This window comes from Teleopsis dalmanni, chromosome 1 (genome assembly GCF_002237135.1).
Source record: "Teleopsis dalmanni isolate 2A chromosome 1, ASM223713v2, whole genome shotgun sequence".
Classification (NCBI taxonomy): Eukaryota; Metazoa; Arthropoda; class Insecta; order Diptera; family Diopsidae; genus Teleopsis; species Teleopsis dalmanni.
In genome coordinates, this window is record NC_051846.1 from 44,093,496 (window position 1) to 44,165,584 (window position 72,089).

Genomic DNA, 72,089 nt, shown 5'->3' on the forward strand with positions numbered 1-72,089 from the left:
TGCCCATATAACAAAACAAAACCCTTGGGATTAAATTTTAAAATTGAATAGAACTAACTACTGATTAATTATTTTTAAAAATTACACCTGATATTTCTTTCAAATTTTTCAATGAAAATTATTTTAATCTGATTTCCGGAGGAAATACCATATATTCTTTTACGTACATGGCGCTTAATAATAATTAAATTATATCTAATCAAAAAATTATTTAATAACTAAAAATGTATCTATGTTTCATACATGATGCAATACTTTAGTGCACTTCAGTGGATTTGGTTTATTTAAGCATTTTTTAATTTAACCGATAGTATTGATTTATCAAATTATTACTATAATAAAATTAAATTTTATTTCTGGCCATATTTTTAGGAAAAAGCTATGTATCCATAAACTCATTTTTTGGGAATAGGTAGTTTAATAATATACTTGAATACTTGGTGAAAAGGAGAGTATTCAAATAGATCTGTTGTGAACTAGTTTATTCAAGACATATTCTTGACTTGAGCAGAAGGGGGATTTAAGACTTGCCACGTTCTACACCACCCACGAAGTCTTTGATTATTCAGAGAATTATAAGATTAAAGTTTGGTAAAGCTCAACTATCGTCAATTGATCTAAAGTGAGATAGCTTTTTAATCTTAAAATTTAACAGAATCCTTCTCGATTTTGTGCGATATTTTGGGCATGAAACTAATCAACAAAGGACTTCTTTTAAATAAGATCAAATACTTTCAAAAATAATATCATAGACATGGTATAAATTATTGAACATATTAATCTGATACTCATAGTTTTCTTCGATATTCATGAAGAGAAGCTATTTTGTTATGGTCTATTGGCTAGTACAGGGTTTGATAATTGAAGTGTTACTTATTCAAGCGATCATATCTTCGTTGTGTGAAATTATTTTTTTATTGATTCAAATTACAAAAATTTGTGGAAATAATCAAAATTTTGGATCCATTCACTCTAGCTCGATGTGATCACCTTTTGCCTTGATTATGAGCTTCAAAACGTTAAAAAATGAATTGCATGCTTCACGAATGTGATCTTCCGGGATTTTGCGTTATTTCTGAACAATTACTTTCTTCAGCGCATCCATACTGGCATATTTATTAGTTCTCAACTTGCTCTCTAAAATGGCCAAGATGGAATAGTCCATCAGATTTGCATCTGGCGAATTCACATTGTATGGACGAAATGAAATATGGAACATGATTTTTAAACCATGCTTGGTTTAAAAATCAAAGCATAGATTGTTCGGTAGTAGAATGCTCGACTGCCAATTTCTCATAGAGAATGAGAATTGTAAATATACTTTGAAATGTTTCAATTATTGAAACGATCGTTTAAATCGAGCAGCGTTTAAAAATTATTTTTTATAAACAAAAAAAAATTGTTGATAAGATTAGTTTTGTTTTTATTATTGTTGTAATTACTCCGGCGCCAGATCTTATCCATTAAGTAGTAACTTTGTTAGTGATTAAATTTTAAATTTTATAATCACTTTCGTTTTTGTTAGAATAATAGATATCAACTTTTATAGTTTAAACTTTGTATATTAAATTGAATGACGAAATTTATGAATGTAATTTATGAATGTACGAAATTTTGCAATGAATTGCAAAAATTAATACTATTAGAATTGTTTCGCATATTGTTGCTAAGTGCAATAATTTTTTGTTCAGGGTAATTAGACAAGCGCGTCATCCTACCACGTGCGCCTACACAATTATTAAATAATTATCTACACCAGGGCTGTCCAAAGTACTGCCCGCGGCTAATGTTTATGCGGCCCTCGACATTTTTTAGTCTACTATAATTACGCAAATGCTCTTTTGGTGTAGTGGTAAAACTATATTATTTTATTTTTATGGTACACCAAATAAATGAATTTAAATTGATTTTTATTTTTGTCGAAAAGTATGAACGTTTGTATTTGTTCCTGCGGCCCTCCAATCGGTACAGTGATTTATGTAGGCCCGCAATCGCATCTGGTCTGAACAGCCCTGATCTACACAATACTTAAAAAATTGAAAAAAAAAATATATTATGTGAATATAGTAAATAAATTAATTGTTTTGTTTTGACTTAAGTTTGAACAACAAGTCACGCACCGCTCACGTTGCGGTTTTATCTATAAATTCAGAATATAATATTTACTTGTCTATAATTGCCAGTTTCCATTTTCAGAATAACTCAATGAATCACTTAGAATATTTAATATTTTCGATACAGGTTTCAAATGCTAATATTATTAAAAGATTAAAAAAATTATTATAACTATATATTACATACATAAATATCAATAGAAATATATGGTACTTTAATGAAACACAGCGCATTCCAAAACGTTCGACTTTAGTAAATATAGGTTTAACTGAGACATAAGTATAAGTATTCTAATGAATACATTATTTATAAATTACAGTTTGTTTAAGTATGTTTTAAATTGTTTGCCAATAAAAATTTGAAAATTACTCTAGATTTTACTCTACTAAATGCAAATTAAAGATTACGTATATATGATTAAATTTATGGATGCTGGTTTGTTAAGTGGTAGACCTTGCCAGGAATGCAATTGCCTTGATCTGATGATTCAATTTTTCAACAAGTCCATAAATAAACAAGTTTAAATAAATTATAAATTTATTTAGTATGTTTTTAATTATTCTTAAATTGATGTCTTTAAATATTTTAATTTGAAATTTAATTTTTTAAAATAAATTAATAAAAAAAATGCACAAACTATTACATTTTTCGCAAGTTTTATTTTTAAAAGAAATACATGAAAAATTGTTGAATTTGGCTTAAACGAAACTCAAACTTTCTCATCATTTATTATTAGATGCCATATTTATTTTTTTTTCACCACATATTACTATTACTTTTATTACTAGTGCCCTAATATTGGATTCACATGAGTGTTTTGTTTGTAATTTTAACTGTCAAAAATTTGAATTAGACAGTTAATATTACAGACAAAACTTTCGTATAAATCCAGTATTTGACATTATGTTAAGTTATTCATAATATTGCTTGATAAGTTTAAAATAACATCAAATCGACGTGTATACCTATTTAATTTTGATTTAAAATAAGATCTATGGTAGAGTTATAACATCAAATCAACGTGTATACCTATTTAATTTTGATTTAAAATAAGATCTATGGTAGAGTTTAAGTGTTAAAGTCTGTTTTGTTGCGTTATTTCTTTTAAAACTCAAGAAAAACTATAAATAAAAATAAAATTGTAAATGCTCTTTGAAAAAGACAGTATAGCCATAAAGTACGGGAACGCTTTTAAATAAAAAATCTAGTAAATATAACTCCTAGTATTAGTTGACTTTGAATAAAGAAATAATTTTTAATTTTTTATATTTTTTTTTAATTTTCAATCTATTGTGTATTTATAGTTTATTTTATTTATATAAGTATTATTTATATAAGTGCTGATATTTATATATCTGTGAAATATTTTATATTTTAAATATTAGAGAATTGAAGCACTCACTAATTACTTAAAAATGTTGTTAGTAATGTGGAGAATAAGAGAATAATTTGTATAGCAGTAGAGTAGATTCAGACACATACGTTCTCACCTTACGTGATTTTGAATAGAATAGGTAATAATTAGATTCAAGTAATTGAATCTAATTACTGTAATTGAATTTTACTGCAAGTTTGTACGAAAACAAACCTGTTATTTACTTGTCTTTCTATTGTTAAAATAAAATTTGTTATGAATCATTGCTAGATGTTGCAGCGGATAAATTCTTTGTATTTTATTAAATTACTTGCTTATTTTTATAATAATTAGCACTAAAAAATTTGTTTATGAGGATTTGCAAAAAAGATAAAAAGATATAAACATTTTACATTGTTTTAGATAAGTTTTTCGTATATTATATATTTATTTCAATATCAACGTGGTGATATCACATGTATTCAATACGTGTGCCAAAATGTTATAAAAATAAAATTTCCATCGTAATTTCTTTTTATTGCACTCAACATCAGTAGAGATTCTTATCTTTGAAATGTATTCTATGCTTGACAGCATTTGTTGCTGTGCTATTGTGAATGGTAGTTATTTTTGACATTCAGCAATCGTAAATTGTTTGCAATTTGTTTATTTGAGTGCATTTCTCAGCCGGTTAAGTAAATATTTATACATTACAAATATTTTAAGGTAACTAAAACTTGTAGATGTGGTATATAATTTTTTTATTGTATGATTTTTACAATTATTCATTCAGAATGTTAACAAATATACCTAATATTGATAACACTGTTACGAATATTAAGTTTTTCCCTGTGAAGTATTCCCGCTAAATTTTGATTGAAATTTGATACTTTTTAAATACATGTAAATATATATTTTAATATGTATATGCCTTCTTCTTTTGCAATATTTGGTAACATAAATTTTGTAAATTTTTTTTAAAAAAAATTTAATTAAAGGAATGGTTTTAAATAACAGCAAAAAAATTTTATTAATTATAAAACATTACAAACTGTTAGTGTGTTTTAAAATTGACCATACATTTTTATAAAATTTTAATTAAACTGCAGATACAGGAACAGATATATATATATATAATTTACACTAATTACACGTAAATTTAATTACAATCTATGTTTATTAGTTTCAGAAACGCTAGTGTGTACGTCTGTCGTAGAGTCGCTCGATCCACAGCCGACGGCTACCCTAACACCCCTTCAAACCAATTATAACAAATCTTATTAAAACCCAGGCTATTCCATTCATCTTTTATAGTGCAGTTAGAACAATAAATTCGCCGAGATGATTTACGATGAGATCATACATTTCGAAAATCATAAAGACATAAAACTATGCTTTAGCAAAGGTGTAAAATTTACAAATTGCAAAACTTATAATACAGCCTTGGCGATGCAAGAGAACTTATGGCATCAGATAATAATCTCTCATCGCGCAAATGTACGCCATTCATCGCAAAGGCAAGAAGAGATACTAGATGCTATATTTAAAGTTGTTGATTGCGAAGAGTTTTTTCCAATATCCTACAAGGTACGTTTGTATTATATTGTTTATCTATAATATAAATATTACTTTATTCTATTTGTTTTTAGTGTGGTTCGTCGAATGATAGTTTTTTGGTACGGAAATGTAAACCAGCTCTGGATAAACTATTTGATCACAATTTACAAATATATATAAAAAATGGAGTTAGTTACAATTTGTCAGTGATACTTGGAATAGCAGATTATGAATTTGGTCAGATTTCTGCACAAAGTCAAATACCAGAGGCTGTGATTCGTTTGTTGGGAGAATTAAATTTTGCATCTGACGGAGTAGTAAACCTTTCAGAATTTAGAAAAAACAAGGAATTCAATAAGGTTTATATTAATCTCGGAAATAGTGGAGTGCTTGACTGTATATGTAAAACTGTTTTTAAAAGCAATAATTTTCGACATGTTAATGGCATCAATTTGGCGAACAATGGTATTTCTGTTTTGACGCCTTTAGATATTTTTAAAGATACGTTGCTCACACGTTTAGATTTAAGAAATAATAAGGTTGGTTTTATTTTTAACAATTTGTATTATTAACTTAAACTACGTTCAGATATGAAACTCTAATTTTATCAATTACGATAATCAGCTCTATTTATGTGTTACAAAAATAATTTAATTATATAGTTGTAATAGCGTCATAGAACTGCTCCAACGTCGCATTCTGCTGTTGTAGTTTTATTATTGAATTTAAAATTCCTCTGATATTCATATTAATTGATTATAAAAGTTCTAATAGCAACATCTTCATTTAGGGATATGTGAGATGTAAATAAACAATACATAATGGGGGACTATAGCTTTAATTTTGTGTTTTGATCATCAACATAAATTTGTAGTGACTTATTAAATGCAAAACAAATATATTTCATTTGATAGGATCACTCTTTATACTTGCACGGATTGATACAATATAATATGTTTTTATTGATATGTTCTGAATTCTACATTTATTTATTTATTTATGAAATTATAATTTTTTTGGATTATGTTTTTATTTAAACTATTCTTCTTGGTTTCGTACCAAAAGCATTTGGTTACCACTTTGGTTTTATTTTAATTACACTCATAAGCTGAAATAATAATTTTATAAATAATGAATTGTTGAGTTGAAGTCATGAATTAAGTATCACACTTATACTTTTTATAGAATATTATTGAATAATAAAATATTCTAAAAAAAATTTAATTTTTATGAAATCTTACATTTATTTATACAGATAAGCTCGGCAACGCGTCTATGTGCAGATTTAAAAAATATAAAAGCTGATGAGATACTTTTAGGTGGAAATAAGATAACGACCTTAAACACATATCCAACATGTCTTAAAGATATTCTTTCCAATTTTAAATTAATTGTAAGTTGATCACATATTCTATCTCAACAATATTTAATGTTTATTCATAAAAAATTTAAATTTTTATTAAGGATGGCAGAAATATAGAAAAGCTTACATCTGATTATACTCCTATGCAGTATGAAGTTGATTCAACAGTGGATGGATATCGGATTGATTGGACAAATAAATCAGACGTTAAGAAATTCTCCGATAGTGATCATTGGCATGTTGTTGTGGTAAGAAAATATATTTCACTTTTAATAACTATTTTTAATTAGAGTAACAAATAATAGCCAACATCTGTTGAATGTAGTAATATATGTATATATATATATATATAAAATACAACTTATTCAATTTGTTTAATATTGTAGGTGCCAGACTCAGAGAAGCAATATTCAAAAGATGAAATATTTGAAGGATTTTTTGCTACACTTGACCAAAAAAAGACAGAAGTTTATCCATGCTATTATAAGGTAATATATAATCCACTACATTCTTAATGAACTAAAATCACAATACGCTGACCCAAGTAAAGAGGACATTTAACAAAAATGAAAAAGATTTATTTGGCAAATACTATGTATTCTATTTATAAAAGGATGTTTAATTAGTGTTTTAGATTGTCGGGTATGTTCTTCTTTTAATACCTAAACATTAAATATTAGTTGACCTTACTGAATTGCCAATTGTTGACTTCATTACAAACTCCCATCTTTAATTACTATTTACATTCGGACATACTTTGCATTATATTCTAAATAGTGTTATATTTATATATTTAAAAAAGTCACTTTAACGTTATTCAAATTTGTATATGTTGTTGTTGTAACTCGCCAGAACCTGCTTGTGGAGTCCCATTGGGGGATGTTGAACCGTTCTTGGTCGTCGTTGATGACGAGTGGCTCCGGGACGCAGACCCGACCGTTCTTGGAACCTCTTGGCAAACTTGTATATCGTTTGCTTTGCTGAAATTATATTAGCAAAATATTTTAAAACAAAACTTTTTAACTACTTTAAAGTCTTACAAGTTAAGTTCGATCGATCTAGATTAGCATTATTTGGTATATGAGTGTTAGACTTTTTGCCTATCTAAGGAGCGTTAATTTTATTTGTTTGGTTTAGAATTAATTACTATCAAATATATATATTAGTGAATAATGTATTTTATTTTATAATAGTTTGAAAATGCAGAGCACAAATTCATGGTGCGAAACTGTTTCGATCAAATTGAATATTTGGTACATAAGTGCAATATGGAAATAAAATTTGTACATAAAGAAGCGCCATCCTCGAGCAACGATTTTGTAGCAACGGAACATGTTATATCAATTAATTACTATTTTCGTATGAATGTGTCGCAATTTGTGAAGGGTCAGTTGGAACCAGAAATTGCTATTGAAAAAGCACTTGAAGCGCGTTATAATGGCATTAAACGAATTCTTAACTTAGCAAATTTTCAGGATTCAACTGGTAATTTTAAATATTACTAAAATCGTTATAAAAATATACATTAAAAAATTGCAGACTTTGCAAGTGTGGTGATAAATATGAGTCAGCTTAAGGTACTTAAAACTATATTGAGTAAAGCTTCACGAAAGTTTGTTGGACGTTGTATTGAAATCAACTTAAGTCAGAATAAAATTATTAATGCTAATTGCCATAAGGCCTTAGCTTTCATTGGAACACTAAGAGCTATAGATTTAGGTTTTAATTCAATAGAGGAAATTAACGACTTCAATGACCTAAAGAAGCTGGGCTTAAAATCCTTAGTACTTGATGGAAATCCATTTTGTTCCAAGTTTACTGAAGCGAAAGAATATAGAAGTTTAATGTTAAAATACTTTCCAGAACTTGAAACTTTGGTAAATATATTTTTAAATTGTGTGCGAATATCAAAATTATTAAAATTGTATAATTTTTTATAAGGATGGAGTTAAACTGTCAAAACGAAGTACATTATCTACTTTAAAAAATTCTTTGACTGATTTAGATGCATATCATATCGTTAATACGTTTGTGCCAGTTTTCTTTCAAAAGTATGATTCATCTAATCGTGTAGAATTAGGAGGTAATTGCAATCAACATTCTAAATAAATATAATCATTAAAAAAAATTAATTTCCTGCAGGACTCTATCATCCAAAATCTTTATTTAGTTTAACTTTCGATTTTAAAGTTACTGTACCTTCTGTGGATGCATTAAAACGTTTAACTGTATATGAAGAGTATTCACGAAATATCTTAAAAATGAAGTCGTTTGACAGAAGCTACAACAGTTTACATTACGGTCCTGATGATATTATGCGAGCGTTCATGTCACTTCCGAAGACAACGCATGATATGTTAACTTTTCATACGGATACAACACAGTTTTATGTATTAACATATATTAAAATTATATATAAATATTATATCTACAGTAGCTCGTTTATGTAAATCGTTCGAGTTTAACTCGAACGATTTCTTTCGAAAAGTTCTCACTTGCTTTTTCTCACTTCTTTCGAGTTTGCTGTTTATGTAACATGAAAAATTCACCACACGAGAACGTTATGGTGTGATGAGAGAAACTGATGAAAATGGAACGTTTTTTGAAAAAATGGAACGTTTTTTGAAAAAATTGAACGAAAATAAAACAATTTTAAAAGGTTGCTTAGTGCTTGCAAATAGCACTTGTACCAAAAATTTAAATTTATTCACTTTAACTCACTTTTTTTCATTCAAAATTCAAAACTTCTCGCAAGCAATTTGACAGGTGACAAAAACTCGAACGAAAAAAAGTGAGAAAACAATTCACCACAGTTACATAAACACTTCTAGTGAGTAATTGTCATAAGTGAGAAAATCGTTCGAGAAAACGAAGTGAGAAAGTTACATAAACGAGCTACAGATATCTTTTTTTTAATTCAGGGATATACTATAATAACAATTAATGGAGTATTTTCGGATAAATCTGATTTATTGACGAGTAGTGTCATAAATATGGCATTCTCGCGTGTATTTACACTTATTTGTGTCGATCGCTGTGCGGTAAAAGAAAAAATATATACAAATAATAAAAATATAATAAATTACTTAAAACATTTAATTTTAAGGGTTTCTTGAAAGGGGCAGAGAAATATATGATATTGAACGATCAGTTGCATATTTGTAATCCGACGAAGCAACAGACTCAAGTTGCATTTAAATATGAAAAGATTGATGTGCAGGAGGATGAAACTATAACGGAAGTCGAGAAAGTATGTTGCTTGGAAATGTTTAAGGAAGTAACTAAATTAAAGAATGTATGGGCATCTCGGTATGTACACTTACATTTAAAACATAAAATACAGTATAAAACAATATTATTTATAATTATTTGCTATTTTGCTGATTTCTTCTGAATAGATTTTCGGGTCATATTTTGATTATATGATCGATTTATTCTTAACTTTAATATCTGTTTGAAGTATAATTGTGCTATGTATCTACGATTTGATGATTCAATATTGCTTATTAATTTTAATATCTTTCACGTTGCGTGATAGTTATGGAAATCTACTATTTGTATGCACCGGGTCCAGTGTACTAACAATAGAGAAGAGATATGGTTTTGCGGTGACGTAGCATTGTAGACGCATATTTGAATTTTAATAGAAATATTTGACCGGAAACATAGTTTTACGGTTGCGCTATGAAATCGTGCATCTATAATTAAATTTCTGAACAAGTGTTTTATTAGATGTTATATTAGCATTTATAGAAATTCGAGAATGAACTAATGTATAGAGAAATGTATAGAAAAAGTTATGTTAAATGCACGTTTTCTTTTAATCATAGAATACAAAATAAATTCATCTACATAGAGTCATCTAGATAGTTTTCACTTAACCATATAAAATTACTGGTCTCTTTCGTGAACACTCACATCCCACTCCCTTAGATATTCACGTAGAAAGCACTTACTATTTTTAGAAATTCATATTCTCTAAATAAGTAGTACTGGATCGTTTCTTGTAATATGTTCTTATAGCTTGATATTATTTTAAATGCAAATACATTTCTTCCAACTTATATTCTTGTTATGGTTTCTTAATATCTCTTTTCTTATTTTATTATATAAATAAAAAATTTTACCTAATTATTATTTTTTTATTTTTAGATTTTTAAATCAAGCTAATTGGTCTTTTAAAAAAGCCTTAGAACTTTTTATGAACTCTATGGACAAAGAAGAACTACCAGATGCGGCCTTTAAACTCGAATTAGAAAGTGCTTAAGTCAAATCTCTTTTATGTTTTTTTTTAATATTTTAAAAATTATGTTTAAAAAAATAAATTTATAACATTATTTGTATGTATTGTATTTTTTTAAAAAATATTTTATAACAATTTTGCAATGTTATTACTTATTAAATCAATATTTTGTATATTGATAATATATGTTATATTAAATCAATATTTTTAAAAGAATTTTTTTTTTCGAAATATTTTTTAAATTTTTTTTATATCTTTTTTATATATTTTTATTTTATTATATATTTTTAAATTATTATTGCTTTCATAAATTAATTTGATCTTAAAGTGATGCTTTTAAAGTTATGATGTGCAATTTGATCTTTGATTTAATATACATTTTGATCTTCATTATATATTATGAGAAAATAATAAGTTCAAATAGAAGCAGAGTTGCCAATAAAAAAATTAGTTATAAAATAAAGTTTTAATAATTTTTGAATTAATTTCTGTTTTTTTTTTTTGTAACCAAATGAAGAGATAAGAACCCAACAAGAGAGTTTGGAGCAGAGCTTGATGTTCTTATTGTGTATAGCTTACGATATACGTATATTTTATATGTAAATATTTCTATTAAATATGTATATTTTAATACGTTTAAGGTCTAAAAAGATTTATATTTATTGTTACTATTAACTATTATCCATTATTCTATTATTAACTAATTTTGTAAAACAAATAATGATAATATTTATCATTAGATTCATTACTGAGTAAGGCAAAAAATGTGTTAAATTCAAATATATTAAAGTAATTAATTCAATTAAATTACTCCTGTTGATAACAAATAAATAAGAAAGTTTGTGAACTTTAATAAAAATAATATAATAATAAAGATGTTATTTTTGCTTAAATAACAATTTATTTTTTGAAGTAGCAGTAGATAAATGTACCAAATTTGAAAATTATCTGCTGAAGATTATAACACTTCGTTCAATAATGTGTGTGACTGAAACATAAATGGCGGCACTAATACTAAATAAATATTTTTTTTCGAAAGTGGCAACCTTTTTAGGCTTACTGTCAAAATCATATGTTAATCCGACCATTTGTTTACAAGTTACAGTGCTTTAAGTGACGCTACTTTTGAGTTTAAAAAAAAAAAATGAATTGAAAGTAATTCCGTGTGCTGATTTATCATTGTTTTTTAATGAAAAAAAATACTGTTCAATGCCAGGAATGGATTGAAAAACATTATTCGGACTCTGCTCCATCAAAAAGAAGCATTTGTTATTGGTATGCCGAATTCAAACGTGGTCGTACAGACACCGATGACATTCCATCTACTGGACGGCCAAATGACGCTGTTATTCCGGAAAACGTTGAAAAAAACACTGAAAATCATTATGTCCGACCGTAAAGTGAAAGTGAGGGAGATTGCTGACATTCTACAGATATCAGCAGGCAGTGTACACACCATAATGTTTTCCAAATTGGTGCCGTGTTTGCTCACACCGGAGCAAAAACAACAACGAATCGATGATTCAAAGAGCTGTTTGGACATGTTTACGCGCAATAAGTCGGAGTTTTTGCGTCGGTACATCACGATGGATGAAACATGGATCCACCATTTCACTCCAGAGTCAAATCAGCAGTCTGCTGAGTGGCATGCAGCCGGTGAAAGCCGCCCAAAGCGACCAAAGACGCAGCAGTTGGCTGGCAAGGTTATGGCGTCTGTATTTTGGGATGCGCATGGAATAATATTCGTTGACTATCTCCAGAAGGGGAAGACCATCAACAGCGACTATTATATAGCGTTATTGGAGCGTTTGAAAGACGAAATCGCAAAGAAACGGCCTCATATGGCGAAGAAAACAGTTTTGTTCCACCAAGACAATGCACCGTGTCGATGCACAAGTCAATGAAAACGATGGCAAAATTGAACGAATTGAGCTACAAATTGCTGCCGCACCTATCGTATTCTAAAGATCTGGCCCCTAGCGACTACTGGCTCTTCGCAGACCTCAAAAAGATGCTGGTAAAAGATTTGGCTCAAATGATGAAGTAATCGCCGAAACTAACGCCTATTTTGAAGGCAAAGAAAAATCGTTTTACAAAGGCGGTATCGAAAGATTGCAAAAGCGTTGGAATGATTGTATCTCCCTAAAAGGGGACTATGTTGATGAATAAAAACGAATTTTGGAAAAAAAATGTGTTTTAATTAGTTAGTCACACACATTATTGAACGAAGTGTTAGGAATTTATCATGTATTCAAAGAAACAATAATTCAAAAGACATATAGGTTCATTCGGGAATACGCAATTAATGAGGTTCGATAATAGAAGATAAGAGATTAATAAAATAAAAATTGGCGTAAAAGTAAACATGCATAACCGTTTTAGCGATATTGTTGATTGTTTTGTTAAAATTTTATTTAGTTAGATTTTTATTTAATTTAGTATATATCGTTAAATATTAAGCACATTTTTTTTTATTTTTCGTGTTTTTATTTTTTAATTTAATTCATTTCAACATTTTTAATGGTGAATTACTGTGAGTTTTATTCTGTTAAAATTGTTGATATTTATCGCACACAATTTCTGTGACATTGTGCCATTGTACAGTGACGGTTGTTATTTCCTCCACATCCTTTGTACCAAAAACCACGACAGCGATTGGTGTTTTGATCGTAGTAAAATCTATCACCTGATCCTGTAAGCCAACAGCTTAATCCACTAAAACCCTCGTCTCTACCACCACCACAACCAAAGCGATCTAAACATAATTTAATTATATTAAATTTATAATTTGTTTTTGAAATTTATTTACTTGGACGTCCAGCACATGTCTGTGCTTCTACATATCCGGCAGCTACAATAACAATCAAAACTAGTGTTGAAAAATATTTCATTTTTATTAGCACGAAACTCTAGTACTTCAATAATTACAGTACTGATACCAGTTCTTATATATAGGAATTTTAAATGATTTTTAATAAAAGCAATTTATCGGATTTTATTTAAATTAATTTAAACAACTGTGGACTCATTCCATTGTTAAAAACAATTAAACATTTTATTAAAAATTAATTAACAACTGCACAGTTGTTCTATGGAAGTTTAAATACGAATTGAGATTAATAGGTTACACTCAATAAAATATATTAAAAATGAAAAAAAATTTAGCACGATTACAATTTTGACATATTGTTCGTTATTTATCGAGGTAACATTTTTGAGATATTGTGCATTAAAATTGCAAAATTTTACATAAAAAATTCCATTATCAAGATGCGGTAACTAGTAATAGTTGCTCAGAGTAACAGTTGTTCAATGAGATCTAGAGTGGTCGTTGTTTTATCCACGACGAGTTACGTGAAGGTCGTCCAAGAATGGCGGTTATACCAGAAACCATCTATGCAGTGAGATGGATGCGTCATTGGGCATTAGTTGGATCAGCATACATTCAATTTTACATAAACATTTAGTTATCAGAAAGAGACTTGTTCCCGTTGGATTTCCGATCATTTGACAATCGTTCAAAAGTAGGCACGTTGGTGCAAGAAAATTCTGAAAAAATACGACCGAATCATGGATCTATGCCTAAAAGACTGAAACGAAACAGTAATCCACTGTGTAGGTCTTCCAAAGTTAACAGAATCCGATACAAGTGGGGACGGAGTAAATCTAAGCAAATGGTCTTATATTGTTTGAGAAAAAATGGTCATGTCGCAACTGTAACACTTGAACAACATAGAACGGTCAACTCTCAACGGCACACAACCATTTGTTTGCAGGAAGTCTTCGGAGTATTGAGAAAAACTAACTACCGGAAAAAGATTATCCTTCTCCATGACAACGCGAGCTCCCGCACATCAGCTCAAAGAAAAGAGTTTTTGAGCACTTAAATCGTCGCACCAAATGACTTCTTCTTGTTACTAAACAATAAGGGAACATGTATTTCGAACATTTCTCGATGCCCGAACAGGCCGTTGAGACATTGATAATCAACAGAAGATACTAACTTCAGAGTGGCAAAACTGTTTCTAAAAATTGATCCAATCGGATGCAAAAATGTATTGATCATCATGAAGAATATTTGAAAGACAATTAAACTATTTTCATTATTTAACCATTGTAGTTTCATTGTTGGGTCTAAGACTTAAAAAGCTGCTCTCGTACTATTTCTAAATCTGATGTAAAATAGTGGGATGTAAAATTCTTTTATGTAATAATGATATTGTACAGAATGATAGAGTCAATGATAAAGTATGAAGGCATGAAATGAATTTTAATAATAATTACTACTTATTAGTTGTGATATATGTTCTACAGATTCAGTCACAAAACTGTAATGAAAAAATATTTATGTTATAATTTAGTTTCAAATAAATAATAATTAAGTTAAAGTATTTATAAACATATATCATAAAAATTATACTATTAAATAACATGATTTAAAAAAGAACAACTTTAATGAATTTGTCTAGAAACAGTCTTCGTCTCAAATGAAATACTTTCGTCCATATGCACAATGATTTTAAATAAATATGTTTTGAAAAGCTTTTTATAATATTTAATTAATTATTGCAATAATATAACATATATTATATAGTATTTACTGTTGTTGTTATTGTAATCCATGTAGGTCCCTATAGCAGAAAACATGAAAGAAGCGCATGAATAAGGATTTAATACAGTGAGAGTGGGAATAGGAAGGGTGGTTAGATATAAAGTGTAGATGAGTTTCTTCTGAGTCAATGCGGAGAAACCTAGCTACTTTCATGGGTCAAAGGGATAGATCAAGAGGGTTTAAATTAGTATGTGCATTAATGCATGAGATCATTGGGCATTAGAACTACCGAATTTTTGTCTGACAAATAACTTCTTCTTCTTAACTAACTTCTTAGCTTAAATCATTTTTGCTATACGAAAAATGCATCAATATCTACAGAGATAGATTTTTACATATAGATGATATATAGATGTACATCAATTCATGATGTTCAAAATAATGGACTACTAAAAATTGTTGTCAAATGGGCATGCCTCGAAAATCAGTATTGCGTCAAAAAAGAAGGTAACTTGAGGTTTGTGGAAGTTTCAATACCATTCTTATAGATCACCCAAAAAAAATGTGGGATACAAGGTTTTTTTACTTCTTACTTGGGTCTTAGAATAATGAGACACTGTGTAAATCGGTGTTTTGAACCTATCAAGAAGCTTTAACCACATCTCTAAGTAATTTATTTAAAAACCGTGGCGTATTATTTTCCTGGTCTGACAAGTGCATCCTTATAGTTGTACACTGTTGTACAATAAGGGTTTGAGAACTTGTTAATAGAAGACTGGAATTTTTTAGTGAGATTGAGATGATTGCCATCTCATAACCAGAATATAGATTATGGTACTTCAAATCAAATCTTTGCTTTTGGTTTTAGTGCCATCTGTATTTGCGCATTATTATTTCATCAGTTATAAGAGGTTGATTCGTTCTAAAACAGAGCTCATTATTGGTTATGGTTGCTGGCCAGAATACATGAAGGATGCGTCGTAGACAGCGTGCTCGGTATGCGTTTACAGTCTAATGCAGACCAGATGGCGGTATGGAGAACTGTATCGAATGCACGTTAAAAGTCGATAAGCAACAGATATAGAAGGGATCGCCATTCGCTAGACTGTTCGACGATGATTCGAAGGCTTTATATGTGGTCAGCACATGATTGATTACGCCTAAATCCAACTTGCTCGACTCGCAGTCTAGGCTCAACGGCCGAAGTTATACGTTTATGTAAGATTTGAGCAATAACTCTATAAGCTATATATAGTAAAGTTACGCCTCTCCAGTTGGAGCATTCCATCAGGTTACCACTCTTTGGTAGATTAATAATGACGCCATCTTTAAGATTGGGTGGTTGTAAATTGCTCGAGAATATTAAGTATAACAATGGCGCAAAAACGGTTCTTTCTGGAAGGCCGCTTCAAATTTCTCTTAAAGAAGAATGTGTGTCTGTGAGGTCCTGTGAGGTTTGATTATAAGATTTTACAATATGATTTTGGTAAGAATGAAAAGAATTTCAAGTAATCTTCAAGTGAATCCAATTAGTTAGTCAACTATTGGATCAAAAGGTTTGGCTATAAGTTATAAAAAGTAAACAATATAAATAATTGAACCAATATTATTTTCTAGTCCAATTATAAAAATAAGACAGCAATAATAACACAAAATTCAAAATATACTAAATATATATTATTTATAGATAATTATTTTATTTCATTATTCATGTTAATATTTTAATAGCGAAATACGTAATTAAGATACACAACAATAAGTATACTTTACTATATAAATTTGTGTATTATTAATTATTAAAAATATATTAGATTTTGTTATATGTAAATTATATAGATATAGGTAATAAATGCGTTTTAAGTTCTGATCGGTTTGCATTTTCGTTCACAGGATATTTTGCTGCAAAAACGATTACTATTTCCTCCACAGCCCTTGAATTTCAACTTCGTACAGTTTCGGGAACGAGTGTTAAAGTACCACATTTGATTATTCCTATTTCGCCCACAACGAAATCCCTGGCGGCCCTCACTCTTTGCTCCTCTGCAAACTTGTCTCCCTGTAAATATTTATTAATATATAAACATTTAGCTAATATAAAAAAAGAAACCTAAAAATAAAATATAAAAATTTTCTCTATTACGTTCTATACATTATTGTTAGTAAGGAGAAAATTTATTTTTTTTAGATAAAGATATTGGAAAGTACCTTTCACATGTACACATATAGCATTACTCTGAAATGTTCTGAAATGAAATAACTATAAGTAAATGCAGTTATAGAAAAAATGATCCACTGTTTTTCTTCTGTCTCATAGCTATCACTTCTATAATACCTACGAGTGGAGATTCCTAACCTGACAACATCCTTGGAAAATATACAGTAGTCGGTTATACATGACCATGGTCTTAGAGATGTTCTCTATTGATTTGTTTTTACCATAGACATTAAGTAATTGCCTTCGTTTGTATAGAACCTATTAATCTACTGTTCAGAAATTGCATACAATTAACAACTAGTATTTAAATATTGCTGCTATCCGTGCTTAGGAGAAGGTAAGTTTGTTATCGGCCATACATTTTCTCTTCTACTCGGCATGAGAAGTTGAGTTTCGGAAAAAAATAATCGATGTCTCGTGTACAACTATTGTAGGTATGCAAAATAGACAAGATTAGTATTCAGTCTGGTTAATTCATCATTCATGCATTTTCTTATGGTTTGAAAATGCAATATCGCTTGATCATTCTTATTAGGTTCGTCTTCTTTATCAATTTACAGATAGTCTGCAGAGAAGTTAAATTGTTCTTTGCTCCAGGACTAGCGTGTTTTCTACTTACATCTCGAGAGGATTCGCATTTAAAGTTCTTGACGAAGTTGAGTTTCGTAGAGGAATGGTCAATCTCTTGTACACACAAAATAGCAGATAGGCCAGATTATTTTTCATACAATAGCGGAATACTTCCTAATCTCCGCTTGGATGCTGTTGTTACCATTTTAGTATTCCGTACAGGAGCATAGACTTGACTATAAAAGTGTGAACCAGTATACAATTCATAGAGTTTCACCTAAATAGATTGCTTTTTTGTAGTTATATAAAACAATGTATCTTTTTTTAATTATTAGGTTATCAGGTAAGTATCCTACGTGGTGTGATGTTTGTTTTTATAGGAATTTATCCACTATTGCATATTAAGGCAAGATATTGGTCTGTTGCCTTTAAAAAACTAAGGCTGCTCTTAGTTTTCTAAATAACTTAGAAGACTAATCAAGTTCATTTTGTATAATTTAAAGGTATTCGTAAAGTTTTTAAAGACCTGCTTAAATATATAAATTCATTCGTATTTATTTAAAGGCAAATATATTCGCATATATTGTCTGTTAATGTCAATAATGGAACCTGGCCAATGAAGACGTCGCCTGTTTTAGATAAGTTCATTAGCGTTACATTTTAGTTACACATTACCAATTATTTAATAGTAATTCTTTATAGTTTAATTTATTCATTATTAATTTATTTAAATTAGTATTGTTACCCACGTGGTTTTCCTTTACAGTTTTGTGCCTGGATCTCCAAAACAAGTATCACAAGTAATAACGCGAAAAAAATAGTTAATTTCATTTTTTTGCAATTTCTTAAAAAATTATTAAATAATTTTCAAAAAAAATGGTCACGTCTTTTTATAATAAATTTACATTAATAATTTATTATGCAATAAATTAATTTATTTAATAAAAGAAGGCAGAGTTAAGAGTATGAAATATTCAATTTCAGTTGTGTAAACAAAATATTTATTACCAATATTTTATTATTAAAAATTAAAAGCTGTAAAATAAATATTTTAAAATTAAATAAAATTAATAAATTGTAAAAATAAATATATATGATTTTTAGGTCATTTATGTTGTAATAATTATATTTAAAATATTGCTTTTTTATTAAGAACATTACATTATTTTTAATTATTTTTTTTTTTATAAATAGATTTTTTCGAACAGTAGTGAAATACAACAACAAAAATTTGTATTTTATTTTTATATTATTTTAATTAATTGAATTTTTGGCTGACCATACAGCTGTTTCGAGTATTGCCAAATACCCATCATCAGTGGTCTTGGAAATAATTCTTGTATTTAATTATTCGTAAATAATTATTTTTGAGACTGCAAGTACCAGGAATTGAACTCGGGTCCTGCCAAATGTGAAGCTTTTTTCTCAATATTTATTCGATATTCTTTTGAAATTCTTTCTATTCTATTTTACGTTACAGTTAGAGTATCTTTAATACACCGTCTTAATCAGCCTAATCAGATCGGTGCCGAAGTTACTTACTTTTTTTGGGCACATGGTTAAATGACCTACCATTCCCTTTCTCCTTACATAAATATTTATTATCTGCCATTTTAATATCATATTTTTCGCAAAAAACGATTGTAGGTAAACTAGATCCATCTGATTGAGTAATGTATGTTTAACAAACCTTTTGTTCTTACTGATGAGCACTCTGTTTCTTTTCCACAGTCACAGAAAAACTGTATGATTTTCTCTTCTTCGTCCAAGTTTTTGCAACTCCTACAATAAGTTTTGCATAGAATGTGCAGTTTCTCTACAATTTCTGTATAGAGACCTAATACATCAGTGACCTGAAAGAAGTGCAATGAGCATAGCAGTATGGACATGATCCCTATTAATGAGTTGCCTAGACATGGTAAAATGGTATTTTAGCAATGATCTGTTCACCTTGCTAATTAATAAAACTCTAAAAATTTTCAATGTTAATAAACTTTTATTCAACTTTTTACAGAGAGAAAAATCGGAACGTTCTCCTCAATCAAAAACAAAAAACTTAAAAATATTTGAAATTGAATTTTACTTTTTAAATTCAATAAATGCACAGCCAACTGGGTCGCCACAGTACCCCCTCCTAGCGATGGAGTACTAGCAACAACGCGACACCACAACTAAGTCGACAACACCACTCTTAATCCCGAAATTCCGCTAACCTTGCTGGGAAACGCACTACTCTACCAGCTCGTGTCACTTTCGGAATCGGCAACAGGGATTCACGACTACAATCACCAGAAGTCACTAACTGATCACCATTCAACAACGCTGAAGGCTGACGCGTTTCTGGAACAACCTGTTCAAGATCATCACACGTTAAGTACGCCGCCTTCAACCTATCATTCGAAACAGTCACCTCTCTCCCACGGCAAACAATAACAGACGTCTTCTCATTACGACTCAGCACCTCAAATGGACCTTTTCCTAAGGCTGCTCAAGTGGAGCTTCGAGCACGATCCACTCGAAGAAAAACGTGCTTACAATTAATAATCGCCACACGGTCTCCAACTTCCATCGCCTTTGCGAACCATGTGAAGTGGACTTGCCCAACAGCTTTTCGAAGGTTGACAAATCCCTGTCTGGACTAAAAATTGGAATTCCTTCTTGGCTTCTTCAAGTTTGGCTCCAACTAAACGTCGGGGACGAGCAAATGACGGCGCACCAAATGTCTCGATGCAATGTTCAACCTTAGTAACTAAACCCATCCGATTTGCACTCATAATGCCTAAATCACGGTATTCATTAACCAGCTCAGCATAAGCTGAAACTGAACCACACACACGCACAGTATCTTCTTGAGACACAGCAGCCTTACCCTTCATCATCAAAGTCGTCTTCGAATCAACTAACCGCTTCCTTTTCAAATCCACTAACAAGTCATAGTGATTAAGGAAGTCGGCTCCAACAATAGGACAGCTAACATCCGCAATCACGAACGTCCACGGGAAATCTCTACGCAAACCCAAAGACAAAAGCAGTCGACGCTCGCCAAATGTTTGAATAGGCGTACCATTAGCGGCATATAAATTAACTGATGCAACACTGTTAGCCCTTTGCTTCCAACGACAGAACGACTTCGGTAAAACTGATATGTCCGCACCAGTATCAATGAGAAAAACGGTCGACGTGGCGGGATCTTTAATACTAAGTCGAGCTATACGAACACTAACCCCTTCTCGGCTCGACGACGTAGAAGGAGTGCCTAGTTTTTTGACTGATGAGAGCTTGCCACAAAACTACAGGGCTGCCGACAAGCATTAGCTCTATCACCAAACCTTTCGTGATACCAGCACCAATCTGGATGACTTCCTGGTCGGGAACGAGTTCGCCTACGCCTCCTCGATGACGATCGACTTTGCACCGACTCACTACGACGTAAATCCAAACGACTCAGACGCTGTTCGATTTGCTCAAGCCTTCGTAAAATCACAGCATTCTCAGAATAGGCTGGACAATCAGAGGCTGACGCTACAGCTATCTGTTGAAAATCACCCGCCTCGCAAATACGATCTGCTAATTTCGCCAGTTCTGCTAGTGCCACGTTCGATGCCTGCAGAATAGCGCGCACTTGTGGTGGCAAACGCTTCAGCCAAAGAGACTTAAGGAACTCATCGCTCACCTTGTCTTTAGCTAACGCTGTCAACTCCGTTAGCAACTGTGTTGGGCGTCTATCACCAAGTTCAACTTCTGACAACAACCGTTGAATCTTCCGCTGCTCGCTCTCACTGTACCGCTCTATGATGCAAGCCTTTAAATTAGCGTATCTTCCAGTTTCAGGAGGATGAAGCACTGCATCACTTACATCGGCGATAACACTTGACTCAATCGCTGCTACTACCGTGTTGAACTGTGTGATGTCACTCGTAATGGCAGCTACTGCGAATTGCGCCTCGATCTGAGCAAACCAAATCTCCGGTCGCTCGTGCCAAAACGGTGGCACCTTCACTGCTACACGGTTTACGACACTTCCACTATCAGAAGCCATTACTACACCTTCGTCTGCAACTGACATCACAGCTCGATAATTAGATATTTAGCTCAGAAGTTAATATTTCTAAATTTAAACTTTTTCGAAATCACGTCGGGGTCACCAATTTAGCAATGATCTGTTCACCTTGCTAATTAATAAAACTCTAAAAATTTTCAATGTTAATAAACTTTTATTCAACTTTTTACAGAGAGAAAAATCGAAACGTTCTCATCAATCAAAACAAAAAACTTAAAAATATTTGAAATTGAATTTTACTTTTTAAATTCAATAAATGCACAGCCAACTGGGTCGCCACAGTATTATACGATGGCCAAGTCGGCTTTTTTTTCACTTACAGTATAAAACCAAAACATCGAAATTATTTTTTTAAATATTTTAAATTTTATAGAAAGCTTGTAATTTTAAATATGATTCCAAGTTAAGAACTACAAAATAATATAGGTATTCAATTCTAAAAAGTTTTTGTATTATTAAGAAGTCAACTATGCCTCATATGTTATATTTATATTAACCGTGTAGGTTGAACAATGAAAAATGAAATGAATATTTATTATTTTTATCAGCAAATTAAAAATCAAATTAATGCAATTTTTGTAGTTGTTGTTTCTTCATTTTTTTTCAAACCCTTCTAGTTTTCTTTTCGTCATAAGACGTTTCATATTCGACAAAAAGAAATGTCCCTTAAAATTAACATTTGGTATTTAATTGGTGAATAAATTAAGGACATAAGGCTCATAGTTGGTGGTTATAGTGAAGTAATATATTCAGAAATTATGGTTCGGAATTTTAATTTTTTTATTTATTTTCAGTAAAAAGAGATTCCACTTTATTCAAACTTTTATAGTGATCATCAGTTGTAGTATCATTCGTTTGCAAATAAAAATTCAGAATTTTAAATGAGTCTTCTACTTCATTCTTGGAAGGCTGATGAACAATCACTTCCACCGAATCCTCATCATCACTTTCCGTTGCACTTAGAATTGGATCCAGTAATTTAGAGCTATAGTACTCAATAATATCGTCATCTCTAAAAAAACTTGATGTACAAATTTCATTGTCAAGCTCAATATAATCGTTAAGAGTAGCATTAAAAATTTTTTTATTTACTTTAAACCACGTTTAAACATTTGATTTGAAAAAAGGGACTTCCCCTAACACCAAAATGCATTTATACTTAAAACAAAAACTCGACTTATAGAATGCACTTTCCCCATATCCCTATCGTTACTTGAAAAAATTTTTATTCGAGTTATAGAGAAATTCGAGTTATAGAAGTTCGAGTTATGGAAGCAGAATTGTATGTAATTTGCTGTCTAAAACCTTGGTGCACTGTTTTTGGTTCGAGTTATAGAAAATTCGAGTTATAGAAGTTCGAGTTATGGAACTGTATTTAATAACAATTAGAGACTATTTAATAATTTTTGTGCGAATAACTGAAATTATTTAAAACCTTACTGCATCTTTCTGGTTAAAGCCTTGGACAAGGTATAAAATATTTAATTTTTTTTTAAATCATCCAACTAATTCAGCCGGAACGTAACATACTTAATAGGTTTATTTAATTTACCCAATCAAAAAACAAATGTTTTTTTTTGATCGGTTATACATCCGATTTGTGTTGTAGTTTTCCTTTAATTAGATCATATGTTGTTTTTCTATGGCCAAGTCATTAAATTTAACATCAATTTTTAAATTTGGGAAAACAATCACATTAAAAAAATGTCTTGACTGATAATTGACAACATATATTCACAAGTCCATAAACACGTACCATATGTTTATGAATTACAGATCTCTTTTATAATTAATTCATATTATTTATAAATAAAATATCTTATTGTTTATATTTATTTATTTTATTTAAAAAGATAATATTTTTTGATCAATGGTTATAAAAGTTGTTAAATGTTAATATTGTCTTCGGAATTTTTTCACTTTTATTATAAATTGCTACTTATTCAAATTTTTCATATAAAAAGACTTACGAGTTCTTACTAAATCATTCAGTTCTGATTATTATCACAATCATTAACTAACTATCCATAAAATGAGATTCACTTTAGTCTTCGTCCTTTTACTCGTCGTCATCGTTGCCTGTACACAGGCTCAGAACTGTCGTGGCAAGCCAAGTAAGTAAATTTATTCTAAAACCAAATATTAAATAAAACATATAAAATAAAAAAAATTTATTGAAAATCAATATATGAGTTTGTATATATAAAATAATAATAATAAACATAAATATAAAATGAACTCGAACTTTTTTAGGACGCCTCCAATGTAGAGGTCCCAAAAATGAAGGACGTGGAGGACGTGGTTGCAACCGTAACGCAAACCCTCGTATGTGGTACTACAACACACGTTCCAGAAGATGTGAAGAAATGCGTTACTTGGGCTGTGCAGGAAATAACAATCGGTTCTGTACTAGAAACGAATGCCAACGCAGATGTACTCGTAGCGGTTAAGGATTGAGAAAAAATGAAAAACTGATTGTACAAATTGCGACACACTAAAATTTATAAATAAATAATTTAAAAAAATATTATTGTGTTATTTTTTAATTGAATTTTCTTGTATATTAATTTTTTCATAATATAATTTAAAAATAATGAAATAAAAAACATCCCTGCTTTGATGATGAAATTTAACTTAACCCAGTCGTTAAGATAAATTCTAAAGTACTGATAAAAAAATTTTTTGAATAAGTAAAATATTTCTATATTCTATTATATTCTTATTCTATATTCTAATATAGAATATAGATAATATAGATATAATATATATATATTATATTATTCTTATATTCTATATTCTAGTATAAATAGTTCTCATAAAAACGTGCAACAAATAACCTATCTATTTATACCTTATATAAAGTGATTAGATAAAGTGATGCGATAATCAAAATCTCTCATTGTCTAATATAGAATCTGTGAAAACTGATGAAGCAATATGATACGACAACGATCTGATTAAGCAATGTGTAGTTCAGAGTAATATAATCGCTTGATCCTTAAGAGCATTTTGGATTTTTTAAGAGGATCTAATTAATAACTGTGGTAATATTATAATCATAACTGGTGATGAGACATGGGTCTATGAATTTGACATGCCCACCAAACAACAATTGACCGAATGGTGCTTTGCAGGTGAGTCGAAACCGAAAAGCGAACGCCAAAGTCAGTCCAAAATGAAGGTTATGCTGACTGTTTTCTTCGATATTCGTGGGTGGTGCACTATGAATTCCTTCCGGACGGTCAAATGGTCAAACGGTCAATAAGAAGTTTTATTTGGCTGTTGCGTGTCGCTTGCGTGAGGTCATTCGCAAAAAGAGGCCAGATTTATGGAAGGAAAACTCATATATTTTACACCACGATAACGCACCGGCTCACATAGCGTTGGTTGTGTCGCAACCAAACACCGTACTCTTCAGATATGGCCCCGTGTGACCCAGATATGGTCGTCTTCCCCCGACTCAAATTGCCATTGCGAGGACCATAGACGCGTTTTGAGACCATAGAGAATTCGCCATAAAAGAGAATTCGCTGCGTGAACTAAAGACCATACCTTCGGCGGCCTAAAAAACTTGTATGGAAAATTGGGTCAAGCGTTGGCATGCATGTATTGCCGCAGAAGGAGAGTACTTTGAAGGCTTTGAATACTTTGAAGAAAATTATTAAAAATTAAAATTTTGCGTTTTTTTTTAATTTCTCGTTCTTTTTTGATTAAGTAGTCGTTTTCCATGCCTAACAGCTACTTCTGGTATGGGGAGAAAGAGAGAGAGAGAGCGAGAGAAAGAGAGCGAGAGAGAGCGAGAGAAAGAGAGCGAGAGAGCGAGAGGGAGAGAGAGAGAGAGAAGGAGCTAAAATAATTATAGTAAACTTAAATTCAATTAAGAGATTGAAGTTTGCATCATCTAAATTGGTATGTGTCTTTAACAATTGTTTTCATTTATTTAATGAAACAACGAAAAAAGCAGTGAAAGTATGGTACGAAAGTAGTGAGTGACGTATATAGATTAATTTTTACAATTCTTAGAATAAAGTTTTAATAATCCCAAAACATTAAAAACAAAAAAAGAATCATTTATAGTTTTCATTTTTATTATTATTATTTGTAATTAACTAAACAGTCAAAATTTGTTTTTGTTTACATTTTTTCTCGCAAGTTTTCAAAGTACAGTACCGATTTTTGTTACCACCACATCCTTTATAGGACATTTCTTCGCATTTATTAGTTCGGCCATTCCAGTACCACATCTTCTTATTTGCATTTAGAAAACATATCAATCCTCCGTGTCCCGAATCTTTTGCACCAGTGCAAGCAGGACGAACTAAAATGAAAATAGATCTTATATTTTTTTGTGTCGAAAATATTAAACCATAGAGTTTTTCTCTTACGTAGTTCCCCACCACAATACTTTTGAGTGTTCGTAAAGGAAAATAAACTCATTGCGATAAAAACAAGTGTTATTCTTGAAGACATGTTTCCAATAAATGAAGTATTATAAATTTATTTATTTATATACATTATCAGGTAATTCGACAGCAACAAAGGCATTTTATGAATAGTAATATTCAAGTTTAAAACAGTTACTGCATAAAATATTTTTGAAATTAAATTAAATTTAAAACATGACTTAATTTATTTAACTTATATATATTTAATAAGTAACAATTAATTTTTTTTACTATAGTAAATTAAATAAATGTGCACACATTATAATATATTAAATTGACCATGTGAAATCAATAAAATTATTTAAGTCAAAAATTTATATTTCGATGTTATGCTTTAGTTATATATCTTCTCGTTTTCTGTTCGTTTTCCTTACCCTTATACTACTTGGAATTGGTTGTCTTTATGCGGTGTCTCCAGATTATACAGTCCAAGATTGTCTTCTTATTTACTCTTTAAAAAATATTTTTTTAAGTTTTAGATGTCCTACCTAGCTTTCTGCTAGGTTGCTACGGTTTCCTTTATTTTCAGATAAAAAAGATAAGAGAGAATATATAAAAAAGAATATACAAGATAATCTTTCATCTGAAATATGCATGTAACCGCTATTTCTTGCTTTCTTTGCACCACATTTTCAGCGGGAATGGATTACTTGTAGTTTTGTGCCAATTGGACTGAGTTTAGTACTACTTAAAATAAAGCTGCGTTTCTTCCTGTCCAGTCTTATCACTCCACTGGATCACCAAAACTTACGCTTATTATTCGTATTTGGGGATTTAGCTACTGTAGTACTTATTTTCTGATTACATTTTTTTGATGGGTGGAAATTTTTCTAGTTTATACAGATTTTATGCGTTTTGAGTTTTATTTACCTAGTAACGAAAATTATGCTAATGCTAATAGTGAGGTATAAGATACTCCGCTGAAAATAATAAAACTGTTTGTTAATAAAAAAAGCTCCGTAAACTTAAACTAATTGAAGTCAATAAATTATTGTATAATCAATTTTATTATAATATATACTGTAATATTTTCAGTTTCTTAAATTTTGTAACTATGTTGTTACGAGTAGTATAGTATGTATTGTACTAGTCAATATTTGCTTTCAATACTTCAATTCCTGCGGATACATCTGTTTTCGCATCGGATTTTGCTACAATAGCGATTGTTGTTGCCTCCACAGCCCAAGTATCGCATTGGTTCACATCTTCCTGAAACCCGATTGTAGTACCACATACGACGGTTTGCATTTCGGCTACATCCACGTCCTCCTCGTCCTTCATTTTTACCTCCTCTGCATTGAAAACCAATATTATCTCCTGAAAGAAGTTTACATTTAAAAATATTAAACATTTATTTCCAAATTATTAGACTTACTTTGCTTGCCACGGCAGTTTTCGGCTCGTGCGAAGGCAATCATTACGACGAGCAAGAAGACAAAGAGCAAAGATAACCTCATTTTTAAGTATTAACTATCTGATTGTGATAATAGCCAGAACTGTAAATTTAGTAAGTATATGTTTGGAGTTTTATATAAAAATATCGGCTGCGATATAATTAGGGCTTATATACATATCATGTAGAAACTGCAAAATAGTGGCGTACCTAGGAGAGATAAGAGGACAGATTCCCCTTGACAATATAGTCTATATATAAGCTGCAAAAATATTGTCAAAAAAATATCTTTCCCCCTTGGCACAATCCTAGCTACGTTACAGCTGCAAAACAATGTAGAAATTTTACAACTGTTTTATTTAAAATTTTTTTATGGTTAAATAAAAAGAAAAAACAACTTTCTTAACTGATGATGATATATATATATATATATATTGTTAAAACCATTTATTTATATATTATTAATAATGTTTTATGATCAATTTAATATGTTCTCTAGTTGCTCTAGTCGTTTTTAAGATTCAAGCAAAACTGAATTCTCATTATATTATTATATATAATATATATCGTAGTATATATATATATATCGTAGTATATATATATATATCGTAGTATATATATATATATCGTAGTATATATATATATATCGTCTGACATATCTCAAGTTTTTTATTTGTGTAAGAAATAAAATATAACAATGAGAATACAATAAACTTAGATCTATTGTTATTTTTCACTTACCACAATTGTTACATAAATATTATATATTTTTATATTATATATTATGGTGAGATTTTGCAAAATAGTGAACTACAAGAACAAATATTCTTTTTATATTATTTTCATTAATTGATATTGATTGATAATATATATATTATATAAATATTTTTATAAATATTTGTAAAATCAGATAAGTATATGAGGTTATGTTATAATATTCTATATTATAACAATAATATTTACTCATTTAAGTTTCTTCGATTAACTTTATTCCGGTTTTTCCCAAAGAAGCTTCAATTTGATTCGTTTATCTGATGCATGGCAATCCAGGTCTTCTGCTACATTTTCAACCTTAATCTAGTAATTTTTTAATGTTGCCTTTATCAGGGCTGCATTTAATAAGATCAAGTGTCTTACATTTAAAAGTATTTATACCTCTAAAACTGTGGTTCCCAACCGGTGGTCTGCGAGTTAGTTAAAAATGGTTCGTGAAACCAGTTTAACAGTTACGCCACATAGTTTGTAGTTTATCTACTGAAACCTCACTTATTAGAAAATAAGCACAAAAAATTTTCATGTAATTATATACCTATTTTATAGCATATATAATGTACATATGCACTTATACAATCCATTATACATTAAACCAGAAATACATAAAGCATATTAGAATAATCATAGAGTTTATTATTCTTAAACTTTGTGGTCCCTAAAGTATACCTTGGATTTTTGTATGGTTTGTCGAAAGAATAGTTGTTAGATGTGGTAGTATTGAAACGATAGGTGCTAATCGTGGTTATATTCTGCTTCTCATTTCCATGTAATAGTTTAATATTGGTTTCGAGTAATTTAATTTCCATGCGAGAGAGATACTTGGACGTCTTCATATTTTCTTATTGGTTTCAAAGGATTAGCTTTTTTTGCTAATATATATAATATTTGCTCACATATCTGTTAACATATTATTTAAAAAACTAAGATGCTTAAATTGAAGTTAACATTAAAGTTTGATATTTTTGATGATATAAAACCTTCAATTTTATTTATTTTAAAGTAATTATAGGTATAATTAGTACGTAGTTAACATGATGCTTTGATATTGCCTAAAATTAATAACCTAATAAATAAGGAAAACACTGATAAACTTTTCTGAGTTCTAGTTTATAATAAATACAATAAATAATGAATACAGCAACATAATACATAATATAATATAATATAATATTAAGTTCGAAAAATGTGATTTATAATATATAATATTTATTTATTTAAAGCAGGGCTGTTTACACCAGATGCGATCGCGGGCCAATACAAACACATACTTTCATAGTTGTTTTTGATAAAAATAAAAATACGATTATAATGTTAAGTTTAGTTTTATTAATTTATCAATTTGAATTTATAACCTAAAAAATTAAAAATAAATTTGCGTAATTGTAGTAGATTAAAAACATGTCGTGGGCAGCACAAACATTAGCCGCGGGCTGCATGTGGCCTGTGGGGCGTACTTTGGACAGCCCTGAATTAAATTATAAAAATATGACTTGCATCAATTTCTTATAAAGTAGTAGAGCGGGTTCAAATACGTACACCTTTTCAGTTAATATTATGATGGATTATAATAGAATTTCATATACATGTAAATAAAAGTAATATTATAATAATTGCAAGGAAATATTTTCGATTAACTTTATGCAAAGTTTTAATTTTTTTCAACTTAAAAAATGTAAGATGTATATTCTAATTTCTGCAATTACACCTAAATATATAGAATGCTATGATATATACATTGTCTCAAATTTTTCGGAGAGATTTTTCTATGGTATTTATGGCTATATCTATATTCGCTAAGTGATGTGGTCGTATAGTCTTGTGAAATGATGTTTGATACTGATACTAGACGTATTATACTGAGCTGAGAAAGTTCCATACTTCAATTATTTAAGATAATACAAAAAAAAAAATTTATTGATTCTTCGTAAACAATTTGTAATAATTTCAAATAATAATAAAGTTTTGTAAGTTCAATAAAATATCTGCCACTTTTTAAAGCACAGTAAAAGGTTAAGTTATAAAAATATACAGAAATGTGCTCCATATATAGATATTATTTTAACAGAAAATATCTCCATTCGTTATTTATAAGTAATTATTATAAAGAAATTAAATTTTGAAGAGAATTTAATTAAATAAAAAGACAATATTTTTTTTTAAATTATTTATTTATAAATTTTAGTTTGTCGCAATTTGTACAATCAGTTTTTCATTTTTTCTCAATCCTTAACCGCTACGAGTACATCTGCGTTGGCATTCGTTTCTAGTACAGAACCGATTGTTATTTCCTGCACAGCCCAAGTAACGCATTTCTTCACATCTTCTGGAACGTGTGTTGTAGTACCACATACTACGGTTTGCGTTACGGCTGCAACCACGTCCTCCACGTCCTTCATTTTTGGGACCTCTACATTGGAGGCGTCCTAAAAAAGTTCGAGTTCATTTTATATTTATGTTTATTATTATTATTTTATATATACAAACTCATATATTGATTTTCAATAAATTTTTTTTATTTTATATGTTTTATTTAATATTTGGTTTTAGAATAAATTTACTTACTTGGCTTGCCACGACAGTTCTGAGCCTGTGTACAGGCAACGATGACGACGAGTAAAAGGACGAAGACTAAAGTGAATCTCATTTTATGGATAGTTAGTTAATGATTGTGATAATAATCAGAACTGAATGATTTAGTAAGAACTCGTAAGTCTTTTTATATGAAAAATTCGAATAAGTAGCAATTTATAATAAAAGTGCAAAAATTCCGAAGACAATATTAACATTTAACAACTGTTTTTATACAACTTTTATGTAAAAAATATATAATAAATTTTTAATAAAATAAAATAAATTAAATTAAACAAATTTAGTTATATTCCAATTAAATTAAATGTACTTTTTTTTATGTAAAAAAGATCGTATTGTAAATCATTTATTATTATTTAATTATTTACTTATATTACTAAAACAATTTAAGTAGCAAAACTGGGTTAAAAATTATTTATTTTTTCTATTCTTAAATAAATTTTTTTTTTGTTTATTGCAAAAATGTTTTTATACCAACCGCACAGTTTTGTGTCTTTGTTAGTAGTAAAATTTTCTAACTTCCTACCGATTTTACTGGACTAATAATTTATAAAATTTGTAAAATAGAATTACAGTAAGTCACGATAAAATATGTGTAATAATTAGAATAAATTTCTGTAAAATTTCAATTTACTGCGCTTCAATCAATCTCTTTATTTATGTTCTGTATATATATGTATCTTTAGAACTATGACTACAGATTCAATTATATTTATTTAAATTATTGCATTAATGAGTCTAATGCTGTGAAACAAATACTATCTAAAGTATTATTAATAAACTAATGAGGCCTTCTCCGTGAAAGAAAACGGCATGTATCGCAAAAGATACAACCACGAGCTAGAACGGCTAGTTGAAAAAACTGTTATATATGTAGCATTCTAAAAAATTAATGCTCACTTAATCTCTAGGTGCACGAAATTTCTCTACTTCATTACACTGGGACTCCATAAACATGATAACTTTTATATAAATTTTTTCATACATTATTAAATATCTATGCTTACATCTTAACGTGGTCCACCTCCCAAAATTCTCGACGGCGCTGCTCACATATGTATATATCTAATGAGCTTGATGGTTAGATCTCGTCTACTTCTTTTGGTAGTCAGTAGGCGTGTCTATCAGTGTGTCTGTATGTTTAGATTTAATTTTTGAAGCTCTAAAAAAAAATTTGGAAATAGACTATAAAACATGACATATATTAGAAAGATAATTTCCACAACGACTAGTTAGTCGAAACTGGTCGTTTAAAATATGTTATATAAAGTATGTTAAAAGTAGGACACAATACTATTTATATACAATTATAAAGTATTTATTATCGGCTTTTATTATATCCTGCTGTATCCATGAATAACAAAATCATCTGCACAGTTCCATCATTGAAGACTTTTCTTCAATATATATATAAATATATTGTAATTATTTTTAATAGATTATCTTACTAATGAAAAGTTCTAAAGAAATAAAATATAAATATTATGCAATACGTATATTTTTATTGTTTTTATTATACTATAAAAATATAATTAAAATTTTTCGGTAACATTTCTATCATCCATTACCAGTTGCACATAATCCTTATACTGAACCATGTATGCACGTTGAATATTGGCATATATAGCGATGTGTATTAGATTTGTATAACTAACATAGTCCATTGTAACAATATTTGCATTTAAGCCCCAAGGTCCACTTAACCAATTTGTTATATCGGTATTTAAAGTTTTGGCACGTTCTTTAGGTGTTTGCAATACATCAGTATTCTGTAAAATAAAATCTGTCGTATACAATATGCAAATCAGTATTAACATAAGTATTCATATATCTAACTAGCGATTGCTCCATGCTTGTAACTCCTTGAAATATCCAACCCTCATTTTGTATCGGCGAATCTTTCTTCTTGCTGAATAAGAAACGCATATAATCTAATGCTTGGGAATTGTTCATAAATCCAATAGAAAAACGTTTCCAAGATGGACAATACATGTTTATCTCTAAATAAAATTTTAGATTGTTTATTTTAATTGTTGTTACTCTCTTAAATGTCAAAGTTTGTTTTTTTTACCATTTTCTGGATGTGGAAGTTCCTCTAATGGATAAATAACTAATAAGTATTTCTTAGTTTTTTTGATGTCATTTATAGTTAAATTATAGCAAGGAATATTGACATCTTCCCTATTATAGATAATGTCACCGATTTCGTTCGATATCATTTCTAGTAACTTTATATGGCGTTGATTATAACCAAAGAAACCTTAAAATATTTAAATGAATACACATATTTACATAAAATAAATTCTTTTTCTTAAGCTTTAATTATTATAAAAAATATATTTATAAAAAACCTGTATCTAATACAACTAATGGTACAAACTTTGGTGATATGAATATCAGGTATTATATATTGGATTCAACGTGGATTCTTCTACTTTCCAATTAAAACTGGTCTACAACATTTTTTTCAGGGAATTTTGTTAGTTTCCATATTCTGGAAGCTGATAAAGATAAAATATATAACCGCAGAAGTTTTCAGTTCCATGCTTTGAGAAACTAAATTTGACAGTTTACGATTGATTGGTTTCGCATCATATTAAAGAAAAAAATGGAATCTCGCATTAACGTCTGTGATTTGATGCTCAAAGGTCAAAAAAATAATTAATTTTTAAGAAAATTCTCAGTGGGAATTCTTCGACGAGAAAAAGAGCATGGACTAAAAAAGATGAAAAGATGAATGAAAAAAGATGATGATATTCATAGAAAAGAGGCAATGTTGTCTATTTGGTGAGATTTCAAAAAATCGCCAACCGGACTATCGAACCCAAAATTCTGAATTATCAACTAAAAAATTGATTTAATAACTCAAATAAAAAAGGTCAGAGTTAAACGCTAAAAGCTCTTGAGTAAAATATCTCATCAGATACAACAGGGGTCTATGCGTAGACCTATTTTATACAATCAAACACATTTGAAAAAAATTCATAATATGTAGTGTAAAACTAAATATTTTAGGAGGAGGTTGTAAATACACCTCACTCGTTTTTTTAGGAATTTCAATGCATCCCTACCTATACAATTTGCCATCCTCCTGGCATCTAACAAGGCTGTAACTTCTTTATTAACTTTACATCTATTTTAGTTTTAACAACCAGCACGATTCATAGGTAGTTTTAGGGAATGTAGACTCAAACCGACTGACAGAATAGAAATTTGTTTAGCAGAGAGAGAGAGAGCACAATCTATATAGGTGAATAGTTGTTAATGGCATAATTTTGCATTTTTGTTTTGTTTGATATCAGTTGTGGTAACTAGTTGCCATGAGCCCCACCCTAAAACTGACGGGGCCTGCTACCATGTTAGAAAAGACGTCTACGACCAGTTTAACACTATCAAAGCTGACACAACATAAGAGAATAAGAGTTGTTTGGTAAATATAGCATGTGTGATTATAATGATTAAATAACATTATAGAAAATGCTGAATTATCGTTATCCAAATATTATGGATGAATCAAGAATCGGGCCTTCAATTGAAGAAAGTAAACAATATTTTTATTTGGTTACTTTATACAAAGAACTCACAATATATTGTAATACAAGCATATAAATTCCAGTGAAGCAAAGTTATTGATTATCTTATTTTTTAAATGAATATTAAGGCAAGTAAACTTTTGAGTTAATATCGTATTAAAAAAAATACGTAATATAGATCATATAAATGAAGATCGTATAAATTAAGACCGTAAAAAATAAACGTTATTGTCACTGTGTCTGTGCTAAGCTCTGCCATAGATAATAAATATAATAAAATGTTTATTTTCTATGTTTTTTTATTTCAAAGTGAAGTTTTAAGAAGTTCGTAACAACAATTTTCTTGAGCAAATCAACACAATTCAAGCTATCTTGATGCTATATATTTTGTTGTTATAATATTAATAGAAATTTATACACCACCACGCTTTACTACGTGTATTTGGTATAAGCATTCAATAATTGTTGTTTATATTTTGTTGTTATAATATTAATAGAAATTTATACACCACCACGCTTTACTACGTGTATTTGGTATAAGCATTCAATAATTGTTGTTTATATTTTGTTGTTATAATATTAATAGAAATTTATACACCACCACGCTATACTACGTGTATTTGGTATAAGCATTCAATAATTGTTGTTTATATGGTGGCTTTTGTAGGCATTTATACTTTAGTATAAACATAAAAGCACAACAAAAGTTCAGTTATGTGTTTGTCTCAGAACCGTTATAATTAGTATAGTTTTGTTAGATCGTAAAAAATTTGTTAAGAAAATTGAAAATTTAGTTGAAATTTGCGAGTATTAAAGCGAACACATGTTTCGGGATATCGGTGGTGTTATTTTAATTTGCGGGTTGCATTCATTTTTAAATATTTATTATGAATAATTTAAAATGTTATTAAGTAAATTGTTTATCATAAATTGTGCTTAAAATCTATTAAAATTTTATTAAAATTGTGGAGTCTGTGTAGTGTTTTCATTTTTAACATTAATACCATTTGCGGAGATGAAATATTTAATTAATATATTTAAAATCAAGTGATTTAATATATATAAAATAATTGGTATATATATTATTTAGTTTTATTTTTAAATTAATTTGTGAAAGCCGTACTTCGCGTAAATATTTAAGTGTTTATAGTCTACATAGATATAAAAATATTTGTGCCGTTAGTACGCGTGTAACTGTTCTCTTTGATAAACATTGGATTTCACTGTCTGGTAAGTGACAAATATTGAAAAATTTATTTAAATCTATATAATAATTAAAATGTTAAAAAAGATGACATTAATATATTGATGATACAAATTAAAAATTTATTTAAATAATTTAATAAAGTAGTTATTTTCTAAGCCTTTTTCTTTAACTTGTAGTTAAGGAAATATTCAAAAATTAATCTTTAATGACGACGATGTTTTATTTATTATTATTTTATAGATGCATGTACAGTATGCGCTCAAATATATAAACTAACTCAAAGAAAATTTATAAAAAAATTATTACTAAATTAATTTTTTTTAGTTTTTCTTTTGCTAAATTTACTAGAAAAGCGGTTTATATAAGAGTAATGTTTAATAACTAAATACATAAAATATTCATAAACATTTTAATTTTGCATATTTGTTATTTTTACATAAATTTGATGTTTATTTAAAAAAATGTAATAATTATATGAAGCTTTTATTATTAATTAATTAATTCACAAAATTTGTTATTTGCGTTTGCACTTTCTTATGGTTGAACATTTTATTCAAAAGTTCCAACCTACATTTCTTCACTAGCAATCTATTTTCGGTATCGAGATTGTCTTCTCTTATCTAACAATTAAAGATATTGCTAAGTAATACTTTGCATGATCTGCTGCATACTAGCAACTCAACATTATTATTAGTGTCAGTTTCGTTATTAAATCTAATATTCGGTTAAATATATTCTATGTCATTCAATTTTATAATTTGGCACGATTTCGATTTTCTGGGCATGTCGATTGGACAACAAATTTTTCAAAATATTTTCCACTACGCTATACTATTATTCCAAAAAAGAATCGGGAATTAGTTAATAAATAACAATATATGTACTATTCATCGAAATTTATTGTATCAGCTTTAAAAAAGGCGATTAAATCCTCGTTTTCACTATGTCATTTTTAATGTCAAATATTGGCAGTTTAATGAAAACGGGTAGTCATATGACGTCATATTCGCATTCTTGTCATGTAATGAAAACGCATTTGTCACACCAGTCAATTATAAATGTCATTTAAAATGACATAGTGAAAACAAAGCTTGTTTACTTAGTTTTTAAATATATATAACATATATTAGATATATTTCAAATATTCAAAATATCGGGCTTAAAATTTAGATATTTTTACATTAAAACTATCAATAAGAACTCATCGTTTGTCTTAATTTGTTTTCATCCTAGAGGGTCCTAATGTATATATATAAATATATAAAATTATATGTATATATAAAATTAGTTCCTATTGTATAGAAATCTAATATTTTTCACTAAATATTAACATGTATATCACGTGTGAGTTTATCAACTATTTAAAATATTATCTAGAAGAAATGATTAGCTTTCTTATTTTACTCTAAATTTTTTTATACTAATGAAAAATCGACATTTAAATATAGTAACCGTTATTTGTGTTCTTATGAAATTGTTTAATCATAGTTGAATATATATAGTTATGGTATATAACATATATAATCATTATAGCTACAGAAATGATTATTCTATATAGATAATAAAAACTTACCAATTGGAAAGGAACTAAAATCCAGTATTACAACTTCTCCAGATAGTTTGACAAATTTCCTCACATCGTTTAATACATCTCTTAAAGGACGAACATACATATTCTCATTCACTATCCAAAACTCTTCAGATATTGATGAATTTGTTTTTTCAAGCACTTTATACCTTTAAGGAAATTGGAATTATAATTTATACAATAATACAATATATATGGATATATGTTGTTGTTGTTGTTGTTGTTGTTGTGATTTGAGTTAGTGCTATTGCGCACTTTTACTCTATTGTGGCTGGGGGGCTTATTCCTGCCCCACACTAAATTTTAACTATACTAGAATCATTATCATTTATTTATTTTCTAACTGATGACGGACCGTAGATCAGCAACAACAGCAATTGGATATTATTCATATGTATAAATGACATATTAAATAATAGTAATCCTTAATGTTAATAATTTATATTAATATAAATATTAATATCTAATAATAACCTTAAAAAGAGTGATTGAATTTATTTATTCACTTAATTTATTCATAGTTGGAATATATCAATATGGGTTATCAAAGTTAGGTTGGTGGGTTTATTTGGTGACTTATGAGTCTAATGAGCAATTTACGCCGTTTTGTTGCCACATCCTTATTACCTATTGATTGTCTGGGTGTAAGTATAGACAGTCTGTTTTCGATTTAGTCTGTGAAATTTACTTAGACAGGCTACTGCCTGCCTCCAAAGAGCAGTACGTGTACTGTGAAAATAGAAAATAGTTTCTATTTTCTTTATTTGTTTTCCACTGTTGTCGTAAATACCGGGAGGGATTTCGGTAATTTTAGAAGTCTATAATAACTATCGTCAATTTACAGAGATCCCTTCTATTTTAGCTTTTCAGCGATAGTGTTGACTTGAGACTGTAATTAAGCCATCGTGACCTACTCGTTGCAAATATTGAAAGATTTTTTTTATCTATGATATTACACTTAGGATATTTGATATAAATAAGCAGTTTATTAGGTGTTGTGATTACCGGTTTTACAAGAGCTACGTGGTTTGCAGATTTTCGTTAAGTCAGTTTATCGGCTTTTTCGTTTTCCTCTACCTTGAGCTATTTCACTTGCATGCCATTCAATTAAAGAAGTTAAGCTGCATTTGCTTTGTTCTATTAAGTAGGAAGTTGTAGCGGATGAATTCACAATTTGGAGTGTATATTTTTCTTCTTCTTCTTGCTGTTTATGATAGTCTTTTCTCAAATGATACTTTCGTTATTTCTACTGTGTTAGACATGTGTTCATACCAAGGCTCTAAACTGTTTCAGAGTTGCACTGGTTTTGAACTGGAACTTGGTTAAACTTAGGTATAATTGATTAAGGTGATTTTTGGACTCCTATGTTTTACATGTTGGTAGCACAATGGGCTAATCGACTTAAGTGGATCGCTTGTATAATCTAACCTAACATAGAATACCAGAAACGAAACATAAACAGAACCATTGGCTTTCCAAAATCTAAATTATATATATATATATATAGAAGTTATAAACTCCATACACTTACCCTATGCTTAAATCCAAATACCGTATACCAAACAGTAACTGAGACCACACATCAAAATATTGGGTGATTATGTAATCGGTCACTGGTAGTTTTATATCATTGATTGGATTTTGCAGATAGGCACCAGAAGCGTGAGTACCTATTTCAATTAAAGTATAATTTATATATTAGAAATTTTTAATTTTTAAACCAATATATTTATTTACTGACCTGGTATAAATAAATCTTTCAACGGTAATTCGGCAATACCTGGAACTCTTGACATCCAATTAGGTTCTATTCTCAGACAGTTGACTGTATGCAATTCGTTGCCAGCATAACTTGCTATGTAGTACGGTAAGCAAAATCCCTTTGAATACATTTTAGGCGCAACATTGTCATATTTATTCCAACCAGGTGGAAACAGCAGTTTACCCAATACTGGACCTTTCACAAAGCTTGTATTATTTTGTATATCAGTTATATGCATTATTGGCATATTTTTTGTCACAAATGGATCTTCGCTTAAAACATCAACCCAATCTGGTTTTTGAATACATTCTGGACCGAAGTTTATTAACAGATATGAATTATTTATTGTTTTTTTACCCTCCAGTGAGATGGTTGCATATATAAAACAAGCTGTAAGAAGAAGAAGCATTCAAAATTTTATTATTAACCGTTTTTATTTCGTTTACTTGCTGTGAAAAGTATATAATTGCAAAAAATTATAAGTGTAATCGGAATGAGATACATTTCGTCAACAGAAATATTCAATACTAAACAAAAAATGTTGTTTACTAATGAAAATCAACACTAACTAACAAAACTTTAATCAAAATATGAGCGACTTAAGTGATTCGGTGGCTCAATTGACTATATGCATACAGGGTGCTTAATGAAATTTATAAGTAAAATAATTTAAAAAATTTTCTATAAATAAATTATTATTAATATTAGTGTTATTATTTAATAAATAATAATAAATTTTTATTTATTTAAAGTTAAATAAAATATATTAATTATTTTTTTGTAACAATAAATAATTATTTTTGGTTCAATTATCCAAATAATTAGGATGAGTAGGAGAAGAGCGCATAGTATAATACATATATAAAATATATTTTACAATATATTTTCTTTATCTATAATATATATGTTATGTATATGTATATAATATTTTATAATATAATATGAAATTATATAATATAATATTTGTAATACATAGAAGTGAATTGTAGATCTAAAACAATATTTAACATTACACATATGTTACTAGTCAGTTACTTCAACTAAGGCAGAACCTGCTCCGCATAATAGGTAGGCATGTCATGAGACTGGCTTTACTCCATAATGACTTTTATCGTGGCAGTGGTTCTGAGGATGTGATGGAAACTGTGCTCCATTTCATGTGTCAGTGCCCACCTTTGACTAGAAGACGATCAAAAATCTTTGGGGTCCCTTTTCTAACCGACCGAACTGTCATACTGCAACATTAGGGATAATACAAGTTTATAGAACTGCCATGCTGGTTAATCTTTACCTTTTGCGGCTAGTCGTTGTTAGTCATTGCCTTTTGCGACTACTGGTCGTGTACTGTCAGTTAATCTATATATGTACTTGTGCTTAAGTGGGTGTTTTTGGGCACAAAGCCGCCGCTACAAGCTAACTTAACCTATACATATATACATATATGTATATGTGTTTAATTGTTATTATATTAGTATTATATTTTTAGGTTCCTTCTCAAGTTATTTCCATTATTTTTTTTCCTAAACTTTAACTCCAATTTTGAATATTATTTTAGTACCAGGGTGTAAATTACCTTCTGCCATGATGTATTATTTTCTAGTTCAATACACCCTGTATTCATTTAATAATGGTACAAGCGATTTCACGTAATAGATTAAATTTAATTAGCTCAATGCTGAGAAATAAAACATTTTAATTTGTCATGTCGAAAAATTTTTCTTTTAAATTTTTAATTCACTTTATGAATGGCTTCGAAATACATTAAAAAATTTCTTAGAAAAAAATTCACGCGAATTTGGACATGACTAGCATATATGACTATCATATATAGTATATAGGGTGTTTTCATTTAATGCATCACAAATGATAGGGATTTCGAGAAAAATTGTCTTCATCACCTCTGATTTGTATGAAATTGTAAAGTGCTAATGTGATTGCCTACCATTTATATTCTATATAGCCCATTGCTTTGTGAGATAATTATAATCAAATATCGATCAATCGAACTCAATGAATATTTGATAGAATTTGAATATAATAACAAATAAATAAATATTTGTTTGTAGTATTTATTTATTATTTATTAATAATAATGGTTTTGTTCTCAATGTCAAAGTTTTATTTACATTGAAGACGACAATTTATTATTTGTTGTGACCATGACTGTATGCATAACATATGCTGTAACGGAAATCAAAAGAACAGGTAGACTATGAAGTAAGTAGCTTAAAGATTTAAGTGAGGAACTCCAAATACAATAATTGGTATTACTAACTTGAACACGAGAACAATAACTAGGTGAGAACCACCATTCCATAAGGTTTTAGATCCAAAGTGAACTGTTATACCAAATTCAAAAAAAAAAAAAATATGAACTACTTCTAGTGTTTATATATTTAATTTATTGCTTATATGTTTTTAAGTTTTATTTTGCTTTTTTTTTTTAAATAATAACAAAAGTATAAAAAACTTTACTACTTCATACTCAAAACATTTAATATTAACATTAACATTAAAATTTCAAACCAAACTTCTTAAAAATAATATATACATTTTCGACTAACTTATAAATTATACTTAAAATTATTATATACAAAATTATTCGAGCAATTGCGTAATAAAACAAATATACATTTAAAAATAAATAAATAAATTATTAAAAACTAATGTAAAAAATAGACGGAATGCAAAAAATTGAACTTCGAATTTTTCTTTTAAAATGTTTTTTTTTTCTTTTTTACATTTTAAAAAGTACAATTAAATTTTATTATTTTATTATTTTTTATAATGAAAAATGTTATTTAATGTATTTATTTAGTAAAAAACTTGTAAATGTGTTTGCAATTTTTTTTTTGTGAATTCTGAGGTAGGCTTTTTAATATATAATATTTTTTTTCGGATTCTTGGCTATTATTTTTATAACAGTTGTACTTTTTTTATAAGTAAATAATTTTTTACACAATTTTAACTTCGTGTTACTTTTAATTTAAGTACATATATAATAAAAAAATAACAATTAAAATTTAACAGTCTTCTGGTTTGCATTTTATGTTAGTATTTAGCAAATTAAATGCGGCATAGTTATTCGAGCAAAAAAAAAATAAAAAAAATAAAAAAAAATAATATACTGGTTGGAATTATCAACGAGTAAAGAAAAAAAAAATTAATTAATTTTTTAAAAATTAGTTATAATTTATGTAATAATTATTTATTTATAATTTTATTTACGTTTTCCAGAAATAATATTTTACAATATCTGTGCAACTAGTAGTGTTTAAAAAAGTAACTAATATGTTGCTTAAGTAACGAGTAATGTATTTGCTCAAAGAACCATGCCAGGATATTATCGTTTGTATCATCAAATCATTGGCTTTGTATTCAATTTTAGCTAATTTTAACTATTTTGTTTTTCTTATAAGGTTGCTTTTTATTTTCATAAAAATAAAATTAAAATAAATAAAATTTTCTAACGACTGGGCTTACTATATGTCTTTATCGCTAAATCTTAAACCAAACTATGTACAATAAGAAAAAAATAAATTCCTCTCCGCCTAATTATTATTAAAAATATTTGGTGCCTTATATAAATAATTTGAACTTTAACTGATTTTTTAAAATTAATTTTAAATTACAATTAATTATTTAAATTTTATGCTCTTAGCTATATACAAAGTTTAAGTACTTCTTGGCTATCGCATTAGATTTCGACACTATGAAAGATCATTGAAGCCGTACAAGTGTATAAATTCACCACATGAGATTTTCACCACATGAGAAATACACCACTTCTTTTATTATCGTTTCTGCTTGCTTTAGCGACAAGCATACTTTTGGCGCTTTCTTATGCCGTTAATACCATTTCTTGGTATTCTAATATTTTCGATTAACCTCTTTCAATTCTATCTAACTCACTCTTAATCAGCTCACTTGTTGTGTTAATAGGTTAACCAATTCTGTACGGTCCATATTATTCAAAGTATGCATATCAACACCCAACGCAGCTGCCACTGCTTCAATATCTAAGCCGAATGAGGTCAAGAGTTCTAAAAATCGCATCTCCTCACCAGTTAAAGGGTTTGTGAGTGTTGGACAGGAATGATTGCATTGTGGCCAGCTGCAACGTTCCAAGAGTCTGGGAATGCATTTTTCGGGGACACGAGAAACGCGTTTAGTACGGTTGATTGAGTGATCCTTCTGTGCCTTTGTTAAAATTTGCTCCTGTTGTTGTTGTAAGTCACGTTCCTTTTCTTTTTCACGTTGCAATTTCTGTTCTTTTCGTCGTCTTTTGTTACCTTGCCTGGGTTTTTGTGCATTCTCTCTTGTGTCATGATTGCGTCTACGTTCTTTATGTTGTTTTCGTTCATGCACATTTGTCCCATTGATATCGTGTGGCCTTTTCGGTAATTTATTTTCTCGGTCAGATTTTCTGGCAACGCCTGCATTATTTTGCTTACGATTATGTCGTTCACGTTGTTCACGTCGCTGGGCTTGTTTCTGCAAACGTAATCTTCTACGTTCTGCACGTTGTTCTTTTGTGAGATGTTTCTGATGGCGTTTGGGATGTTCTAAATTATTTTGTCTATTTTTGTTGTGCTCGTTTTTCTCTTCCCTTTGGTTATTTGGATGTCTGTGTTTCTTGTTAGGTGTGAGTGTAGCTTCAGTAGAGCGCCCCAACTTATCATGTCGTCTACGACGTGGACGTGTTGAATGTTCCCAACAACGCAAAGCAGATGGTAATGATATATCATCTAGGCGTATATTAATCCAATCTCTTTTAGAGAGTACTGCATGCCCGATGCAAGAAGGCGCAAATACAGCGGTTACATTATCCAATGAAGAGCGCAAAGCTGCACCCATTTCATGTATATAGTTCCATTGTTGTGGTGTAACTGGTGCGCCAACATTATCTGCTCTCATTTGTGCTTCATCGAAAAGCCATTGAAATACGAAGAGAGGTGCTATATAAATCATTAAAAAACAATTCGTTATTTTCATTCTAAAAAAACTGTTTTTTAATTTTCTACTTACATTTTAAAGTTGGATATAAACGGTAACCAAAATAGCAACGCCAAGGCTCAGCAGTATGTACTTTCATACATTCTTCGGGCAGCAAACCTTGCCACAATTTCCAACCCTGACGTACAGCTTCACTTGACGCCACTGCAGAAGGTGTATACGGTTCTCGATCCAAAAACCAACCGGAATCACTTACACCACGTACTGTCACAAACAGATTACGTTCTTGCTGCAAGTAACGTGTTATACGATCCAAATTCAGCATAACACCCAAGCCGCCTGCTGAAGAGCCGACTAACAACAACTCAGCACCAGCGGTACGTCCTAGACCGAGAGGTATAAGATCAGCAATAACTTGACGTAAAATCAAAGCACCCATAAAACGCCAATTCCTCTCAGGCGATTCAGCAATAGCACGTGTACCTGACCAAGAGTCACTACTGCAATATGGCACCAGCACGTGATTTGCACTGTGCCAATAGGGATTCTCCTCTGCTAGTGGTGACAAAATTCCGCCAACTGTAATTAATAAAAACATATTTAATAAAAATTATACTCGTAATTAAATTAAACAAAATTAATTAATTTAAATTTTGTGTCTACTTACCATCTCTGGTTTCGGTCCATTGTGCAGACGTCATTAAATGTCGCAAGCGTAACCAACGTGCGCGACATGAGCGTGTATCATAGCAATGCCAACCGCCTTCAAGAAATACAATCCATTTTTTCGATTGTGGATTCTTGCGTAGATAGAAACCGGCTTGTGAGCCATCGTTACAGGTTATAGTGCGATTCGATAGAAAGACGCGTTTCAGGGAACGACTATTTTTATCTTGCATTTGGTTGGCTTCAACGCCTGGTCGTTGTAAGGAATTCGTTTCAATTGCTAATTTTTGTCGCATTGAAGTAGTGGAGGAATTCTGCTGTGTATCCGAAATACCGGAATTACTTAATAAGGACGCTGATTCGGGATATGTGCGTAATGTTGTAGAACGTGACTGCACCGTCTTAAAATGTGAAATCGTTATTACAGCGAAGAGAATGCAGGGAAGTGTGTACTGTAGAATTCTTTTGTGGCTGCAGGTGCTTGTATTTTTTCTCTAATATTATTTAAAAAAAATAAAATAAATTATTTTTAGATTAATGTGGAATTTATTTGGAATAAATAATATATGTTACATATAACATATACATATAATAATTTTTTAAATGTAGTAGAAAATTGAGTATTTCGTTTATTTAATTAAAAATAATTAAAGTGAGCTTCATGGACAATATATTAATTATTTATAAGAGCTTGGATTTGTTTTCACATATATATAGTATATTAGTATATACATATTATAGTATATCAGTTTTTCATAGGATTTTCTCATAGTAACTTACACGATCCACAGGCGATCTAAACAAAGTACGTCTCAGAATAATTTTAAATATAAACTAACCTTCATCTAAATGCTTAATTTGTGAATAAAAATGTGTAAAATGAATTTTTTTACAATAATTTCAAAATTAATTAATTAATTGAAGTTAATTGCTAAATTAGCAAATAATACTGAATAAATTAATTATCGTATATCGAAATATCGTATAAAATTGAACAGCGCTATCTATCAAGCTATAGCACTGGCAGTTGCGTTGGTGGAAATACTGACTTACGAGCCACAAAATTTTTGTATTAGTTCTTGTCAAAGTAATAATTCGTTTTTATAATTCAATAATTAAACATGTAAAATTTTAATTTAAAACATTCATATACGAATATCTTAAAATTTTATACATAAATAATGTTAATATTTTCAAAATATACTTTATTAATTTTGAACAATAAATTCCAATTTTAATTCCTACATTGGCACAATTTTATTTTTTTTACACAACATTTCTTCTTCGTATATAAATATTGCTTATTTTAGTTAACATAAAAAAGAATTAATTGTTTTTTATTATAAGTTGAAAAAGCAATTCAAAATTACTCCCAGTGACCCCTATCAGAAAATAGCAAGTGTTTTACGGTCAATAAAATTCGTTATATTTGAAATTAAGTGACCAGATGTACGATATTACAAAAATGCAAAACTAATTTTTATAAAATGAATATTCAAGCTGGTGTGAACTATATAAAATTAAGTAATATTACTCAATAAACAATCATCAGTAATTTAAAATGTATAACTACGGCAATGATTAAGGAAGGTATGGACAAAATGGTTATGTTCCATGCAACTGACAAGATTTAAAACCATATTTGATGAAGAATACCTTGCTTGAAAATTGTTTTGGCAATTTTGCGCTGAACAAAATATTAACTATACATATATATACGTATAGAATTGCGCACATTTCTCAAGAACTTTTAATCCAATTATTTGAATTCTTATTTTAAAGGGAAGTAAAAATAAATTTTATTTTTAATTAATTGAATTTTTGGGTGACCATAGAAATGTTTTGTATGGTCTTTCTGGAAATATAAAATAGTTATTTTATGGAAAAATATTGTAAGCAAAGAATTGAATGTAAGTACCTTTATTCGAAACAAATATTATTTTTCATAAAAACCTTAATAAATAAAGAAAATGGGATATAATGTAAGAATTTTTACTAAAATCCTTTTATAAAACTATAATAATTATTAAAAAGTCCAAAAATAACTAGTACTTATATTGAGAAAGTGAGCAGATATTTTCTATCAAGAAAAAATATATAAACTTTAAGAAAAAATCTTCCATTTTAACTCCTATCGTTAGGCAACCACACGATTTATTATCAAAGAGGTGACCAGATGTATAATTTAATTTGGAAAAATTTTTAAAAAAAAATTTAAGTTATTTTTAGACATAAAAATATTTTGCTAACAACAAAAGCGACAAATGTTTCAAACAAAATAAAAACAAAAATCAAACAATTTGCTCTTTATGGGTTAATAGGTATCGGTAGTTAAGTTGTTCACATGTGTTTCGTGTTTCATACATGATCTTTGATCTTGTTTTGTATCTTTGCACTTCTCTTCTACTTAGTTAATTTTTAAAATTTTTGCAGTTTTTTTCTCCTTATTTGTTGTTATTGTTGTAGTTATTGTTGTTACTGTTGTTGTTGTTGTTGTTGTTGTTGCTGCTATTTTAGCGTATTTTTACTTAGGCGGAAAAACTCGCTTTGATCAAAATGCGAGTAAGAAGCCTCAATGATAAGATCAAAGAAACTTACCGTCAAAAAAAAATTTTTTTTATATGTTTTCTTTAGGAGATATAAACACAACAAAATCAAAATAAAAACAATAGCTACAAAATATTATTTCTGGTGTTATTATTGTGTAGTGTATAGTGTTTGTTGTTGTTGTTGTTGTTTTGTAGTATATAGTCAATAGAGACAACAACAAAAAAACCACAAAAACTACGAGTAATAAAATTAATATAAATAGAAAAAAAAAATAGAATCATTCACTTCCAATTCATTCACGGTCAATAAAATGTTCCATAATCAGATTTATTTTTGTTTGATATTTAAAATTATTGATTTAATTCTGGATAATATTTTGTAAAGATCAAAAAGTGTTTAGTCAGTTATATTTCTATGCTAAGTTGTTTATTATATGTCCATATATAAACGATCGCTTATGTGATCATAGCAGTCGTGTAATTTTATGTTAGTGATATGGGCTATTAAAGAGCGCTGTAGTGGGTTGTGACTCCATATAGGCATATAGTTTTTACGAGTGAGGTGCGAAATATGTTATTCGGTATAAGCAAGAGAAACAGTAAGTGTTGATATGTAGTAATGAAAAGGCAACAGATAAGCGTTACTAAGCGTCGAGTAGACAATAGTAAAGCATCTTCTAAAGAAACTATAAATGTTAAGGAAGGCCAACTGCAGAACGTTGGCAGTCATCCTGCATTAGATTATATATTGTACAATTATGTTAATTTACAGGTGTATATTTTTGAATAACATAATATGTTATTCAGAATACATAACAAAAGTTGTCACTGTTAACAGTAACAGCGTAATGTTAGAATAAAAAATAATGTAAGGAAGAAACACTTTAAAATAGAGATGGAGACATAGTATTGAATTAAAAGAATAAATTTTTCTATATTTTATTATTTAAATTATTATTTTTTTATTTTATTTATTATTGAAATTAAAAAACAATATCTATAGATGTATTTTCTTGAATTTAATTATGAATTGAAATTAGTTTTGGCTGACAATATAGGTGCCTTTGATATTATATTGCCAAATACTCGCAGAGATCTTTGTATATATTTCTTAAATATGTATATACATTTATATACATAATATAATATAAATTTGTTGTTTTGTTAAAGTTTTTAGATTGCAAATACCAGTCATTTAAACTGCCAAATTTAAAGTACAAATTGTTGTTATATGAAGATATCTTATAACATATATAATTCATAAATGGTTAGCTATATGGTCAGCCAATAGTTACTTCTGTCATAACCTGACGTTAATTTACAACTTATACTAAAGAACTTAGTAATAATCGAACAGAGATGTATTTAATTATTCGTATTTATATATATTATATATGTATATGTATATGTATATATTATATTATATTATATACATATATGTATTATATGTATTATATTATATATATTTATATATTTTCTCTGTTCGATTATTATTACGTTCTTTAGTATATGTAAGTTGTAATTTAACGTCAGGTTATGACGGAAGTTACTATTTCTTTAATAGAAATTTCTATATTTAGTAAAGAGGTTTAAAAAAATTTTTTTATATTATATTTTTATTAATTGAACGTTTGGCTGACTATATAGCTGTTTTGAGTATTGCCCAATACCCATCATCAGTGGTCTTGGAATTATTTCTTGTATTTAATTATTCGCAAATAATTTTTATGAAACTGCAATTACCAAGAGCTCAACTTGCACCCTACCAAATATTAAGCGCAGAGTCAGCGCTCCTTAACCAACTGACCCAAAATCGTACTTGACTTTTATGTTCACACATTTTTCTGGAGTTTTGTTATTTTGATGTAAAAGTTTATTAACAAATTCACTTGCTGTGTTGTATTGAAACGAAATCATAAACTAGCTGTAGAATAATTGAATTATTTTTTAGTAGTAGTAAGTTCTTTTATTTGCGATTATTAAATTATAACATATTAATAGCTATTTTAACATTTTACTATTTTTATATTTTAATAATGTGTAACATAAGAACTATAGATTTATTTAAGACAATAACTATTAAGTTGTCTGTCTATAACTATTAAGTTTAAACGCGATTCGAACACATTTCTTAGTATAAATTTATTTTTTTTCAGTTCTTGTAGACTTTTTTATTCTTCTCTATTAAAATTTTTAAAATCTTCCCTTCTTTCATAAATTTTCTAATAATATGACAAAAGATGACGTTAAATGTTAATCCTCTTAATTGAATTTTAATTAAATTTTTAAGTTAAACACTTTACTAATATCTTTTGACTATTCATTTGATTATAACAACAAAGAAACCGCAATAATTTGAAAGTTAATAATAAAATAATATAATTTATCTATGTGAATCACTCAGCTAAGCGCCATCTTACCGACAAAGCGCCAATTGTATGCATAATTGATTACAACAATTATAACAGAAACAACAACAACAACAAAACAATTGAATTAATATAAACAATATAAATAGTTTTAAATAATTATTGTCAGTTGACATTTTAATATTGTTGACAATTTAATATATTATAATAAATTATAAATGTTTGCAAATTGACAGCAATGCCATTTACATAATTAAACAGAAAGTTCATAAGGTTTGTGTAGGTAAAAAAAAAACAAAAAAAAAAAAACACATATATCTAAAATCATATTTAAATGCAAATTCCAGTAACAAATTACACAAATGACAGACTAGAATTCGCCTAATCAGATTTTCATTAATATAAGCTTCAAGTCCATATTTCAATCAAAGCCGCTTTAATGACTGACTTTACTTCTTATATTTATTTGTATTTTGTGTTTTTTTTTTCATTGTTTTGTTTTGCTTAATAATATGCAAAGGCGTAGACTGGCTCCTCAATTTTTCATTCATATCAATTTGCATATCATAAAAAGCCCCCACGACTCGATACATCAAAACAACAACACAACAAAAAGAAAAAATAACAAAAAATAAAAGAAAAACTAAAGAAAAAAGAGCAAGAAAATCTTAACATAAGAGCAGAGCAGTTTGGAACGTGTGACTTGGCTTGAAACGAAATCTAATGCAAATAACGACGACGTGATACGAAACGAAACGAGAAGAGACGAGACGAAACGAGACAAAACAAGACGAGCAACGACGAACAACGACGATATCAGCTTAGGCGAAATATCGTCTTATCAATATTTAATCACTGGCGCTGTTAATTGAAATATGGTTGCTTTGATTTGAATTTTATTTAAATTGGTATTTAGTTGCTCTTGGTCTTGCTCTTATTTGTTTTGAACTTGCAGTTGTTGTAATAAATATTACTACTTTTGTTGTTGTTGTCGAGTTTTTGTTTTTATAATATTTATATAGAATATATATAAGGTATATATATATATGTATTTTTTTTATAAATTTTAAGTTTGAATTTCTTTAATTTGGCGCATGTGCCTCGGGTCTAGCGGTACAAGATCAAAGTGACGGTATGAAACGATTGAGGATTTGAAACGATTTCTGCTGTTATTTATGGTAGAAGAGATAAAAATTCTTGGTTCATTGTAGGCACGCGAAGTCTATGAGCTATGTGTGCTTTATGTTCGACTATCTTATGCTCATTAATAGTCAATACTAGAAACCAATTCCATATCAATGTCTTCTTTAGAGATTAGAAAAATCATTTTAGTAGCTATGAAATCTAAAGGAAAGGTTAAAAACACTTCAAATAGAAATCAAGTTATTAATTTTTATGATAGCAGCAATAAAACTAGTTGGTTCTTTATAGATTTTTCACTCTTCCAATGAAGCCATTAATAACAGAAATCTATTTGTGCCTGCTACTTTATTACGCTGACCGAGAAATTAGCACATTAATACAATAACAGATTTGGGAAGATTTATGAAGGAAAAATGGTGTTTCTTATATTATTCCATCCATCCATTATTTATATATATTTATTGACTTTTTTTATTATGAAGTGTAAAATTGGTGATGAAATTTGTTGTTTGGTTTAGAGTGTTTAACAAATGATTCAGAGAAGATTTAATGAGTTTTAACATTAAAACTTGTAGTTTGTTTATTTACTACGTATTTTATTGTAGTGTAACTAAGTAGAAGATAATTTAGTTAAATCAGTTTAAAATTACTAATTTTAATTAGTGTTATATATTATTGCAACAATATACCATATAGGCGTATACAAGGAAGGATATTGGTGGGAAGGCAAATATTTAAATATGTTGGACTTGCAAATGATCCAAAATGATCTGAAGCATCTTGAATCTTCTTTAAATATTTAAAATATCTAAAATATTTTTAATATTGAATAATATTCATAATATTAAATTATTATTATTAATAAGAATATTAACAATAATATTATTATTAATATTGCGTGCCAGCCAAATATTTAAATAAGGTTTGCAAATGATCCAAAATGATCTGAAATATCCAAAATCTTTTTAAAATATTTAATATATCTTAAATATTTTTAATATTTAAATATTTAATAATGTTAATATTATTAAATTATTAATATTAATAAATAATATTAATAACAATATCCAATATTGTTATATCTAATTAATATCTAATATTTATTTAAAATATTAATAACAATATTATTATTAATATTAATATTTAAGATTTATCAAAAATATCTTAAATGTTTTCAATATTTCGGATAATTTCACACAACCCGTAATGGATTTTTTCAATTAATTGTTTTTATACATATACTCTTTTCTTCTTTACTTGAACAAATGCGAGTTAGTGCCTAAAGTACTTTTACACACAATAATGTGTTTGACCATTTAGATACATCACGGCAATAAGAGGTCCATTAAATTTTGATAATAAGTAATTCAGATGATTTTATAGAAATATCCTATGAAGCCCAGCATACCTTCCTTTGAATTAGATTAGGTTGGGTAAGGTTACGTATTAGAAATTATTGATGGTATTAAATATGAATTAACGTTTTTTTTTCACGCATTCTGGATGGAAAGTATGAACAAATTAGAAAGGCACATCTACTCTATTCAAGTGAAAGTGAACCAACCTGAAAACTCGCTAAACTTGGCCACATTCCCAAAAATTTTAAATCTTCTCCTAGTCATTAAGAGCGCTGACACATAAAGGGAGCTACAATTTTCTTCTTATACACTAAGCCCCAATTTCGACAAAAGTCATTATAGGTTACACCAAGTTTCATATCTTCTCTTCCTTCCTACTCGTACATATCTTCTCTTCCTAATGACTCGTTAGTGACCGAAACCTTAGTACTTAAGCAGGTTGTGTCAACAGTTGTAGAAGCTGACTGGTACTTTTCTTGTCCAGTTTAAAACCAGTCGATTTTGAGATTTAACAGGAACAGGGATACGTGTAAAATATTTAAGGATACGGTGGAGTTCGAATAAACAAATCAACATATACAGAATATTTTTATGAAATTTTCTTCAACAAATTAAAAAAAAATTAGTGAAAAGTAATTAAATTTTTCAAATTCATTCCGAAACTTCAATGTGCTGTCTTTGTGAACTCTATATCTCTGAGTCGGTTGACAGACGAATCGCATGTTGCATTAATATGAATCAGTGGAATTTTTTTTCATTTATGAAGAAAGGTTTTTTAGACATATTACCTATTTGATAGTTTTAGTGTTAACCTTGACCTTAAAATAACTCATTACGCAATAATCTCCTCTAATGACTGATGAGATTATTACAGTTGTTGACGTGTATTCTCTAGGATCATGTAAAATCTTATTAAAATGTCCACTGTTTCAGAGCATTTTCGATAACTTTCTCGTGGCAGCCATTTTTATAAATTATGGCATTATTAATACGCAAATGCTGAAATTATTTGCGAAAACTGACAGACTTACCAACACTTCGTTATCAAATCTCAGAATGGTTACAGGCTCCTTAGGGAGGTATGCAGATCTGAGGTCAATTATTGCTTAATCTAATGAAGTAATAAACAATAATCTAGTCAAGGCGTAAAGAGGGGTTTTGAAAATACCTCGAGTTAAGAAAGAGTAAAAGTGCTCAAGTGCACTGGTTCAAATAGCTTCAACATAAAATAAATAAGATCAACAGCCATTAGACTGAAACTAGTTGCAGTGTTGCCACCAGTTTAAAATGTATAGTAGTGTTAAATGGTTGCTGTGCAATTGGTTGATAATAGTATAAAATTATATTATTTTATATATTTTTATCCGGTAACTGAACTGTAATTGTCTCGTTCTACAGTTGTATCTACAGTTTTATGATTTTAGAAATCGAAATCTCATTTCTTATTGTTAAAACAAATTTTTCTCTTTTTTCAATAAATTTAAATCAATTAGCACGTTTTCGCTTCATTATATTAATGAATATTGATTTTTATGATTTCAAAAACCAAAAATCAATTATGAAATCAATGCAAAGTGCTGATTATCACACTACCCAGATACTCTAATTAAATTACGACTGATCAAATTTAAAGTCGGAACTCATCAAAGCCATACTTAAAGTCTGTTTTCAATTAATATTATTTTTCCACAATTTTATTGATTTTTGTACTTATTGGGATTATGTTTTCTCTCTCTTTAATAACACAATTATTTATTTTGAACATTTTAAATAAGAGTACTTTATATTTGTAACTTCAAATTGACAAAAAAAAAACAAAAAAAAACAAACAGTTTTAAAATTCTTAGGTAAAAAGCCGAATTTGTCAATGACGTGAGGTGTCAAGGCGCAAACATGAATTTGCTGCAATTGAGCTGAAACTTAATACTGGGATTATCTACTGTAAACACGAAAACATAAAAGTGGCCATAAACAAACTTCCGTTGCATGCCACATGCAACAGAACAAGCCCTACACATGCAACATTGTTTACATCCGCACCCGAACTGTAACGGGGCAAAGTATAAAAGCAGTACGCATTGGAAATGTGGCAAGTGCGGAACTTGTTCGACAGAAAAGTAATTTTGGTGCAAGTTAAGATTTCCAAATGATAAAAACCAAATAAAAATATAGTAAAACTGTGCGAGTACATGGAACGAACCAGTCAAGGAAGAGTTGTACATATAGTATATGTTATGTATCTACAACAACACTAATAACAACAATGACAACAAGAGTAACAATCACTTAGCTGCTGTAAATAACGCGTTAGTGTTGCGTCTTCAAAGCAGAACCCAGGTATGCCGCGTAAACAAATTTTTCTACACTGATCTACTAAGTACACTGATCTACACAACCGGGCACGGGTGAATGAGATGAGCTGCCCAACTGTTTGTAGTTTACTCTTTTTGAGTTGTTGTTGGAGTTGGAAATGAGTGTGACTGTTTTGGCTGATAGCAGTGGAAATGGATGGACTGACAATAATTACATCATGATTGCGTACTGACGTCTGTCATGTCGGCGAAACACTTTGAGGAATCCGGTAATTTATTGATGATCGTCATGATCAAAAGAATGCAACCGAAACGTATGCGCGTGCGTGTAGTGCGGCATTTTTTTGTTTTATTTTTGCTTTTGCTTCTGCTTTTGTTTTTTTTTATATTTTTTTTTTACAATTTCATTTAATTTTTTTCCGCTTGTTTTAACAATGCGAAATGGAAGCTGCAAAACTATAACATCAAAGCCAAGTTTGCCATGATGAAGCGTACACGTTTGCGTGCTTAAGTAAAGCTTATTTAAATAAAATACCACAAAAAAAAAAATATATATATATATATTGGAAAAAAAGCAACTCTAAAGGCGAAACCTGTGCAAATTGAGTTGAGTTGTCGGCGTGTCTCTGCAGTTGCAATGTGGCACTGCAACATCAGTAACAGAAATTGGTTAAGTTGAATGCGCGTGCGCAACACATGCCACAGAGTCATAAAAATGCAGCACTTTGCCAGAAGCGAATGCCGTGCACGTTTCACGGCAACAAACGCCAAACGCTACTACGATCGTCAAGACGATGAGACATGGACGATATCATGTTTCAGCTTCTGTGGTAATTGCAGTCGGTTGCTGTATTGGTAGTTGGTAGCATCACTGTTGCTGTAGCTGTTGCTTCTTTTTATGCCACATCTTTCATTTACCACAGCAGATGCAACCACATTGTAGACGAAGTTGCTCCATTGATCGGCAGACAGTTCTTGCTGCATAGAGCCATGAATGGCATTGAAATGAGTGACAAGTGAACACTGGCATGTCAATGTCAACTGGCAGCAAATCAACTGTTGCATTTATTCATTATTCATTTTTTCGGTATTTTTACAGTGTACAAGTATATTTGTATATTCTGTACCACTGATGTGCTTATATATAATTCAAGGAAAAGGGCTATGGTGTTTTATGTATCTTTGCCTCCACACACGGCTAGCTAGCTGAGTACCAAAAAAATATGATGCCAAGTGTCAAACATGAGTGCCGATTGATATATTTATCGATAATTGACCACAAAGTCTTGCACGCTGCAATCCGCACGCGTTGACTGCACACACCAAACCAAAGCTTAATCCTGACTTACCATTTGGCGGTAAATGTATTTTTTTTTTATTTTTGGTATGTTCATGCATAAATTGGCGCTGAGGTGAAGTTCTTGTACGGCAACCTTGTTTGGTTGTGTTTTGGTTCATTTCAGTTGTTACGTTGTGCATAATTCATGACCTCAATTGGCCACAAATTACGATGCCGACAAAGTGAGTGCGGTGCTTTTGAGCCACGTTTATCTGTGGGACTGTTACTTTTGTGTATGATTTTTGATGGTTTTCTACGTTTTTTTATTTATTGCAAATTCTGAAATTCGGACAAATATTAGAAACACTATTTCTACAAGTTTTACGTTGTGGGTGTTTGATAGTTTTAAAAAACTAAACAAAAAATTCTTTAAGATACTTGTATATTAAAATATTTCATTATTAATCCATATGGATTTCTTGTAAGGCAAACAAACTACTCTGATTCTTTTTGATAATAACTATCGATACAATTAATTGCGTTTAAAGACAAGAGGTAAAAAGTTATCGATAAGTAACTACTAACGAAATTGGAATGGAACAGCAATGGGTTACGAACAATCCTAACTAACAATGTCAAGCTATAATTTAACGAGAGCAGTAATTCTACTGGGCAGACCAAGTTCAAAGTGGCAAAACTCGTGACAGTACTGATAGATTAGTGACCAGTAGACACACATGCCAAGAAATTAAGTACCTTAACTTGTAGTATAAATAAAGTAATTCTTAAGTTGTAAAAATTATAGTGAGGACAATGAAAAAAAAAACAACAAAGCACATTCTTTGCAATTGTCCATTCCTGGCCAGATTGAGACATTTCACTATGAAAACCTACAAACTTTTAGGTCCAGCGGATATCGGAAAATAGAGCTTTCAAAAATTAATCTTCTAAATCAACCACATAGGTTGGTTTTAAAAGGAAAATCCAAACTAACTAGCAAGCTATAATTTACTAAGAACGAGAATTCTATTTGACAGAGCAAATATCGAAAACTCGAGACACTACTGATCACTGGCTCCTAGGCAGCTATGCAGAGAAATTAAGTATCAGAAATACATAGGGAACAAGAAAAAGAAGTAACAACAAAACACTTTCTTCATAATTTTCAAATCCTGGCAAGATTAACACATTTCACTTTCAAGCTAATGAACTTATATGCCTGGTGGACATTTTAAATATTGAACTTCATAAAATAATCTTTTAAATCAATCGAGCAGGTTAGTCTTAAAAACTGAGATTTTCATAATATGATGTACTAAACCGAAGCCTATGTGGTACTTTGACAAAAACTTTGCTGTTACTAAAACCAACTAGCAAACTAATTTTTAATAACTTTTTTTTTTAATTTGCTGCTAAATTTGATTAGAATATTACTAATCGAATGTTCTTTAGAAACTCTAAGCATATCAAGGCACTACCACAATAATTTTTAATAGTATTTTCTGAAAAATTTTGTTTTAATTGGTTGCTAAATCATAGAGATTACTGATGATCGAAAAAAATATTCTTTATAAAAGTATTCCTTAGGAACTTTAAGCCTATCGGGGTATTACTATTACAATTGTTGTGTGTAGTTTTGGATTTTATTATATTTTCTTAACTCACTGTATAATATTATTTATTTATTTATTTGTGAATTAATACTAAAATTAATTTTAAAGTTAACTAAAAATAAGAAACTGGATTTAGATTAATTTTACAACTATTTAAAATGAAAAAACTGTAAACAAAAGCAAAAACAAGGAATTTACAATAGCAACAATGTTGTTTTGTGTACCATAAATGTTTGGATGTATTAAATACATTTAAGTGAATAGTACTGAGCAGTAAATCATTATTTGTAAGTAAATTAATGCAAATTAAAATTTTGTGAAATAATCATTGAATGTAACTTAATTTTGTGTTCGAAAGGTACAATAAATCACACAAGTAAAAGTTGAAGATATTTACTTTCAATGTTCGATTATAAAACATTAGTGAATGATGTTTTAATCAAATTCGAAGGATGGAGAAAGATGCTTTATGAAAAATATGTTTAAAATAACATTCGGAGGAAGCGGACATAGTGAAGAAAGTGTCTTCGTTGAATTGATCTAGTTGAAAGAGAAGTTGTCGCGCTTAGAGAAGTGCTTAGAGAAGAGTGTTGCGGGTAGACCAAATATAGGCAATGGGTTGTTAGGATCAATCGTGTATATTTTTTTAAAACAATTTACTAGCAGAGGTAGTGAAGACAGTGTCTTCGTTGATCTGGTGGAAAAAGAAGTTGTCGTATTTGACACACGACTCTGAGACCTGTGGCAGGCCAATTATCGGCAATGGGTTGTTTGGGTCATTGGTATATATTTTTTTAAACCAATTAACTAGCAGACATAAAGAAGACAGTGTCTTCTTTGAAGTGATCTGGTTGAATGGGGAGTTATCGTACTTGATATACTACTCTGAAGAAACGGAGTACAGTGTAGAGGCACTGTACAGAGAATAGTGCTGTGGCAGGCTATATATCGGCAATGGGTTGTTAGGGTCAAGAAAATAAATAAGTAAAAAATAATATATATGGTATATTTTTATATCAACTTACTACAATTTACGGCAGTTTTTTTATTAAAATTTGTTTAACAAACAATTTACACATCTATCAACTTCAATGTCACTTCAACTGAAAGTTCAAAATCAATTACTTAATTTTCATTTACACTGGTCAACAAACATGTGATAAACTCGAAACAATTGCTGCCAAATCAACACTGCAGGAAACAAATGTTGTTGACGCTTACAAATGATACGGTACAACAATAACTAATAATCACCAACACAAAAAAACAGCTTACAACAATATAATTATGTTGCTGCCGGTGCACACAAGTTAAATACATAATGACGATAACCATCATCATCATCATCATCGTCATTATTAATAACAACAACAGCAACAACCACATTAAAATTTAACCGCATAAAAACAAAATAACACAAATTAAAAAAACAAAAAAACAAAAACAAAATAAGAAACAAACAAAAACGAAAAATAACAAAAACAACCTGTCGGTGTCGGCATGGCTCAGTCAAAAAAAATTGTATTGAAAACTAACTGTGCGGAACAAAATGGTTATTGAAATCAAAGAGATTATGCCGCCGCAACAAAGTATCTTTTTTTGATATGATTTTTTTTCCATTAATTCCCCTGTTGGCACATTGACTTGCGTCGTAGAGCGAACGCGAATTCGATGTTAATGTGCAGCTTCGTAATTAAGTATTAAACGCCTCAATATTAATTTCAAATTAACGCTGAAATATAAAATAATTTTTTTATAAAATTATTTTTTTTTTTTTATAAAAAAGTATCTAATTTTTATGCAACATAGTTTCAGATGAAGATGTTAATTTTACGGATTAACTGGGTTGTAACGTCAGGGGGTCAAAATTATACAGCATCACGTTCAGGTGAATTGTTGGGTGTACTCATAGCGTCGACAATGACGTTGTACTCATGCATACTACATAATATATATATATTTTTTATTAATTTACAATATATAGTATTAAAAAAAATTATTTTGTTCTTCTAATCAGTTAAGTTATACAAAATGGTAGAGATTTTGTTTTAAATCTAATTTAAAGGTAATCACTAGCCAAGGATTTGAGAGAAACTGCAAAATAAATAGAATTCTGAAAGTGATTCAATTTTTTAATTCAAAGATATTAAAGTTAAATAAGAATGTTTGGTGACCATTCGATTTTTTTATAACAAATAATTTAAATTAATTGTTGCCTTACTTAGAACTCTCAAGAACAGTAACCAATGTAATATTACATAATCAGATCTATGTCGATCTATTGTGGTTCGGTATAAATAATTTAAATATCAAGTTGTTAGGTGTATGTGTATGTATAAGTATGTATGGTTTAAAGTTTACACCTAGATTGCAGTAATATGTCTAGATTCATATTTAACAGTACTCATAAATTACTGATCATTGATGTCAGTTTGGTGGTTTTTATAGCTACAGGATGGGTTTTGACAATATGGAAATGTTTACACCACATTATGTGACGAAATACTTAAGAAATAAGTTAGCCTTATATATTGTTATAGCTGTCTCATATATATTTCATATATATTTCTTTCATAGACTGAGAATTGACGTAAAAAACTCTACTCGTATTGCAATTATACTTAGTAAACTGTTGCGATTGTCTTGTATTCCCAATGTTATATTTATTAAATATATTGAAATAACTACTAGCATATAATTGATTTCTCTACTGTTAACAATCTTTGAAGTAAAAAATTTGAATTTACTGATATAATAAAAATGTCCGAAATGACCCAACATTTCAGAATATGTGATTCAGGTATGTACTCGTAGTAAGTAAATAGTAAATAAAGAATATTTAAATCATAATATTAATCATAAAGTGATTTGGTAGCTTTGCTTCAGATATGAAACAGAACTATCATTCAAAGCAACATATGCTTAGTTTAAGGTTTATCAATTTACAATACGAATCGTTTAACAACCGCTGAACGGATTAAAATTTTGAAAATTTTTACACAAAAGGAAATGATTTTTCTTATCGAATGTTCTTCAGCGCTGAGGTTTATTTTCGTTTAATAGTTACGATAGGCCTGTATTTTTTTTTATGTAATGAATGTTTTACCCAAACCGTAAATTGTGATTACTTTAACCACATAAATAATTATCAAAATGATTTTAGCGTAATATTGAAGAAATTAATTTAGAAGATATGTGACATGAAACAGACAAGTCGATTAATATGTCCTTTTTTAGTTTTAATAGGTCAAAAATTTTCCGGATGTGTAAATTTACAGTTTCGTATGATCGTTTGATCGCATGATTTTTCACTACTAGACCTTTTTTCTGTGTAGGTTAAGGTAATGGATTATATTTTTGAGAATAATGATTAAAATCTTGGTATTGGAAAGGAAATATACCTATGTCAATTTATAATTAAGATACCAGAAATACAAAATTGTTATATGGATAGAATATTTTAACTTAAGCAAACTCTATTTTAAAAGTTATATTTTGTAACCATTTCATTTAACAGATATTCACTCACATTTTATATATTAGATATAGTTCAAATATTATTGGACTATAGTTACATTTTAAATGCAGTCAAATATTCTTTTTTTACTGTTCATATATGCTTAAATGCATTAAAGTGGTTTATAAAAGCGATATTTTATGTGATATTATATTTCAAAATATATAATATGTTAGAATCGCCATAAATTAATGAGAGACAAACCTATAATATATACATCCATTTTTTTTTAATTTTCTAAACCCATTGTGTGTGTATTTTTAATTTAGTTTTAATAAATATTTTCTTCTGTTATACGGTAATTTTTTTTTTATTTTATATTTTTTTAATATATTAATATCTTATATTTAATTTTGTAGTTATTAAAATACTTATTTGGTTTTAATTTTTAAATACTTTTCAATTATATGAAAACATATTTTAATAAAAATAAAAAATTAAAAATTTTTATGTTATGCTATTATTCATATAGTTAAAAAAGAATTATACTCAAAGGATACCTTTAAGGATGTTGAGGAAAACTAACGAAATGTTGCCTAAGATTATAAAATATAACTTAATTTAGTTTGTATTATAAAAAATATATCAGAACAGCTTATATATATATCAAAAGTAATATAAAGTACAGTCAAACTTCCATAACTTGAAACACTATCTTGCAAAAAAAGATTCTACTTATGGAGACTTCAACTTAAAGAATCATTTTGTAATTGTATATGATTTGCTATTTGCTATCTAAATTCTGTTACCCTCTATTTAGTTTGAGTTATAGATAATTCGAGTTCGGGTTATTGGAAGTATTTCAAATTAGAATAGCTACGATTTCACTTTTTAATTTTTTTCTCTTTTTAAAAAGGCTTATAGCAATATTAAAATAAAAAACTTATAAGTTGGTTCTAATTAAAAGGCTTACAGAAGTCTTTGTAAAAACAGAAATAAATTATTCTCTACCTCTAGTTTTACAACAAGAGTATCTCATTTCGTAAATGTTTTATATCTCATTTCGTAAATGTTTTATATCTTCATTTATTGTATTCTTAAAGAAGTCTGTGTGACCATGAGTTTTACTGAGCCTAAATTATTTGGGTAAAATAGGTGTCAACTTTATTTTAATATTTATTAATTCGTATTATTAATATACATACACATAGGCATATGTACTTATTTACTTATTGTAATTCATTACTTCATTTTTATTATTTTTGTTTCAAATGTCAAACTTTTATATAATTATATATTAATAAATAAATTTTTATGAGTATGGGATTTTATATAATTATTATTTTATTTAGTAAATAAAATTTTTTTTTTTTAACCTTCAAATTATTAAGAGAGAGGGTCTACTCTAATTTGCTAACAATTAGTTACAATTTACAATTACAATTAGTGATTAAAGTTATTGTTTTAAATATAGTCCCTTAAAATAAGTCCTAAAAGTAACTTTATATTGGATACGCAACCATTTCTTCTTTTATTTTTACCTGACAGTTCGTTAAGAACCACTTCCTTCTTAACAACTTCTGTGTAAAACCCACTATCCACAGTATTTGTAGTCCTATTGGTTTTAAATTTGAAAACATTAAATAAAAGGACTTTATTTTGGGTTAAGCTCTTTTCTTTCCTCAGCTTGTTTGGCTACTCTATCAATTGCTATTTTCACTGGTCCAATCTTTTGTGACGGGTTGTGAAGTATTCTCTTTATTATTGTTCGTACCTCAGAAAAAACTTTAACAAGCACTTAACAAAAAATATAAAAGAATAGAAGTTTTTAACAGTTTATATTTCGGATGGACTACGGCTTCATATATACATTCAAACCTTTCTATAGCGAACCTCCCTATAACGAATTTCTCTCTATAACGAAGTTTTGTTGATGGCACAGCGATTTTTTATATTTTTTCATATATCATATATATTTCAAAGAATTAATTACTACCTATTAACTTATTGTATTCGGCCACATATTGTTCGTTTATATTTTAAAACTTAACATTTTAATTGTTTCTATATAAGCGGCATTGCGATGTCGTTACTTTACAGTATTCGGATTCCACGTCCATTGGTCCATTGGTAAGCCGTTATTTAAACATTTTAATATGTATTATTATTTTATTAAATAACTAATTACATTTTTATTACTATTATTACTAGATTTTATAATTTCATGGTAAACTTTTTATCATTTACTTTATCTTTATAAATTTATTGACATATTTTTATAAATACCCACTCTTTTCCTATAATTTGTTGTAAATCTGTAGCTGATTGAAATTATAATTATATCTTGTATCTACTAACTACGTAAAGTAAAACTGTAATTACACTTAATGATCGTGGTTTTTTGCCTCACTTATTATTGTTATTAGATAATTACACTTGCAACAAAGTGGCAGTCTTTATTTACAGAACAAGTTGAGCAAAACAGAGAAGAACGCTTTAAGATAGAAAAAAAAAGTTTAAAAAAAAATAAGGAGATGGGCAAATGTAATTCGGAAGCACTTTGAAAAGCTTAAATTTCAAAAAATAAAAAAAAAAAAAATATCAAACATAATATTTAAGATGAAAAGCTAAAATAAATCCTGTTGTCCAGCGTTGAATGAGACTTAATCGTTTGTTTTTCTCTGTGTCTGTCCGTCTGTCTGAAAGTTCGTCTATCTGCCCATGGCATGATCGTTTTTGCTGAGCGCGCTAAACCCGTGCCGTTTTTTACTTTGAACTTTGCCGACACTTGGCGGTATGTTGCAAAGACATTGAAGTTTTTTTTTTGTTTTTGGATTTTTTTGTTGTTTTTGTTTCTTGTGTTATTCATATTATTTTATACATTTTAGATATTTCTGATTTCTGATTTCTTTTTTAATAACTTGTAGATTGGGATATGTTGCCTTAGCGGCTGCTTTCACATACACAAAACAAGGTACTAAATAGCAGGTAGGCTTATAAATATTTTACTGGATTTTATACTAAAATTGTTGTCAGTTTAGTTGTTCAGTTCCCGTTGGTATGTTTGGGATTTGGTTTGGGTTAAGCTTGATCCTAACTTTGAAAACAGTAGCAACTTTGTCGGCCTTTTTTAATGCTTCAGCAAACCGCGTCACACCGCAGCATATCACAATTATGAAGCAGGCCTTTAAATATGGATCCCGCGGATCGTTTGCACGTTTGCACTGAGGCAAATGCAACATTTTATGATCAAGACGCCAATTTTGAACAATTGATGAGGGTTTTCTTGTTGGTTATTTCGATGGGTCTATGTCGGCATTTTTGTAAGTAGGTTAATAAATTTAACTGCCTTTAGACTTAATTCAAATTTGAACTCATACCACAATATGCTTGCAACCTTTAATGCTCGAGCTGTCCAAAGTCGTACGCAAATAATTCTATGCTTTATGCAATGGAAATTGATTTCTTGGATGAGAGGTTTTAATGTTTTGTTTATGGCTTTCTTATGTTAATTTTGGTGTATTCCAAGGCATGCTTAAAAGGTTTAGCAACATATTAAGTAATAAATTCGGTTACTTATATATAAAGAGCATTTAAAAGAACATTAAATTAAGCCATTTGCTCTTAAGCTTGATTTATTGTTTTAGATAAATTGTTGAGTTTATTTGTACACCGAGAATGTTGTGTGTGAAACATTTAAAATTTTTTGCAATTGACAGTTAAAATTTATTTTTAAAAAACATAGTATGAATTTCTGTGAGTTTTTTAAGATTTTTTTATTGGTTTTTTTTTTAGATATAATAAATCTACAGATTTTGTCTTTTTTTTAACTTACCATATTTATATTATTAGTTATCCTTTTGCAACAATTTGTATTATTACTCCGCTGTGTTTTTTGTTCACTTAGTTTAGTATTTATTGCCATTGTTTTATATAATTTTTAATTTATTAATTTATGCAATATTAGAATTGCAATGACTTTTTTCACACTTTAAACATATCTTTTTTTATTTAAAAAATATTTTTAAGTTAATTGTTAAAATATAAATAATATTTTTTAATTTATTTTCAAATTATATTTTGCGATTTAAACATAAAAACTTTAGCAAAACACTTTATTTTTTTATATAATAAAAATGTAAATATCAACATATCAAATACGATAAATAGGCCGAACCTTTTTACAAGATCAATGAATGAGTTTTCTAAACTTTGTACGGAACGCATACGTCTACTCAACTCGAATGTTAGTTTCGGAATGAAAGATACATTCTCCGATTTTGGTTGTTTGGTTTACATTCAGAAAAGTATGAAGTACACATTTTTTTATTGGCAACAGCGGAGCCAAAGATAACAAATAGCACAGGTAACTGTGTCAGCGATCTTTGAGCATTTCAGGTAAACAAAATATACAATGTTTTGTTTACGAAACGATTTGAAAACGAAACACGCGTGTTTAATTCGTTTCACTTACTCTCTTTCTCAACTGTGCCGCATGCTATTGACGAGGTTCAGGCAAGATCCCTCACAATCGTATATCTTCTCTATTTCATTTACGTGTGAAGTTTGCCGCACAATTTGTTTAGAATATGAAAAATAATAACAAAACTAATAACGAACTCACAAAAGAGAATGTAAAAAATATTTGTTTTCTCACTTTACTTATCATTGTTAAAAAAATATCTATTAAATAAAAATAAATTAAGCGACCTTACATTATCTATTAAATTAACATTGCAAGTAAAAAACTTAAATCATTATTTTGTATATTAATAATTTTGATGTAGGTATACAGGGAGTTAATGTACTTTAACCTCTGGAGATGTTTTCTAGATCTCCCCTTTTGATTATATACTGCAGGGCTGTCCAAAAAACGGCTTATTTTTGTGCGGCCCTCGACATGTTTTTAATCTACCACAATTCGGCAAATTTTACTTTGTTATATTTTGTTAACATTACATTATCTTATTCTTAAAATATCTTTTCTTCATAAAATATTAATTATTTAAGAATTAATAAAACTAAATTTAATAATATCTCCGAGCTTTTTTTCCGGTAAAATTATGTACGTAGGTTATATATTTATTTCTGCGGTCTTGCAACCTATTTAGTGATTTGTATAGGCCCGCGATCTCGTCTGGTCTGGGCAGCCCTGATATACAGCTTGTTACAGAGCCGTATCTTTAATCAAGAAATGTCGAATATTTTAAAAACAGTTCATCCAAATTACGTAAATAGTATACCAATTTATATTCTTTATATTGTGTATCCCACAATTTGACACTAAATTCAAGAATACAATATACCTTTTAAAAGTAGTTCATACCTATAGGTAAGTATGAACTACAGATAGATATATTATATTATAACAAGTGTTTGTATTTATGAAGCGTTTAAAAATTATGGTGCTTAAAAGTAAATATATTTAAACATTTTCGATCATTCTAGATACCATTCCATACCATACCATAATGTTGTTCGTGAGTTTTTGCCTATTTTTTCCTACAATCATGCCGGAAGAATTTCTTCTTACTTAATTCTTCATTGCGTATACCTAAGTACTAATGAATAAATTTTCATTAAAAAAAAGACGTACCTATGTAACTTTTTCGGAGAAAAACTTAAACAGAAAACATTATTTAAAAGTTAGGTTCGGGTGCATGTATGGTCCCAACACGCCTGAATAAAGCTAGATTGGATCCATTTACTTATTTACTGCCTCTTTAACTACTGCTGGAACATACTACAGGATTTCCAGAAAGAATCTAAATCTTATTTTATTTAACGCTATTCTCATAACATTATTTCACGTATATCCAGCATTATAAGTATCCATGTTTTTGTTGGAGTGCATGGTTAGAGATAGCTCTGCGGATTATTTCGAAATGCATGTACCTATATCTACGTTGTGGTCAGGTGTTCTGATCGTATGCATAATTCATGATGACTTACTATTTATTTTTGTACATCCGCATAAACGATATGCTAAGAGACCTTAGAATAGACCCGGTCAATACATAAGGGACAGAGCCCTGAAATTATATGCGAAAACTGACAGGGTGTCCTACTTAGCACTATCCAATCTTAGAGTAATCACTCTCCGCACGGGGAGGTAAGCAGATCTTAGAGCAATCACTGAATAATCATGAAGCTTATAGGAAATACATAAGTTAGTCAATGAGATGGGTGGGACCCTGTAGTATCCCCAGCTTTCAAAGAGTAAAAGTGCCCAGTTGCGCTGATTGGAAAAATGGATCAACATACATACATACATGTGGCTTGCGGTTAGTTGGCTAGATTCTGTAGTTATAATAAAACAAAATAACTTGGACAGAAATATGATGATGATAATATTTCCATAGATTTTGTAAAAAATTTCCTCATGCAATTCATGTTAGACTCTTTAGAAAAAGTGTTGCAAAAAAAATATAGCACGGTTTAGTTAATTGGGTATATACATATGTATGTATATATTTATATACATATGTATGTATACATTTATGTATATATGTACATAATATATATGAAATATATAAATATTAAATTCTTTAGAAAAGCTATTGCAGAAAGGATTTGTATCTTATCTATTTACTTGTTTAAGTAAATTTAAATTGTTTAAATAATTAAATTGTATTAAGAAATTATAAAATAATAATAATATAAAAAAAATATTTATGTGCCACTTACCAATATGTAATTATCAAAAGTTCTTTTATGTGTTTTTTTCTTATTATTTAAAATTTAAATTTTTTTACTGCTTTTCGCTTTCAAGATCGCTTAAAGATGTATCTCCAGTTCGATACCAATCAGATGTCGTAAAAGTTTATGAACATTTTCTGCGTTTGATATTGACCGCTTGATAAAATTCCGAAATGAAACCGAATATTTTTACGTTTGTCTCTCCACTCCATAGGCAAAACAATAACTTTTTTAATGAGATCAATAAAAAATTATATCTGGCTTTTAAGTATAAAATCGCCACATTTAGCAAAAGTTAAAAGATATTCTTTATATATATTATAAAGACGAGCACTTTAATGTTTCTTGTTTTAAACAAATGAAATCAATTTAATGCTGATAAGTTTGGCAAAATTTAAAAATCTTTATTTGTAAATGTATTAAAGAGGTATACTCTTTAGTAGATCTAAAGACAAATCAAATTTCCCAAAAATCAAAAATACAAATGTAAAGACTCGTATATATGGGAATATATATATATAGATGTATGTATGGAGATCCAAAACAAAAAATTACGAAAATGTAAAATTAGTTGACGGCAAAGATCAAAGCTAAAGAGTTTTTAATGATCTGTCATTAATTGTATTTTTAGACCTTTATAAATTTGTGTGCATAATCAGTTCATCTATACAAGATATTTCGTTTGCTTTAGGTAAATTGATGAAAAAAATCACAAAAGCCCTTAAAACTTATCACTGCTTTTTATTATCTCACCGTTTTTTATGCATATACATTATTTGTATTATTTGTTTTTGCGTGATTGAATGTTGGGAACTTAGTAATTATTAGCACGAAATAGTAAGTAATTTTGTTCTAATGATATTATTTATAGATATAAAAGAAATGTGTTACATAGTACTTAAAATATTCTATGTTCTATTAAACACTTAAAAATAATTAATTCTCACTGAACAATAATATATCCGCATAAGAACATACTGTAAAAAACTGTATTCGAAAAGTCACATAAACTCGGGAATTCTACCTCTAAATTCTAACTATCTGTCGACAATAACGAAAATCGATATATTTAAGTCTAATGTGTTGTCAGGGCTTATATATGAGTTGTTGGTCAGCCACAAGCATTTGCTGGCAGATGTGTTTGATACATTCTAAAAATTGATAATCAAACAATAACTTTTATCATTGGTTATGTTTTGAAGGAGGTGGCTTAAATTTACGTGTCACCATACTGTAAAGAGAAAGTAATGCAATAGGGTTGATCTTGATACAAAGATAATCATTAATATAATTTAGCACCCGATTCAGATATTTTACCGAGGACTTGTGCTACTTAAAGCAGTGGTTCTCAACATTTTTTGACCAAGGACCATTATGACATTTTTATTTTTAGTAGGGACCACAAAGTTTAAGAATAATAAACTCTATGATAAACTGTATAAAGTATATTAAATTTTATGCGTCTCTATTGCAATGTATAATGCATTGTATAAGTGCATATATGTAAGTAAAATAAAGTATAAAATAGATATATAATTACTTGGAAATTTTTAGTGTTTATTTTCTAATAAGTGAGGTCTAAATGGAGAAACTACATGCTATGTATTCATACCTGTTAAAATTGATTTACGGACCATTTTTAACCAATTTTTATACAATCGTTTCATATATATATATATATGAAAATATGTTTTATTAGCAATATAGATGGTTTACATAGAATCTCTAATTTTATGTGTGTCTTGATAAGTCTTATAGTTCCTTAAATATGTTTCCCGGATTGATCACATTTGACTGGTTCAGATATAATCACTTGTTGCTTTGAATATCATATTCTTTTAACAAGGTTTAAAGAAATCGAAAGCCTAAGTCAGTGTGAAACCTCAACCCAATGTCCTTTCAGGATCATCAGGATCATCGATATGCTATTTTGCAAGAGATCGTTCGCAAGAGATCGCTCTTCCTGATTATGTTACCGTTCTCTAAGTGAACACGAGAGTTAGGAAAATTTTTGATCTGTCGTAGGTGTAGCGCCTTGCCTGTTACAAAGGCGACTTAGCGTCCCACTGGTCCACTGGTACGTTGCTTGTTGCGCACGTCTGTGTATTTGAACTGCCAGTCGTATCAGGTGCTTTATTACTGCCCCCCATATAAGAGTGGCATGAAGTTTAAAATTATCCGTAAGTATCGAGAGAATACATCTTATTTTCCCCTAAATATCACTTATGTTGGAGAGGTTTCGCGTTAGCCCGCTGCTCACCGTGGTTGCCTTAGAGTTTACTACTGTTTAAAACTCAGTCTTATATTAATCGTGACTCTAAAGTGTTTTATTGTTTTTTGTGACAATATTTTATGTCCACCAATTATAAATTTTATCTTCGTCTATTGTTATCTTTTGTTTGTCAGTAGCCGCCAACTCCGCTTCTGCATTTTTAAGTCACCCTTGCTACCACCCTTGGAAGCCATATGTTCTTTATTGGGTAAAAGATAACACTAGAAGTAATTCGAAGCTTAGGCAAACGAGTTCTTTGAATGACAAATTTGCTGATAATTTTAGTGAGAAGTATTTTCAGTAAATCTTTTCTTTTGAATTAAACGTCAAAGCGCCAACACTTAAGAGTTGTATAGAAGACAGTATTTTAATAATTTATCTGTCTTAGAGTATATCCTATATTCTCTACATGTGAGATATTTCTTATGCAACAACGTACTGATTTTATATATATATATTCACGTTTTAGTATTGATTATGATGATATTCTGCTCATGGGTTAGCTCATGAAACTAAAGTAGACTTTTTAAGTACGTTTAATAACAATATAATGTAACATTAATATAAAGAAGTTATTTTCAATTTATTATAATAAAATTTAAAATAAAAATAATAATAAAGAATTATATGAAAATAACATTTTTTATCCAAGCAATATCCATTTCATGAAGGAAGCAGAATTTAAAAAAAATAATTTATTAAATTAATTAGTTTATTTTATAGCTCACTTAATATCAAGAGCAAAAAAGACAAATATTATATATTATATGTACTAATTTATAAAATTAGTCTCAATATACATAATAAGTATAATTACATTAAATCAAGATTAATGCTTTACACGCAATTTAGGCAAACCGAAAAGTCCCTTCTGCACGCATTTAAGCAATGAACACAGCGGGAGTGAAAGAAAAAAACAAAAAACTTAAGAAACGAACTTGTTCCAATTAAGAGAAACAACAATAAAAGCAAAGCCTAATAAACAATATATAAATAAAAGAGAAGAAAAAATAGAAAACACGAATGGCGGAATAATAACAATAAAAGTTAATCGGTAAAAACCAGAAGCACTTTCGGCATTCGATTAAGTGGAGATCAGCAGAGGAAGATAACATTGGTAATACCGATTATTAACAAGTAGCCAAGGAAGGGGGATTATAATGATTATGGAGAACATGATTTTATCTTCGCAATTTGGCTTTTGAGTTTTGCCGCGCAGATAAAATAAAGGCAATAAATGAAAACATCAGAAAATTATGAACCAAATTAACAATGTTTGGAACTCTACGCAAAAATAAAAAATTTTAAAAATAAATTTATTAATTAAAGAAAAAAAATTTTTTTATATGTTAACAAATGCGAACATTTTGAGCAATATATTCCAAAAATGGGTTTTTTGTTAAAAAAAAAATTTATAGCAATAGATTAAATATAAAATTTTGTAGCATTTCTTTTATTTTCAATTAGTCTCAAAAAGTTTAGATAGACCATACAGATATGGAATCATTATCATAATATTATGATAAGATTACAAACTAAATAGTAGGATTTAATAGTAGGATTTTACAATTGTAGGATTTTTCGAGTGTATTCAAATTCGAATATTTCGAACATTTCAAATATTCGAAAATGTTTGAGCTATTCGAAAAACTTGACGGCTCTGTTGCACTCTATTTTCGTTTTGTTTTATACAATCTATGTAACAGCATACGGCCGAAAATTAAACATCATTTTCGAATAGCTCGCTAGACTCGAGCTGTATCGTCAAATAAAAGTATGAAAATGTTTGAAGGCTCAGTTGGATTAAATAATATTTAAGGCTATAATAATGAGTTGGGCAGTTTGTTGTTTTGATAATGCAGCATGGTTTCAGTTACATATGGCAAACAAAACTGTCATCCAAGATATGAAAAACTAAATTTAGTGTAATTTTTGTTGTTGTACAATATCAATCGTTTACCAATCGCAGAACTTGCTAAAACTAAAAATACAATAAAAATGGAGATTTGCATCGAATTTTCTCAGTGGTAAGGCATATTTTTTTCATGGTGGGTGTGTTAGCCAATACAAGTATCACACATAGGGTAGTAAAAATT

General features: G+C 29.0%; 9 protein-coding genes across 9 annotated transcripts; 2 read left to right on the forward strand and 7 right to left on the reverse strand.

Moving 5' to 3' along the window:
• The first annotated feature begins 4,158 nt into the window (after positions 1-4,158).
• LOC119668519 (nuclear RNA export factor 2) lies at positions 4,159-10,732 on the forward strand. The gene is made up of 13 exons (XM_038078057.1): positions 4,159-4,195; positions 4,653-5,056; positions 5,119-5,565; positions 6,282-6,419; positions 6,491-6,637; positions 6,776-6,877; positions 7,583-7,874; positions 7,929-8,266; positions 8,331-8,472; positions 8,532-8,779; positions 9,311-9,430; positions 9,496-9,698; positions 10,542-10,732. The coding sequence occupies exons 2-13, from the start codon at positions 4,811-4,813 to the stop codon at positions 10,654-10,656; spliced, it is 2,538 nt and encodes an 845-aa protein (XP_037933985.1). The 5' UTR covers positions 4,159-4,195; positions 4,653-4,810; the 3' UTR covers positions 10,657-10,732.
• Positions 10,733-13,116: 2,384 nt separating this feature from the next.
• LOC119668520 (BPTI/Kunitz domain-containing protein-like) lies at positions 13,117-13,534 on the reverse strand. Its single transcript, XM_038078058.1, has 2 exons — positions 13,442-13,534; positions 13,117-13,387 (listed from the first exon to the last, which is right to left on the reverse strand). Exons 1-2 carry the CDS (start codon positions 13,521-13,523, stop codon positions 13,197-13,199), a joined length of 273 nt encoding a protein of 90 aa, XP_037933986.1. The 5' UTR covers positions 13,524-13,534; the 3' UTR covers positions 13,117-13,196.
• A 7,691-nt stretch (positions 13,535-21,225) lies between these two features.
• On the reverse strand, positions 21,226-23,228 carry LOC119680398. Its single transcript, XM_038093193.1, has 2 exons — positions 23,220-23,228; positions 21,226-21,918 (listed from the first exon to the last, which is right to left on the reverse strand). Exons 1-2 carry the CDS (start codon positions 23,226-23,228, stop codon positions 21,226-21,228), a joined length of 702 nt encoding a protein of 233 aa, XP_037949121.1.
• A 757-nt stretch (positions 23,229-23,985) lies between these two features.
• LOC119673486 (kappaPI-actitoxin-Avd3c-like) lies at positions 23,986-24,547 on the forward strand. Its single transcript, XM_038084773.1, has 2 exons — positions 23,986-24,143; positions 24,283-24,547. The coding sequence occupies exons 1-2, from the start codon at positions 24,062-24,064 to the stop codon at positions 24,477-24,479; spliced, it is 279 nt and encodes a 92-aa protein (XP_037940701.1). The 5' UTR covers positions 23,986-24,061; the 3' UTR covers positions 24,480-24,547.
• Positions 24,548-24,687: 140 nt separating this feature from the next.
• LOC119680403 (chymotrypsin inhibitor SCI-I-like) lies at positions 24,688-26,482 on the reverse strand. Its single transcript, XM_038093206.1, has 3 exons — positions 26,415-26,482; positions 26,168-26,347; positions 24,688-24,695 (listed from the first exon to the last, which is right to left on the reverse strand). Exons 1-3 carry the CDS (start codon positions 26,464-26,466, stop codon positions 24,688-24,690), a joined length of 240 nt encoding a protein of 79 aa, XP_037949134.1. The 5' UTR covers positions 26,467-26,482.
• Positions 26,483-27,513: 1,031 nt separating this feature from the next.
• Positions 27,514-27,953, reverse strand: LOC119665926 (kunitz-type protease inhibitor 3-like). The gene is made up of 2 exons (XM_038075188.1): positions 27,850-27,953; positions 27,514-27,791 (listed from the first exon to the last, which is right to left on the reverse strand). Exons 1-2 carry the CDS (start codon positions 27,929-27,931, stop codon positions 27,586-27,588), a joined length of 288 nt encoding a protein of 95 aa, XP_037931116.1. The 5' UTR covers positions 27,932-27,953; the 3' UTR covers positions 27,514-27,585.
• Positions 27,954-30,803: 2,850 nt separating this feature from the next.
• LOC119673437 (kunitz-type serine protease inhibitor A-like) lies at positions 30,804-31,381 on the reverse strand. The gene is made up of 2 exons (XM_038084707.1): positions 31,204-31,381; positions 30,804-31,064 (listed from the first exon to the last, which is right to left on the reverse strand). Exons 1-2 carry the CDS (start codon positions 31,283-31,285, stop codon positions 30,868-30,870), a joined length of 279 nt encoding a protein of 92 aa, XP_037940635.1. The 5' UTR covers positions 31,286-31,381; the 3' UTR covers positions 30,804-30,867.
• A 1,337-nt stretch (positions 31,382-32,718) lies between these two features.
• Positions 32,719-39,833, reverse strand: LOC119669421. The gene is made up of 7 exons (XM_038079303.1): positions 39,767-39,833; positions 39,300-39,710; positions 39,090-39,228; positions 37,544-37,707; positions 33,302-33,490; positions 33,067-33,230; positions 32,719-32,999 (listed from the first exon to the last, which is right to left on the reverse strand). The coding sequence occupies exons 1-7, from the start codon at positions 39,822-39,824 to the stop codon at positions 32,763-32,765; spliced, it is 1,362 nt and encodes a 453-aa protein (XP_037935231.1). The 5' UTR covers positions 39,825-39,833; the 3' UTR covers positions 32,719-32,762.
• Positions 39,834-43,159: 3,326 nt separating this feature from the next.
• On the reverse strand, positions 43,160-45,401 carry LOC119672649 (palmitoleoyl-protein carboxylesterase NOTUM). Its single transcript, XM_038083757.1, has 3 exons — positions 44,944-45,401; positions 44,349-44,855; positions 43,160-44,278 (listed from the first exon to the last, which is right to left on the reverse strand). Exons 1-3 carry the CDS (start codon positions 45,236-45,238, stop codon positions 43,239-43,241), a joined length of 1,842 nt encoding a protein of 613 aa, XP_037939685.1. The 5' UTR covers positions 45,239-45,401; the 3' UTR covers positions 43,160-43,238.
• Positions 45,402-72,089: the final 26,688 nt, after the last annotated feature.

Bases quoted from the DNA above. Each gene is read 5' to 3' on its own strand.
- LOC119668519 (XM_038078057.1), top strand. From the start codon at position 4,811: ATGATTTACGATGAGATCATACATTTCGAAAATCATAAAGACATAAAA. The intron at 7,875-7,928 runs GTAATTTTAAAT...AAAAAATTGCAG, and splicing joins AAATTTTCAGGATTCAACTG to ACTTTGCAAGTGTGGTGATA. The intron at 9,699-10,541 runs GTATGTACACTT...TTTTATTTTTAG, and splicing joins AAGAATGTATGGGCATCTCG to ATTTTTAAATCAAGCTAATT.
- LOC119672649 (XM_038083757.1), bottom strand. From the start codon at position 45,238: ATGCGACAAAAATTAGCAATTGAAACGAATTCCTTACAACGACCAGGC. The intron at 44,856-44,943 runs GTAAGTAGACAC...TATTAATTACAG, and splicing joins ATGGACCGAAACCAGAGATG to TTGGCGGAATTTTGTCACCA. The intron at 44,279-44,348 runs GTAAGTAGAAAA...TGATTTATATAG, and splicing joins TTTATATCCAACTTTAAAAT to CACCTCTCTTCGTATTTCAA.
- LOC119673437 (XM_038084707.1), bottom strand. From the start codon at position 31,285: ATGAGATTCACTTTAGTCTTCGTCCTTTTACTCGTCGTCATCGTTGCC. The intron at 31,065-31,203 runs GTAAGTAAATTT...GAACTTTTTTAG, and splicing joins GAACTGTCGTGGCAAGCCAA to GACGCCTCCAATGTAGAGGT.
- LOC119673486 (XM_038084773.1), top strand. From the start codon at position 24,062: ATGAGATTCACTTTAGTCTTCGTCCTTTTACTCGTCGTCATCGTTGCC. The intron at 24,144-24,282 runs GTAAGTAAATTT...GAACTTTTTTAG, and splicing joins GAACTGTCGTGGCAAGCCAA to GACGCCTCCAATGTAGAGGT.
- LOC119665926 (XM_038075188.1), bottom strand. From the start codon at position 27,931: ATGAGGTTATCTTTGCTCTTTGTCTTCTTGCTCGTCGTAATGATTGCC. The intron at 27,792-27,849 runs GTAAGTCTAATA...AACTTCTTTCAG, and splicing joins AAACTGCCGTGGCAAGCAAA to GAGATAATATTGGTTTTCAA.
- LOC119668520 (XM_038078058.1), bottom strand. From the start codon at position 13,523: ATGAAATATTTTTCAACACTAGTTTTGATTGTTATTGTAGCTGCCGGA. The intron at 13,388-13,441 runs GTAAATAAATTT...AATTATGTTTAG, and splicing joins GACATGTGCTGGACGTCCAA to ATCGCTTTGGTTGTGGTGGT.
- LOC119680403 (XM_038093206.1), bottom strand. From the start codon at position 26,466: ATGAGTTTATTTTCCTTTACGAACACTCAAAAGTATTGTGGTGGGGAA. The intron at 26,348-26,414 runs GTAAGAGAAAAA...TTTTCATTTTAG, and splicing joins GTATTGTGGTGGGGAACTAC to TTCGTCCTGCTTGCACTGGT.
- LOC119669421 (XM_038079303.1), bottom strand. From the start codon at position 39,824: ATGTATCTCATTCCGATTACACTTATAATTTTTTGCAATTATATACTT. The intron at 33,491-37,543 runs GTAAGTTTTTAT...AAATATTTTAAG, and splicing joins TTTTAGTTCCTTTCCAATTG to GTTTCTTTGGTTATAATCAA. The intron at 33,000-33,066 runs GTTAGATATATG...TTTATTTTACAG, and splicing joins CAAGCATGGAGCAATCGCTA to AATACTGATGTATTGCAAAC.